The 72,089-nt window shown below is 43.7% G+C and overlaps 1 pseudogene; it reads right to left on the bottom strand.

Annotated features, from left to right (window-relative positions):
- Positions 1-21,932: 21,932 nt before the first annotated feature.
- On the bottom strand, positions 21,933-47,881 carry LOC110503090 (annotated as a pseudogene).
- Between the last annotated feature and the right edge of the window lie 24,208 nt (positions 47,882-72,089).

The raw sequence follows: 72,089 nt of genomic DNA, 5'->3' as shown, positions 1-72,089 counted from the left end.
TTATTTAAAGAATTTCGAAAAACATAATTATTCTTTGACAATATTCGGTATTATGTGTAGGCCAGTGACAAAACATCTCAATTTACTCCATTTTAAATTCAGGCTGTAACACAACAACATGTGGAGAAAGTAAGGGGGTGAGATGAATACTTTCTGAATGCACTGTACCTCCCGGTTGAATACCCTAAACACAGCTTTTATAAGTGTTGGGCATCATTAAATAGACATAACTTGATTCCATATTCACCAGTTCTCATGGCAAATACATGTTTCTTGTGTGTGTCATTGTTGAAATAAGAGATGTGTGTTTGTGTACACCTCTGTGCATTGTTCTTCAATCTGTCTTCAATCTGTCTTTATGTTTCCCTAAAACCGTACACATTGCCTTTACCCCAAATGGTCATACATCTATTTGGCTTTAATGGTAATCGGCATAGGTTGTCACACCTTCCTAAAGTATGAGGAGTTTTTTATGGCTTCACTTAATCTCAAGCCTCCCTCCAGGATAAGTACACCAGAGACATGTTCGATACATTTGATAGTTTATCCAAACATTAAGTACCTGCTGGTGAAATAGTATGTGAATGAACTCACATGTGAGTAGAATTGACTGTCTACGGCTTGCTACATAGATGTCAAATACTTTGGAATTGCAGCTGGAGCACCTCAGTTCTCATCATTACTGTAACAAATGGCAATTTCACCACTGTTTAAAGCTAGCTCCGTCCATATACTGCTCACTTAGACACACGTGTCATCTGTTCCTGTTTTTCGAAGCACCTCCGCTCCTGTTGTTACATTTAGATTTTTTGATGGATGTTATTTAAGTGTCATATTTTACAAATGCTCGGCTCTCATCAGTCTTCACAGTGGGGCATCGCACTGTCACGCATTGTCCATCACGCCAATTGCCAGCCAGCCCCTGCTAATGTGGGGCGGGGGGCCCCATGTGAATGCAGAGTAGAGATGGGACTGTGACGCAACAATGGAGCTGTGAAATTGATATGCAGATTTATTTTTATTTTTAGAGATTACCACTAAAAAAATAGAATGAGGGAAGGGGAGATGAATTGAGTGAGATGGACATGAAGAGTGAGTTAATAAATTATGTGCGTATTTTACTAGGTTAAAGGAGAGCGAAGTGCTGTGTTGGATCACGGTGTGTGTGTCTGTATGTTGCCATATTTGAGTTTAGTACGTGTCAGTGTACATGTCAGTTTTTCAAGCATCATACTCGTATCCGTCAGAAACAGTGCCATTACAAAGTAGTCCACAGAGTCTAGACACTGGTCTAAGGCCAGTTTGACGTTACCAGCGCTAATGGTTAAGGTTAGAATTAGAGAAAGGTAAGCTGGTCCTAGATCTGTACCTACGGGGGATTTCTACGTGGTGCACTAAATCAGGGGAGATCTGAGGCAGAACAGGGACAGCGCCAATGTAGATGTTCCACTCCCTCTCTCGGGGAGTGATTAATAGGCTATGACGGGAGCAACGTGCATTCCCTCTACTAAACTAAACCCCTCTGACTCGGCCTGTGTGTGAGAATGCGTCACCTCTGTATGCAGTATGTGTCTGACCAACTGAGTGACGGATATCTGTGGTGTTCATTGACACAGAGTTCTGCACACTGAGACATAGGGCTTAGAACTCCTCAAGACGACAGCATGTCGTCACCGTCAAATTGAAGCCCAAGGTAAGAGAACACACGTACACTGTGTACAAAACACTAGGAACATCTGCTCTTCCCATGGCATAGACTGACCAGGTGAATCCAGGTGAAAGCTATGATCCCTTATTGATGTCACCTGTTAAATCCACTTCAGTCAGTGTAGATGAAGGGGAGGAGACAGGTTAAAATATATATTTTTAAGCCTTGAGACAATTGAGACATGGATTGTGTCTTTGTGCCATTTATAAGGTGAATGGACAAGACAAAATACACTGCTCAAAAAAATAAAGGGAACACTTAAAGAACACAACTCCAAGTCAATCACACTTCTGTGAAATCAAACTGTCCACTTAGGAAGCAACACTGATTGACAATAAATTGCACATGCTGTTGTGCAAATGGAATAGACAACAGGTGGAAATTATAGGCAATTAGCAAAACACCCTCAAAAAAGGAGTGGTTCTGCAGGTGGTGACCACAGACCACTGCTCAGTTCCTATGCTTCCTGGCTGATGTTTTGGTCACTTTTGAATGCTGGTGGTGCTTTCACTCTAGTGGTAGCATGAGACGGAGTCTACAACCCACACAAGTGGCTCAGGTAGTGCAGCTCATCCAGGATGGCACTTCAATGCGAGCTGTGGCAAGGTTTGCTGTGTCTGTCAGCGTAGTGTACAGAGCACGGATGCGCTACCAGGAGACAGGCCAGTACATCAGGAGACGTGAAGGAGGCCTTAGGAGGGCAACAACCCTGCAGCAGGACCTCTACCTCCGCCTTTGTGCAAGGAGGAGCAGGAGGAGCACTGCCAGAGCCCTGCAAAATGACCTCCAGCAGGCCACAAATGTGCATGTGTCTGCTCAAACGGTCAGAAACAGACTCCATGAGGGTGGTATGAGGGCCCGACGTCCTTAGGTGGGGGTTGTGCTTACAGCCCAACACCGTGCAGGACGTTTGGCATTTGCCAGAGAACACCAAGATTGGCAAATTTGCCACTGGCGCCCTGTGTTCTTCACAGATGAAAGCAGGTTCACACTGAGCACATGTGACAGACGTGACAGAGTCTGGAGATGCCGTGGAGAACGTTCTGCTGCCTGCAACATCCTCCAGCATGACCGGTTTGGCGGTGGGGTCAGTCATGGTGTGGGGTGGCATTTCTTTGGGGGGGCCGCACAGCCCTCCATGTGCTCGCCAGAGGTAACCTGACTGCCATTAGGTACCGAGATGAGATCCTCAGACCCCTTGTGAGACCATAGGCTGGTGCAGTTGGCCCTGGGTTCCTCCTAATGCAAGACAATGCTAGACCTCATGTGGCTGGAGTGTGTCAGCAGTTCCTGCAAGAGGAAGGCATTGATGCTATGGACTGGCCCGCCCGTTCCCCAGACCTGAATCCAATTGAGCACATCTGGGACATCATGTCTCGCTCCATCCACCAACGCCACATTGCACCACAGACTGTCCAGGAGTTGGCGGATGCTTTAGTCCAGGTCTGGGAGGAGATCCCTCAGGAGACCATCCGCCACCTCATCAGGAGCATGCCCAGGCATTGTAGGGAGGTCATACAGGCACGTGGAGGCCACACACACTACTGAGTCTCATTTTGACTTGTTTTAAGGACATTACATCAAAGTTGGATCAGCCTGTAGTGTGGTTTTCCACTTCATTGTGAGTGTTACTCCAAATCCAGACCTCCATTGGTTGATAAATTTGATTTCCATTGATAGTTTTTGTGTGATTCTGTTGTCAGCACATTCAACTATGTAAAGAAAAAAGTATTTAATAAGAATATTTCATTCATTCAGATCTAGGATGTGTTATTTTAGTGTTCCCTTTATTTTTTGGGGCAGTGTATTTAAATCATCAGATTATTATGGTCACACACACATACAGTATTTAGAAGATGTTAATGCTGGTGTAGAGAAATGCCTGTGTTCCTAGCTCCAACAGTGAAGTAGTATCTAACAAATTCACAAAAATGCAAACTAATTTCTAAGTTGCACCCCCTTTGAACGGGGCCTTTGAACGTGGTATGTTAGTAGCTGCAAGGCGCACAGGTGCCAGGCACACCGATTTGAGTGTGTCAAGAACTGCAACGCTGCTAGGTTTTTCACGCTCACAAGTGTCCCGTGTGTATCAAGAATTTTACACCTCCCCAAGGGCATCCAGCCAACTTGACACAACTGTGGGAAGCATTGGATACAACATGTGCCAGCATCCCTGTGTAACGCTTTCAACACCGTGAAGAGTCCATGCCCCAACAAATTGAGGCTGTTCTGAAGGGGGGGGGGGGGGGGGGGGGTGCAACTCTATATTAGGAAGTTGTTCCTATTGTTTTGTACACTCATTGTATGCTATGATAGTCTATTCTCACACACATGTACACAGTTGAACTAACTGAAACCTGAATTGAGAAAAACACACATTGTAAGTTAACAGTCAACATAAAAAACAAGACATACTCTTACACATTACAGTCAAATATCCATGTATTTAAATAAAGTACTTGTGTTAAAAAACATATGTAGGGCAAACATACTTTGGGGAAGTCTGTGTGAGAGGTGCCAACACGCTGTGAGATGGGAGTGTAAATATATCCACTTTAGACACTCAGTGGTATGATACAACCCTCCAAAACCAGAGGAGAGGAGTGAGATAAGATCATGTGGGCATATCTGGTAGAAATACATCTCTGTGGTCCTCTTAAAATGATTAAGAAGGGCATGGGAGGTACAACATCTAGATCACTTTGAGCACATCTTGGTTGGCGATAGCGGCCATATTCTGGGTATAGCAGGGTGGCAGTGCTGGGTTAGAGAGTGCTGAGACGGGTGGCATCATCGCAGCTTGGTGGTAGCTGGCCCTGATGATATCCAGAGGAGGTGGTTGGTTTCACCCTGTGCCCAAATGCCCGCGTGCCCACCAGCCAGCCCCCATCTCTGAGTAAAGATTCCCCCTGTGGCCCAGCCTCCTCGCCAGCCCCTCTCCACTAGCCAAGTCAGAGGATAGAAGGTAGGGGTTGGCATGCAGAGATGTGGGTGGGGTGGGGTCTGGGGGTGGGGGGCAGGCAGGCTGGGAAAGGATGATATGGAGAGAAATGAAGAAAGAGATGTTAAGGACGGGGCGTGGTTTAACTTCTGAAAAATGGCCATGAGAAAGCAACAGGAAAAATAGCCCAAAAAAACTATGCCAGTTGGCCATATTTAGTGTATACTGTACAGTATTGCTAACAGGTACCCAGGGAGGGGTGTTAAGGCATGTTCCCCTCCAATTCACAGCACTATGTAGAGGCCCCAGAGTGCTTCGCAAAGCTACCTGTTCCACCGGCAATGACCTGGACACCACAGGTACAACACACACACACATTCTCAGTCAGACAGTGATATTGAGCATTAGACACTGACAGCTGTTCTTGTTCTGTGTGCTGTATGTGAGCCTCGACATGTGTGTGTGGGTGTGTGTATTTTATTGATGTGTGTGTGATACATGGCAAGCCATACAGAGAAGACCAGCTCAGTATAGCTCTGCCGTATGGAGCCTGTCTGCCTGCTGGGCAGCTGATGGATCACTCCTGTGCTGCGAAAATAGTATCTGGTGTGTGTGTGTTGTGGGGGAAGGGCTTGTCTTTCTGCTGTCCTGACATGTTCATTTAAATGAGTAATTATTGCCTGCTCTGTTGCAGGGCCAAGATGTGCCACACTGCGTGTTTGTGCGAAAGAATTGAGGGACAGAAAGACTCTGTAGTTTGTGTGCACATTACAGAGAGAACAAGAGACAGACAATGCATGCGTATACGTACATACTACATGCCTGTTTTGTGTCTTTTCAAAACAGTGTGTGGTGATTGTTGTCTGTATCAGACTGCAGGTGGGCAGGACCATCGGTGGGCACCAGACCCACCACCGCAGGTGTGGCACAGCATGAACAACCTCAGCCAGCAGTCTGTGTGTGTGAGTCCGTGCGTGTACACACGTACATGCCAGACCTACCAGTCATAAAAGATTAGAGTACAGGGTTAGAATCATACCTGTCGTCAGCCAGGAGAAGAAAACCCAGGCACATACGTCATTGTTCCCTCATTGTCTACACAAGCCATCATTATAGGCTTTAGGTATCCATTCGTACTGAATTACTCCATTTGAAACCTGCTAGATGATTGCTTTTATTAGCCGTGTTTTAGTAGGTACAGTTATATACTCCCGTTTCCTCAGTAGTTTAGCATGTAGTGAGGATAGATCTGTCTTTACTCAGTGCTAGATGAAGAGGCTTAATTAAGGCACTCAAGGAGCACTGAGCGGATCTAAGCTTTCCACAGACACTCTTACATCCTGCCACTCAAATCCAGCAGGAATTCAGTTACCAAGCCCTCTTTTACTGGGTCCACTGTATTTCTATGGAGCCATAACCATAATCACGCCACTGGCATTAATTGGCCAGTAATTGTGGAGTCTCTGCACCTGTGCGATGCTAAATTGTGTGCACTGTGCTGGCACAATGACCCATAATTTTGGTTCATTTCTCTCTCTTTCTTTTTTCTCTCTCCTTCTCACTTCTGTCGGGTTTCCCTCTTTAGTGTGTCGTGGTGATGGGGGAGAGAGCTAGTCTAATCAAATAATTTGTTCAAGGGAATTAGATTTGTTGAGCCGCCTGCCTCTATTAAAAACTTAATAAAGAGTAGAATCAATTTCTAAATCATGTTTGTCTATGTGATACTATCTTCTTGGTTCTCTATAGTCTGATATGTCATCTTCACCTTACAAATGTAGGCAAAAAGATTTTCCCAACCGTTAGATACAACTTACTTGGTTGAGATAGCTAGTTGCTTGAAGTTATAATTGTGGTAATTTTAATACAGAGAAAATGATTAGTCAACATGTACAGTAATTCTCTCCAAGACCAGACCTTTCTATAGATGCAAATCTTTCTGCAAATCATGACTATAATTTGTAGGGGCACAATTATATTAATTAATTGTTATTTTTCTCAATTAGGCCAATTCATTTCTTTATTGAGAAGTATCCACCCCCACATTTGAAATCTGGTTTAGGTTGTCATAGCCATTGTGTTCTGTTCCTCACACAGAGTTCTCTGAGCAACGTTCACACTCAGTTCCTGTTGCTTCTAGAGTCTCTGGATGAGTTTTGGGAGGTTATAGATTTCTGAAAATACCTGGGTTCTAGTGTTGGCTCGTCCAGGAATACAAGGAATGGACCATTCCCAAGAACTAGTCAGCCCTTCCCCCTCTGAGGGGCCTAAATGTATCTCACTGTTACAGTATCCAGAGGACTGACTATTGAATGAGTGATAGAATAATGATATAGTATCCATGTTTGGTATCTATCTTAAATGTGTTCACATAGGACAAATCTGATGCTACTTACATAGATGTATTATCTCTGTGGTAAATTGTATCTGTACAGAGTGAATTCTGATTTACTCCATTACGCAAAGGATTTTTATTGTCCTCTCAGGAATTTGATCACATTTACATTGGTCTCATCTCCCACACAAGCCTTTAAATGCTGTGACACCCTGTGGAGATTGGGCCTTGGTGGTCAGGTTGCACTGTAAACTTTCATTGGTCAAAGGTGGTTGGTTATATGGTTGAAAGGTTACACCTTCAGATGTTATAAATGGAATTAAATGCCTTTGTTTTCTCTCTTATCCTGTATCAGGTCCACGGAGGAAGGTTGCATGATCAATTATAATTGCCTAGGCTTCTAGGCTTCTGGCCTAGTAAGCATCTCTTTGTCCATGCTTTGCCTTGTAAGTTAACCTCTATATGACTAGAATAATGCTTAGTTAATGTCAGTATTGCCTTGTAATGGATGGATTAACAACATTGCATTCACTCCACATCACCAGCCAGTATAACAAAGTGAAAAGAAGGTAGCCTGATCTTTGTGGCCTAAATAAAACATTTAATATGTAAGATTTTGGTCAAATCCAATATAACACAGTATAGAGTGAAACCCTCTGTATTGTCAAGTATTGTGGTGTCAATATCATGTTCTGGGTATGCTTGTCACAGGCAGGGACTGGAGAGTTTGTCAGGATCAAAACAAATATGAAAGGAGTCTTCTGAATACCTCACATTGGGATAGAGTTGTCTTTTTTACCGGAACAAATACATAATACATTTTAAAGCCAAAGATAGACCAGAATGGCTTTTAAAGAGGTGTTGAGTGGCCCAGTCCTGACTTAAAACTGGCTGAAAATCAGAGACTAGGTTTACATATTTCTGTCCATCAATGATTGCCAACTAAATTTACTGAGCTTGAGCAATTTCGACAAAAACAATGAACACCTTTCGAAATATTGAGTTGAACCCCCTTTTTGCCCTCAAAACATCCTAAACTCCTCGGGGCATGACCTCTACAAGATGTCAAAAGCGTTTCACAGGGATTCTGTCCCATGTTGACTCCAATGCTCCTCAGAGATATGTCAAATTGGCTGGTAGTGTATCTCTACTCCAAATAGCTCGTTCCATCTTATCCCACAGATGCTCAATTGGATTGAGATCTGGTCACTCGGCAGGCCACTGCAGTAAGCTGAATTCACTTTCATGTTCATGGAACCATTCTTGGGCAATCCAAGCCTTGTGGCATTATCCTGCTAAAAACTAAATTCACAGACGGAAACACTGCTGCCATGAAGGGATTCACATGATTGGCAATGATGTTCAGATCACAGGAGGCTGCTAAGGGGAGAATGGCTCATAATAATGGCCAGAACAGAGCAAATGGAATGGCATCAAACACCTGGAAACCATGTGTTTGATGTATGTGTTACCATTCCAATAATTCTGCTCCAGTCATTACCACAAGCCCGTTCTCCCCAATTAAGGTGCCACAAACTCCTGTGGTTCAGATATCCTGTGGCATTCAAACGCTGCTCCACTTTTATCAAGAGGCCCAATGTGTGCCATGAAAACACACCCCACACCATCACACAACAACCACCAACCTGCAATGTTGACAGCGGGCATGATGGACCCAAGTACTCATGTGTTTTTCTCCATACCCTAGTCCTCCCATCAGTCTGAAACAGCCATCAGACCAGGCAGTTTTTCCAGTTTCGTTCCTTAGCCCACTGCAACCAAAGTTTCTTGTTTTCTACTGAAAGAAGTGGAACTCTAAGGTCGTTGGCTGCCATACCCAATTCGTGTTAAAGTATGACAAGTTGTGCATTCTTTTATTGGTCTTTGGGCACCAATGTTGTACTGGACTGTCAGTTGAATAACTGTAACCCGTCTGTTGCTCTGAACAATGTGGAATGTGTACTCTGTATTGAATGACGGCACACTGTGCTTCAGTATTTTTAAACCGCTTCCTCCTACCCACATTTAGTCTATCAACTGATCTGACTCAATTTGATAAGCAAACACAGAGTATTATTGAGGAAACTTGGCTTCCACCTATCATATTCTGTCATGTCTGTGATCACAGACAAATGAAATATGTACAGTGCCTTCAGAAAGTCTTCACACCCCTTAACTGTTACAGCCTGAATTTAAAATGTATGAAATGTAGATGATTTTGGTACTGGCCTACACACAATACCCATTTAACGTCAGACTGGAATTATGTTTTTTGATTTTTTTTACAAATTAATAAAAAATTAAAAGCTCAAATGTCTTGATCCAATAAGTATTCAACCCTTGTGGTACGTACGGCAAGCCTAAACAAGTTCAGGAGTAGAAATGTGCTTAAAAAGTCTGATAATAAATTGCATGGACTCAATCTGTGTTGCATGGGCTCAATAGTGTTTAACTTCTTGGTGACTGGGGGGCAGTATTGAGTAGCTTGGATGAATAAGGTGTCCAGAGTAAACTGCCTGCTACTCAGCCATAAAAGCTAGAATATGCATATAATAGTATAGTATATTAGTGTATTTGGATAGAAAACACTCTGAAGTTTGTAAAACTGTTCGAATGATGTCTGTGAGTATAACAGAACTCATATGGCAGGTGAAAACCTGAGAAAAATCCAACCAGGAAGTGGGAAATCTCAGGTTTATAGTTTTTCAACTCCTTGCCATTCCAATATACAGTGTCTGTGGGGTCATTTTTCACATCCTACGGCTTCCACTAGATGTCAACAGTATTTAGAACCTTGTTTGATGCTTCTACTGTGAAGGGAGGCCGAATGAGAGGGGATTGAGACAGGTGTCTGGCAGATTGCCACGAGTTCGTGACGCGCGGTCATGTGAAAGTTAGCTTGCTTTCCATTGCTTTTCTACAGACAAAGTAATTCTCCGGTTGGAACATTATTGAAGATTTATGATAAAAACGTCATAAAGATTGATTCTAAACTTCGTTTGACATGTTTCTATGGCCTGTAATATAACTTTTTGGGCTTTCCGTCCGACCTTTCGGCTGGACTTGCACGCGCGTTTGGATTTGTTTACCAAACACCCTAACAAAGGAGGTATTTGGACATAGATTATGAACTATCGAACAAATCAAAAAAAAAATGTGGAACTGGGATTCCTGGGAGTGCATTTTGATGAAGATCATCAAAGGTAAGTGAATATTTATAATGCTATTTTTGACTAATGTTGACTCCAATACATGACGGATATCTCTTTGGCTGTTTTGGTCTCTGAGCGCCATACTCAGATTATTGCATGGTATGCTTTTTCCGTAAAGCTTTTTTGAAATCTGACACCACGGTTGCATTATGGAGACGTTTATCTAAATGTCCATGTACAATAGTTGTATCTTTTATCAATGTTTATTATGAGCATTTCTGTAAATTGATGTGGCTCTCTGCAAAATCACCGCATGTTTTGGAACTACTGAGAGTAACACGGCAATGAAAAATTTGATTTTATATATAAATATGCACTTTATCGAACAAAACACACATGTATTGTGTAACATGATGTCCTATGAGTGTCATCTGATGAAGATCATCAAAGGTTAGTGATTCATTTTATCTATATTTCTGCTTTTTGTGACTCCTCTCTTTGGCTGGAAAAATCGTTGTGTTCTTCTGTGACTTGGTGGTGACCTAACATAATCGTTTGGTGTGCTTTCGCTGTAAAGCCTTTTTAAAATCAGACACTGTGGCTGGATGAACGAGAATTGTATCTTTAAAATGCTTGAGGAATTTGAATTATGAGATTTTTGTCGTTTTGAATTTGGCGCCTTGCCCTTTCACTGGCTGTTGGCGGGGTGGGACGCTACCGTCCCAAATATCCCAGAGAGGTTTATGATTTTTATGATTTTTGAATGGCTACCTCTTCTCTGTACCCCACACATACCCTTATCTGTAAGAAATGAATGCAGGGAAACTTAAATCAGTTCTACCAAATTTCTATCAACATGTTAAATGTGCAACCAGAGGGAAAATAATTCTAGATCACATGTACTCCACACACAGAGACGCGTACAAAGCTCTCCCTCACACTCCATTTGGTAAATACGACCACAACCCTATCCTCCTGATTCCTGCTTACAAGCAAAAATTAAAGCAGGAAGCACCAGTGACTCGGTCTATAAAAAAAGTGGTCAAATGAAGCAGATGCTAAACTACAGAAGTGTTTTGCTATCACAGACTGGAATATGTTCCGGGATTCTTCCGATGGCATTGAGGAGTACACCACATCAGTCACTGGCTTTATCAATAAGTGCATCGAGGACGTCGTCCCCACAGTGACTGTACGTACATACCCCAACCAGAAGCCATGGATAGAGCTGCTGCTTTCAAGGTGCGGGACTCTAACCCGGAAGCTTACAAGAAATCCTGTTATGCTCTGCGATGAACCATCAAACATGCAAAGCGTCAGTACAGGGCTAAGATTGAATCATACTACACCGGCTCTGACGCTCGTCTTATATGGCAGGGCTTGCAAATTATTACAGACTACAAAGGGAAGCACAGCTGTGAGCTGCCCAGTGACACAAGCCTACCAGACGAGCTAATCACTTCTATGCTCGCTTTGAGGCAAGCAACAAAGAGGCATGCATTAGAGCATCAGCTGTTCCGGCCCACTATGTGATCACGCTCTCCGTAGCCAACGTGAGTAAGACAGTTAAACAGGTCAACATACACAAGGCTGCAGGGACAGACGGATTACCAGGATGTGTGCTCCGGGCATGTGCTGACCAACTGGCAGGTGTCTTCACTGACATTTTCAACATGTGCCTGATTGAGTCTGTAATACCAACATTCTTCAAGCAGACCACCATAGTCCCTGTGCCCAAGAACAAAAAGGCAACCTGCCTAAATGACTACAGACCCATAGCACTCACGTCCATAGCCACGAAGGGCTTTGAAAGGTTGGTAATGGCTCACATCAACACCACTTTCCCAGAAACCCTAGACCCACTCCAATTTGCATACCGCCCAAACAGATCCACAGATGATGCAATCTCTATTGCACTCCACACTGCCCTTTCCCACCTGGACAAAAGGAACACTTATGTGATAATGCTATTCATTGACTTCAGCTCAGCGTTCAACACCATAGTACCCTTGAAGCTCATCACTCAGCTTCGGATCCTGGGACTAAACACCTCCCTCTGCAACTGGATCCTGGACTTCCTGACGGGCCAACCCCAGGTGGTGAGGGTAGGTAGGAACACATTTGCCACGCTGACCCTCAACACTGGGGCCCCCCAGGAGGGCATGCTCAGTCCCCTCCTGTACTCCCTGTTCACCCACAACTACATGGCCAGGCAGGACTCCAACACCATCATTAAGTTTGCAGACGACAGTGGTAGGCCTGATCACCGACAACAACGAGACAGCCTATAGGGAGGAGGTCAGAGACCTGGCTGGGTGGTGCCAGAATAACAACCCATCCCTCAACGTAACCAAGACTAAGGAGATGATTGTGGACTACAGGAAAAGAAGGACTGAGCATCCCCCCATTCATTGTAGTGGAGCAGGTTGAGAGCTTCAAGTTCCTTGGTGTCCACATCACCAACAAACTAGAATGGTCCAAACATACCAAGACGGTCATGAAGAGGGCACGACAAAGCCTATTCCCCCTCAGGAAACTAAAAAGATTTGGCATGGGTCCTGAGATCATCAAAAGGTTCTACAGCTGCAACATCGAGAGCATCACTGCCTGGTACTGCAATTCCTCTGCCTTCGACCGCAAGGCACTACAGAGGGTAGTGCGTACAGCCCAGTATATCACTGGGGCAAAGCTGCCTGCCATCCAGGACCTCTACACCAGGCGGGTCAGAGGAAGGCTCTAAAAATTGTCAAAAACCCCAGTCACCCCAGTCATAGACTGCAAGCGATACCGAAGTGCCAAGTCTAGGACAAAAAGTCTCGGACAAACTGCCTTTTCAACAGTTTTTACCGGCCACCAGAGATTCTGGGTTCGAGCCCATCTCTGTCGCAGCCGGCCGCGACTGGGAGGCCTATGGGGCGACGCACAATTGGCCCAGCGTCGTCCGGGTTAGGGAAGGTTTGGCCGGCAGGGATATCCTTGTCTCATTGAGCACGAGCGACTCCTGTGGCGGGCCAGGTGCAGTGCACGCTGTCCAGGTTGCCAGGTGTACAGTGTTTCCTCCGACACATTGGTGCGGCTGGCTTCCGGGTTGGAAGTGCATTGTGTCAAGAAGCAGTGCAGCTTGGTTGTGTTTTATTTCGGAGGACGCATGGCTCTCGACCTTCGCCTCTCCCTCTCCGTACGGGAGTTGCAGCGATCAGAAAAGACTGTAACTACTACCAATTGGATACCACGAAATTCGGGAGAAAAAGGTAAATAAATAAATAAACTGAATAGAGCTAAGCACATGCAAAACCTGGTTGTCTGCTTTCCAACATACACTGAGAGACATTCACCTTTCAACATTACAATAACCTAAAACACAAGACCAAATATACACTGGAGTTGTTTACCAAGACGACATTGATGTTCTTGAGTGTCCTAGTTACAGATTTGACTTAAATCGGCTTGAAAATCTATGGCAAGACATGGAAATGGGTGTCTAGCAATGATCAACAGCCAACTTGACCGAGCTTGAAGAATTTAAAAAATAATAATGTGCAAATATTGTACAATTCAAATTTCAAATGTATTTTATATATAGCCCTTCGTACATCAGCTGATATCTCAAAGTGCTGTACAGAAACCCAGCCTAAAACCCCAAACAGCAAGCAATGCAGGTGTACAATCCAGGTGTGCAATGCTCTTAGAGACTTACACAGAATATTAGTGTTTTATTTGTCGTTTTTTTATCTGATTTTCTATGTTTGAAATGTTTTTCCTCTTTGACATGAGTATTTTCTGTAGACTTGAAAATAAAAAAATTCAAAAATAATTTGGGGGAAACAAAAGGAAAGATGGATTATTTTGGGGGGCACATTATTTGTCCTGTTGAATGTAGACTACCTAAAGTAAACATTTTATAACATAATGATTTGGTAAGAGTTTGCGAGGACCAAACAAGGTCGAGTTTCTTTTATTCAAGTCCCAACAATTGTTTCCAATTGTTTCTTTAAATACAAGGTCATACTTGGCCAAATGGTACCACACAGAACTCATTGTTGGTTGCCTAGCAATGCTACTAAAATATATTAAAACACACACACTCCTGTCGCCAAGACTGAAGCAGGCAGCGACCCTCAAATTGAAGGGGTCACGCAGAAATATTGCTTTTTGCATTTAAGAATAACAAACAGAATGCAATGATGGCTGTACACAAAGACGAGGCTGATGGGGTGGAACAGACAAGAGCAGAGCGTTTGTCGAAGTTATTCGAATAATTCCTCTTTGCCTGACTCTCTGTTGTCAAATATGAATAGATGTTTGTAAGAGCCTATGTGCGGCATCCAGGAAAACCCTTGACAGCACTAGAAACAAATCATATTTAGGGCACAAAATAATGACTGTATTACATAACACTAGCAGGGGGATATATCTCTAAATCTGTATTTTTACAATGTCGATTTGTAATTCACCAATTCATTGTGTGAATTATTTTCCCTTGCAGTGGTAACACCTTTGAGGAACAAGCTCAATGCCAACATGCATTTATGGTAAGTTAGGTAATCAAATATGTATTTATTGGTATTTTCTTATGTTATATGTCGCATACCATGGTATTTCCTGATTTATAGTGTTGGAAACATTCCACATGAATGTTGTACCCTATTCCATATAATGGCCTTGATCTTCAACATTCAACAATTGCAAACTCCTCTTCCCCCTGTCTCTCCCTCATTTGCATGGCTGTAATTAGTGTGTGAAGGAGCCGTTTCTCGTGTCTTTCAGGAGCCCGGACTGCAGCGGCTTGCAGAACCTCAGTGATGTTTTGGAGATAGAATTCCTGTCACCTGCCACCCACGAAAAATCTGTACGTTGTATTTCCCTGTTTCAAACACCTAGCCCTCACAATTACCTCTTCCGAGCAATCGTGTGTGTGGTGGACAGATATATATTTTTCTGTCTGTTATTCTTTTTTATGTTTGCTGGAGGTGGGTGTGCATCCCCTTTAATTGGGTTGTTTGCAGAAAAAAATCATTTGAATAACAAAGATGGCAGAATCCTTGCCACTATCAAGATTGCTTTAATCACACATTTATCCATTTATCTTTTTCTTTTTTTACTTGCCGGCGGATGGGTTGAAAGGGTGCCGTGTTTATCCGCTGTCGCCGCAGTGATTAATGCCTCAGCATCATTAACATTCGGAAGAGTGAAAAGTTTACTTGACCAGATGTTGACATTTTACCTGCCATCCTCTTTTTAATGGATCGCTTGGAGTCAAAAAAGGGGTTTCTCATTACACGAAAAGCAATATGCAAAAAGAGAGCGAGTGTAGGGGAGGTGGATAGACTGGTAGAAAAGAGAAAGTGTTGTGTAGTGGGATAGAGGAAGTGAAGAGGGGTGGTTAGAGAGAGAGAAAGGAGAGACAGGAGGAGAGATTTCAGTGAATTCTGTGTCTTGATCAGTGATTCTGTGGTGTGTCTTGTAGAGTTTCAGTGTGGAGTGTGGGATCTGTTATCTGATCCTACATTCTGGAGTCAGCCATTCCTGATCAGGTGTGTGCAATGACCATCACTGCAGCCAATCGTTCCACCAGACGTCTGTACGAGGTGAGGGACACACGCCCACGACTATCCAACCTGATCAGTAGGCCTGTCTATATTATAAAAGATCACAACACACACAATATCCAAAATGAGACCTGCTACTTTTTAAATAAATTCATACAAAAGTCAAAGGATGCAAAAGTCATATAGTATAATACAAAAGTCATTTCAGGTGTTTGCTTCTTTGCATTGCTCAAATCATGCCACTACAGGCACAAGGTAATCATTTGAGTCAATTGGAGGTGTACCTGTGGATGTATTTCAAGGCCTAACTTCAAACTAGTATTAACACCTTGGTACCAAACAGCCGTCATAACGCTCAGGAAGGAGACGTGTTCTGTCTCCTAGAGATGAACGTACTTTGGTGCGAAGTGCAAATCAATCCCAGAACAACAGCAAAGGACCTTGTGAAGATGCTGGAGGAAACAGGTACAAAAGTATCTATGTCCACAGTAAAACGAGTCCTACATCGACATAACCTGAAAGGCCGCTCAGCAAGGAAGAAGCCACTGCTCCAAAACCGCCAGACTACGGTTTGCAATTGCACATAGGGACAAAGATTGTACTTTTTGGAGAAATGTCCTCTGGTCTGACGAAACAAAAATATAACTGTTTGGCCATAATGACCATCATTATGTTTGGAGGAAAAAGGGGAGGCTTGCAAGCCGAAGAACACCATCCCAACCATGAAGCACGCGGGTGGCAGCATCTTGTTGTGGGGGTGCTTTGCTGCCGGAGGGACTGGTGCACTTCACAATATAGTTGGCATCATGAGGCAGGAAAATTATGTGGCTATATTGAAGCAACATCTCAAGACATCAGTCAGGAAGTGAAAGCTTGGTCGCAAATGGGTCTTCCAAATTGACAATGACCCCAAGCATACTTCCAAAGTTGTGGCAAAACGGCTTAAGGACAACAAAGTCAAGGTATTGGAGTGGTCATCGCAAAGCCCTGACCTCAATCCCATAGAAAATGTGTGTGCAGAACTGAAAAAGCATGTGCGAGCAAGGAGGCCTACAAACCTGACTCAGTTACACCAGCTTTGTCAGGAGGAATGGGCCAAAATTCACCCAACTTATTGTGGGTAGCTTGTGGAAGGCTACCCGAAACATTTGACCCAAGTTAAACAATTTAAAGGCAATGCTAGCAAATACTAATTGAATGTGTGTAAACTTTTGACCCACTGGGAATGTGATGAAAGAAATAAAAGCTGAAATAAATAATAAATATTATTCTGACATTTCACATTCTTAAAATAAAATGGTGATCCTAACTGACGGATTAAATGTCAGGAATTGTGAAAAACTGATTTTAAATGTATTTGGCTAAGGTGTATGTAAACTTCCGACTTCAACTGTACATATTTTCACATACACCGGATAGGTGCAGTGAAATGTGTTGTTTTACAGGGTCAGCCACAGTAGTACGGCACCCCTCAGGTTTTCGAACCAGCGGCCTTTCGGTTATTATTCTAACCGCTAGGCTACCTGCTGCTTACCTACTTGCCATAGTAGTAGTTGGTGATTATGCATGCATAAAATAGGCATGATGGGTAAGAAATGTAAAGAAAAAGAGTCAGAGAGTATCAATTCATCAATCAGGACCACCAGTCAGTGTGAATAGAAAGGCCAGAGACCGGAATGGGAAGACAACTATTGCACTGAAGTAGTGTGACATCCCAGCCATCCTTCTGTTTAGATTAAGGCTTTGCTCTTTGGTTGTGGTTTTTGTGGCCACAATCCTCCCACTCACCACGGTCAAATATGTGTTTGGGATTTTCCCAGTGGTTCGAGTCAGGGGGACCGTGCTTCTGTCTCTTACTTACGGTCGTAGTTGAAGTTCTCCAAACCATCAACCTCATTGAACAGATGAGATGTCTCCCCGATACCTCAACCAGCTCAACCGTGGTGACCTCTACCCGTCCCATCCGGAGCCAGTCCCAGTGGGATGCGTCTCTCCCTTCCCAGGGAGTGTGATGAGACAGCAGCACAGTGCCAGGGCTTCCTGTTACAACTGGACCTCTACCTGGCCACTGTGTACCCAGCACCTTTGGGAAGGGAGAAAGTGTCTGCCCTCGTCTCATACCTCTCGGTGAGAGCCCTGGTGTGGGCAAACGCCGTATGAGGAGAAGGAGATGCGGCGTTGGACCACTTTGAGGAGTTCACCCGTCGCTTCCGGGCCGTCTTTGACCATCCGCCCGAAGATAGAGCGGCGGGGGAATGGCTCTTCCATATGAGGCAGGGGACGAGGAGCGCCCAGGAATTCGGCCTGGAATTCCTGACCTTGGCCGCCGGAGCCGGCTGGAACGACAGGGCCCTCATTGACCACAATCAGTGCAGCCTGCCCGAGGACGTCCGACGTGAGCTGGCCTGCAGGGATGCCACCATCTCCTTTGACGAACTGGTGGATTTGTCCATCTGGTTGGATAACCTGCTGGTCAACCGCGGACGTCCAGAGGAGGCTCTGTCGGTGCCATCTTCCAGCACCCCCGCTCCGGTGCCCATGGAGTTGGGAGGGTCTGCGCATAGGGAGACTGGAGGAGGAGGAGCCACCACGTGCACCATGTGTGGCAGCAGAGGGCACACTGCCGGTCGGTGCCGTGTTGGTTCCTCTGGGAGTCGAGGTGCCTGTTGGCACTCTGGCGTCACCCCAGGTGAGTCTGCACTATACTCATCCAGAGTCCTCTGTCCCTGGCCATGGAGACGCAGGGGGGTCACAAGGAGAAAATCAGTCTCTTCCTCGTTGAATGTCCTGCGTTTCCTGTGGTACTAGGCCTTCCCTGGCGGGCTCATCATAACCCCACTATTTCCTGGCAACAGAGGTCTCTCACGGGGTGGTCGTGAGAGTGCTCGGGGAGGTGTGTAGGGGTTTCTGTTGGTGCTACCACAGTGGAAATTCCAGACCAGGTCTCCACCGTGCGCATCCACCCAGAATATGCCGATTTGGCTCTCGCCTGCTGAAAAAAGAAAGCGACTCAATTACCACCTCATCGACGGGGGGGATTGTGCGATAAATCTCCTGGCAGACGCTGCGCTTCCCAGGAGTCACGTGTATCCCCTGTCGCAAACGGAGACAGCGGCTATGGAGACATATGTCTCTGAATCCCTGCGTAAGGGGTACATTCGGTCCTCCACTTCACCCGCCTCCTCAAGTTAATTTTTTGTGAAGAAGAAGGATGGAGGTCTACGCCCGTGCATTGACTATAGAGGTCTCAATCAAATCATGGTGAGGTACAGTTACCCGCTACCTCTTATCGCCATGTCGATTGAGTCAATGCATGGGGCGCGCTTCTTCACGAAACTGGATCTCCGGAGTGCTTATAACCTGGTGCGTATCCGGGAGGAAGACGAGTGGAAGACAGCGTTTAGTACCACCTCAGGGCATTATGAGTACTTAGTCATATCATACGAGTTGATGAATGCTCCATTAGTTTTCCAATCCTATGTAGACGAGATTTTCAGGGATCTGCATGGGCAGGGTGTGGAGGTGTATATCGATGACATTCTGATATACTCCACTACACGAGCCAAGTATGTGTCCTTGGTACGCAGGGTACTTGAACGACTGTTGGAGCATGGCCTGTACGTCAAAGCTGAGAAATGTATTTTCTTTCAGCAGGCCGTCTCCTTCCTAGAGTATTTCCACATCAGGGGTGGAGATGGAGAGTGACCGCATTGCAGCCGTGCGTAATTGGCCGACTCCCATCATGGTAAAGGAGGTGCAGCGATTTTTTGAGTTTGCCAATTACTACCGGAGATTTATCTGGGGTTTTGGCCAGGTGGCTGCTCCCATTACCTCCCTGCTTAAGGGGGGTCCCGTATGGTTGCAGTGGTCGGCTGAGGCGGACAGGGCTTTTGAGCAGCTAAGAGCTCTGTTTACTTCGGCTCCTGTGCGGGCCCATTCGGATCCCTCTTTGGCGTTCATAGTGGAGGTGGACGCGTCCGAGGCTGGGATAGGAGCCGTGCTCTCACAGCGCTCAGGTACGCCACCAAAACTCTGCCCCTGAGCTTTCTTCTCGAAGAAGCTTAGCCCAGCGGAGCGTAACTATGATGTTGGGGACCGGGAGCTGTTGGCTGTGGGTAAAGCGTTGAAGGCGTGGAGACATTGGCTTGAGGGGGCTAAACACCCTTTCCTCATCTGGATTGACCACCGCAACCTGGAGTACATCCGGGCAGCGAGGAGACTGAATCCTCCTCAGGCAAGGTGGACAATGTTCTTTACCCGTTTTGTGTTTACCCTGTCCTACAGACCAGGTTCCCATAATACACAGAGGAGCGGCCCATGGATCAGACCCCAATCCTCCCGGCCTCTTACCTGGTAGCGCCGGTAAAGTGGGTGCTGGACGCGGACATTGAGCAGGCATTGTGTACAGAGCCTGCTCCCCTCCAGTGTCTGGTCGGCATATCCTGTCCGTATGCTGTCCGTGACCAGTTGATCTATTGGGCCCACATGTCATCCTCCTCTGGCCATCCGGGGATCGGTCAGACGGTGCGCTGTCTGACTGGGAAGTACTGGTGGCCCACCTTGGCTAAGGACGTGAGGATCTCTGTTTCCTCCTGCTCGGTGTGTGCCCAGTGTAAGGCTCCGAGACACCTGCCCAAAGGTAAGCTACACCCCTTACCCATTCCACAACGACCTTGGTCACACCTGTCTGTGGATTTTTTTACTGATCTACCTCTTTCACAGGGAAACACTATGATCCTGGTAGTTGTGGATCCTACGGCCCTACAGACTGTGGAAGCCCTGTTTACTCACATCTTCTGGGATTGGGGTCCCCTGTTCACGTCGATAGTCTGGAAGGCCTTCATGGAACGTCTGAGGGTCTCGATCAGCCTTACCTCGGGTTTTCACCCCGGGCAGGTAGAGAGAGTCAACCAGGATGTGGGCAGGTTTTTGCGGTCCTATTGCCTGGACCGGCCGGGGGAGTGGGCGGTGTTCGTGCCCTGGGCAGAGATGGCACAGAACTCGCTTCGCCACTTTTCCACTAACCTCTCCCTTTTGGGGTACCAGCCGTGGCATCAGGGTCAGACCGAGGCTCCTGCGGTGGACGACTGGTTTAGTATACCGTATTCAGTATGCGCCCGTATACACCTCCAGCGAGCCGCACTTCGCCAGAAAACGAGCGCGGACCATCACCGCAGTGAGATCTCGGTGTTCGCACCGGGGGACCGGGTCTGGCTCTCGACCCGAAACATGCCACTCCGCCTGCCCTGCTGGAAGCTGGGTCCGCGGTTTGTGGGGCCCTTCAAAGTCCTGAGGAAGGTGAATGAGGTGTGTTATAGATTACAGCTTCCCTCTGATTATCGTATTAACCCCTCGTTCCATGTGTCTCTCCTCAGGCCGTGGTGGCTGTTCCGCTCCAGGAATCTGAGGTGCGGGAGATCCCTCCGCCTGTCTTGTTGGACCGGAATTAAAGTGTGCCTGTTTGCTACACTCTGCTCTCCTGCACCAAACTTCGCCTCCCATACACACGCCTAACAGCGATGACCTGCTCGTGCTTCAGCTGTGCACTGCGGTATTGGAAAGATGCCAATCTCGGATGGCAAAACGTCAGGGCTAGACTGGAGAAAACCTTCACAAGGCCTGCGCCCGATGGTTGATTTTGGAGAGTGTTGTTAGCAATGTCTGCTGTTTTTCGATACTGAGGTCAGATATCAATCCATTTATGGGTGGAGGTTCACTAATTAGCGGGCGAGTGGGGACTACCCCCTCTGATAGCTTGCACATTATTAGAACATTTGAAAGGAAAAAAAAAATCGCTATTTTTCTCAAATTTGGTTTTGGAAAATGTTGGACGCTGCAAAGATGATTTTAACCCTTTCATGCGTGAGTTCCAAATATCTCTAATGGTCGCCTAGTGTGAGTTTTTTTATGCACGTGATGTTAGAACGATCTTTCCATTCCAGAATGTGATTGTTACGCAAAAGCACATTTAATCCGCTTTGCCCTCAAACCAAGGCACGCAGCCTGTTTTTAGTTTTCAACTTGTCAATTTCAAAAATTTTTCTAACAAGTTATTTTTTTCTAAGAACAGTTCGAATTGAGGTGTGTTCCACCTCATTCATTCACATAAAAGTAGTCATTTTTACTTTTGCGGGACCAGTAAATTTTTTAGACATTTCTGACCCAGGCAAAATACGCCAAACACTTCCCAATTGCTTGTGCAGTTCAAGTCTGCAGACATTTGCTCATCTCTCATCCTGCACACACGTGTTCACATTTTCCATCTGTTGCCTGCATCGCAGTCACAGTTGTTTTCGTTACGGATAATAACTTTGGAATGTATAGCCTGAGATAACAGAACATGGGTGTAGGAGAGAGTGAGAGAGAGGGGGAAGCCACGATCTACACACAGAAAGGGTCAAGTCATGACACTGGCCCAACGCTCTAACCACTAGGCTACCTGACGCCCCACTAGGCTACCTGCCGTGGTCTTCCCAATGGTCATTATGTGTTTGACCCAGTTTGCTTTTTGTAGGGGTTCTACTTTCTCTCGGGGCAGGACGGACTATGGTTGATTTGTGGTCTTGTTGAGGTCACAGCTACGCCATTGTCAACAACCATTTTCCTCACGCGCTGTTTGGTTTGTGTTGATGTTTTCTGTTCGGGGATAATTCAAACATTTGCTCCAGTTTCTGCCATTGAACTGAACTCTTGTGGCAGCGATTGAATATTGTGATTATTATTAAAAAAATTATTTGGCAATAAAAATATATTCTTGTGATTTCTCTTTGGAGTTTGACTTTTCTTTAAACTTAAACTTTCTTTGATACAACTCCAATATTCATTACCACTCGGGAGTCAGAGTAGATTTCTGGTCATTTTGTCCATTGTTGTAAAACCAGTTTGTAACAACATTATAGTCAAATGTAGTGAATCCTGTCAATATTACAATACAAGCAGCCTTGGCCTCATCACCTGTCCTGGCTGGGGCTTGGATATGGGTGGACCTCTGATGTATTGAGATGGCACAGGTCTGGGTCTCTCCTCCTCATCCTTCACATATACAGGCTTTGGTTTGGACAAGCCTTTAGCTCGACACACTTTCTTTAGGAAAAAGTAAGAGAGAGTGAGGCACTATTTCTATTTCTGTGAATACTTGCTACATTGAAAATTGCTCTTATACTCCATTAAACATGCTTTTAGTCCGGGAGTAGGCTGAATCTGAATTGGAGAAAGCCACCTACTGTGTTAAAGACTAGCAATGTTCACTGAATTACTCATTTCAGTCTTTGAATGATGAAGAGAAATTATGAAACCGAGGAGTAGGATACACTGAAGGCAGCCCTTCCATGAACACTATTACTTGACTGACATTTACGCTCTCTTTTTCCAGGCCTCCAGAAATGTACGCTTCTGTATGACTACAGATCAAACTGCCCAGCAGTTCAGTATGGAGAGGAGAGGGAAAGAGAGAGGGGGAAAAGGAGTATAATTGCGGCTGCTGATCCTCTGCCCCTGTGAAGTGTGTGTCATCAATCGCCGCAAATTGGGCGTCTGTGGGTCAAGTTAGCCGCCATTGTGATTCCTCTCTACACCGCTATGCAAAGAGCTAGAGCAAGAGAGATTTGACAGATTTGGTATAGTTAGATGTCCGGTTGAAATGCACCTATTTCATTTTAAATACTTTCTGCAGTGTGTGTACGTGTGTATGCATGTTGTAAATATAGATCTGTAATTGGATGGGGTCTGAGGCTGAGGCTGTCATCAGTGTGTAAATCTCCCACACTGCACTGGGGCTCATGACAGACTTACACACAGACACCTCACTCCTCTCCCAGACAGATATAAATCACTGTATACACAATGAACACATCCCATGAAGTTAGTCAGGCCATCTGTACTCCATTACACTCTCCTGACCTACCCTCTCCAGATATATTAGATACACGTAATCAGATATACATTATACAGTGTATATATATATATACATACACCTTAGCCAAATACATTCAGTTTTTCACAATTCCTGACAATTAATCGAGGTAAAAAGTCCCTGTTTTAAGTGGATCACCACTTTCTTTTAAGAATGTGTTATGTCAGAATAATAGTCGAGAGAATGATTTATTTCAGCTTTTATTTATTTCATCACATTCCCAGGGGGTCAGAAGTTTACATGCACTCAATTAGTATTTCGTAGCATTGCCTTTAAATTGTTTAACTTGGGTCAAATGTTTCAGGTAGCCTTCCACAAGCTTCCCACAATAAGTTGGGTGAATTTTGGCCCATTCCTCCTGGCAGAGCTGGTGTAACTGAGTCAGGTTTGTAGGCCTACTTGCTCGCACACGCTTTTTCAGTTCCGCACACAAATTTTCTATGGGATTGAGGTCAGAGCTTTGTGATGACCACTCCAATACCTGGACTTTGTTGTCCTTAAGCCGTTTTGCTACAACTTTGGAAGAATTCTTGAGGTCATTTTCCATTTGGTAGACCCATTTGTGACCAAGCTTTAACTTCCTGACTGATGTCTTGAGATGTTGCTTCAATATATCCACATAATTTTCCGCCTCATGATGCCATCTATTTTGTGAAGTGCACCAGTCCCCCCTGCAGCAAAGCACCCCCACAACATGATGCTTCCACCCCTGCGCTTCACAGATGTGATGGTGTTCTTTGGCTTGCAAGCCTTCCCCTTTTTCCTCCAAACATAACAATTTTTTTTTTATTTTTTTTTATTTCACCTTTATTTAACCAGGTAGGCTAGTTGAGAACAAGTTCTCATTTGCAACTGCGACCTGGCCAAGATAAGGCATAGCAGTGTGAACAGACAACACAGAGTTACACATGGAGTAAACAATTAACAAGTCAATAACACAGTAGAAAAAAGGGGAGTCTATATATACATTGTGTGCAAAAGGCATGAGAAGGTAGGCAAATAATTACAATTATGCAGATTAACACTGGAGTGATAAATGATCAGATGGTTATGTACAGGTAGAGATTGGTGTGCAAAAGAGCAGAAAAATAAAAATAAATAAATAAAAACAGTATGGGGATGAGGTAGGTGAAAATGGGTGGGCTATTTACCAATAGACTATGTACAGCTGCAGCGATCGGTTAGCTGCTCGGATAGCAGATGTTTGAAGTTGGTGAGGGAGATAAAAGTCTCCAACTTCAGCGATTTTTGCAATTCGTTCCAGTCACAGGCAGCAGAGAACTGGAACGAAAGGCGGCCAAATGAGGTGTTGGCTTTAGGGATGATCAGTGAGATACACCTGCTGGAGCGCGTGCTACGGATGGGTGTTGCCATCGTAACCAGTGAACTGAGATAAGGCGGAGCTTTACCTAGCATGGACTTGTAGATGACCTGGAGCCAGTGGGTCTGGCGACGAATATGTAGCGAGGGCCAGCCGACTAGAGCATACAAGTCGCAGTGGTGGGTGGTATAAGGTGCTTTAGTGACAAAACGGATGGCACTGTGATAAACTGCATCCAGTTTGCTGAGTAGAGTGTTGGAAGCAATTTTGTAGATGACGTCGCCGAAGTCGAGGATCGGTAGGATAGTCAGTTTTACTAGGGTAAGTTTGGCGGCGTGAGTGAAGGAGGCTTTGTTGCGGAATAGAAAGCCGACTCTTGATTTGATTTTCGATTGGAGATGTTTGATATGGGTCTGGAAGGAGAGTTTAGAGTCTAGCCAGACACCTAGGTACTTATAGATGTCCACATATTCAAGGTCGGAACCATCCAGGGTGGTGATGCTGGTCAGGCGTGCGGGTGCAGGCAGCGAACGGTTGAAAAGCATGCATTTGGTTTTACTAGCGTTTAAGAGCAGTTGGAGGCCACGGAAGGAGTGCTGTATGGCATTGAAGCTCGTTTGAAGGTTAGATAGCACAGTGTCCAAGGACGGGCCGGAAGTATATAGAATGGTGTCGTCTGCGTAGAGGTGGATCAGGGAATCGCCCGCAGCATGAGAAACATCATTGATATATACAGAGAAAAGAGTCGGCCCGAGAATTGAACCCTGTGGCACCCCCATAGAGACTGCCAGAGGACCGGACAGCATGCCCTCCGATTTGACACACTGAACTCTGTCTGCAAAGTAATTGGTAAACCAGGCAAGGCAGTCATCCGAAAAACCGAGGCTACTGAGTCTGCCGATAAGAATACGGTGATTGACAGAGTCGAAAGCCTTGGCAAGGTCTATGAAGACGGCTGCACAGTACTGTCTTTTATCGATGGCGGTTATGATATCGTTTAGTACCTTGAGCGTGGCTGAGGTACACCCGTGACCGGCTCGGAAACCAGATTGCACAGCGGAGAAGGTACGGTGGGATTCAAGATGGTCAGTGACCTGTTTGTTGACTTGGCTTTCGAAGACCTTAGATAGGCAGGGCAGGATGGATATAGGTCTGTAACAGTTTGGGTCCAGGGTGTCGCCCCCTTTGAAGAGGGGGATGACTGCGGCAGCTTTCCAATCCTTGGGGATCTCAGACGATATGAAAGAGAGGTTGAACAGGCTGGTAATAGGGGTTGCGACAATGGCGGCGGATAGTTTCAGGAATAGAGGGTCCAGATTGTCCAGCCCAGCTGATTTGTACGGGTCCAGGTTTTGCAGCTCTTTCAGGACATCTGCTATCTGGATTTGGGTAAAGGAGAACCTGGAGAGGCTTGGGCGAGTAGCTGCGGGGGGGGGGGAGCTGTTGTCCGAGGTTGGAGTAGCCAGGCGGAAGGCATGGCCAGCCGTTGAGAAATGCTTGTTGAAGTTTTCGATAATCATGGATTTATCGGTGGTGACCATGTTACCTAGTCTCAGTGCAGTGGGCAGCTGGGAGGAGGTGCTCTTGTTCTCCATGGACTTCACAGTGTCCCAGAACTTTTTGGAGTTGGAGCTACAGGATGCAAACTTCTGCCTGAAGAAGTTGGCTTTAGCTTTCCTGACTGACTGTGTGTATTGGTTCCTGACTTCCCTGAACAGTTGCATATCGCGGGGACTATTCGATGTTAGCGCAGTCCGCCACAGGATGTTTTTGTGCTGGTCGAGGGCAGTCAGGTCTGGAGTGAACCAGGGGCTATATCTGTTCTTAGTTCTGCATTTTTTGAACGGAGCATGCTTATCTAAAATGGTGAGGAAGTTACTTTTAAAGAAAGACCAGGCATCCTCAACTGACGGGATGAGGTCAATGTCCTTCCAGGATACCCGGGCCAGGTCGATTAGAAAGGCCTGCTCACAGAAGTGTTTTAGGGAGCGTTTGACAGTGATGAGGGGTGGTCGTTTGACTGCGGCTCCGTAGCGGATACAGGCAATGAGGCAGTGATCGCTGAGATCCTGGTTGTAGACAGCGGAGGTGTATTTGGAGGGCCAGTTGGTCAGGATGACGTCAATGAGGGTGCCCTTGTTTACAGAGTTAGGGTTGTACCTGGTGGGTTCCTTGATGATTTGAGTGAGATTGAGGGCATCTAGCTTAGATTGTAGGACTGCCGGGGTGTTAAGCATATCCCAGTTTAGGTCACCTAACAGAACAAACTCTGAAGCTAGATGGGGGGCGATCAATTCACAAATGGTGTCCAGGGCACAGCTGGGAGCTGAGGGGGGTCGGTAGCAGGCGGCAACAGTGAGAGACTTATTTCTGGAGAGAGTAATTTTCAAAATTAGTAGTTCGAACTGTTTGGGTATGGACCTGGAGAGTATGACATTACTTTGCAGGCTATCTCTGCAGTAGACTGCAACTCCTCCCCCTTTGGCAGTTCTATCTTGACGGAAGATGTTATAGTTGGGTATGGAAATCTCAGAATTTTTGGTGGCCTTCCTGAGCCAGGATTCAGACACGGCAAGGACATCAGGGTTAGCAGAGTGTGCTAGAGCAGTGAGTAAGACACACTTAGGGAGGAGGCTTCTGATGTTGACATGCATGAAACCAAGGCTTTTTCGATCACAGAAGTCAACAAATGAGGGTGCCTGGGGACATGCAGGGCCTGGGTTTACCTCCACATCACCCGCGGAACAGAGAAGGAGTAGTATGAGGGTGCGGCTGAAGGCTATCAAAACTGGTCGCCTAGGGCGTTGGGGACAGAGAATAAGAGGAGCAGGTTTCTGGGCATGGTAGAATATATTCAGGGCATAATGCGCAAACAGGGGTATGGTGGGGTGCGGGTACAGCGGAGGTAAGCCCAGGCACTGGGTGATGATGAGAGAGGTTGTATCTCTGGACATGCTGGTTGTAATGGGTGAGGTCACCGCATGTGTGGGGGGTGGGACAAAGGAGGTATCAGGGGTATAAAGAGTGGAACTAGGGGCTCCATTGTAAACTAAAACAATGATAACTAACCTGCACAACAGTATACAAGGCATATTGACATTTGAGAGAGACATACAGCAAGGCATACAGTAATCACAGGTGTTGAATTTGGAGAGCTAGCTAAAACAGTAGGTGAGACAACAACAGCTAATCAGCTAGCACAACAACAGCAGGTAGAATGGCGATAGATTAGGCAGAGAGGGTCGGATTAACTACACACAGAGCCTAAGTGCGGCTGGGGCCGACAGATAAAACATAAACAAGCAGAATGGATTACCGTGAATTAATGGACAGTCCAGCCTGCATCAGCTATGTAGCCAAGTGATCAGTGTCCAAGGGGCAGCGGTGGATGGGGCAGGGAAGCTGGACTGGCGAGTGTTATCCAGGTTAGAAAACTAACAATGACTAAATAGCTTGTAGCCAGTTAGCTGGTTAGCTTCTGAAGGTTCTTGAGTGTGTTCTAAAAATGTAAAGATAATAGCGGTTCCGTATCACATTGGGTGAGGCAGGTTACCGGAAGGTATAAACAAATTAAAAATCGAAAAGGGATAGAAAGTAAATATGGGTTCAGTGAGTGTTTGGGACGCGGCGATTCAGATGGTTAGCAGGCCTGTGCTAACAAGCTAACAGTTAGTAGACGGTGCTAAACACGGTAGCAGTTAGCGGACCGGGCTAAACAAGCTAGCAGTTAGCAGGCCGAATTTGCAAGCAAGGAGATAGCAAGGGCTAGAGAGTTAGCCTTTGGGGACGTCGCGATGGGGGGAGTCTGTTTATTCCTCTTCATGCGGTGACATCAATGGACCGGTCGTGGGTCTGGATATTGTAGCCCAGGAGCTCAAAATGTTCCGTTTGCGATGGGAATCCGGGGGTGAAAAATAAAATAAAAGATAGGTCCGTTATGCTCTGGTTAGAGTCGCGTTGTTCGAACTGGCGAGAGCTTTCCGAGCTAAAGGTTAGCTGATGGTTAGCTGATGACCGGTTAGCTGACCGGTTAGCTGAAGACCGCTAGCAATGTTTTGCTGAAGCTGGTAGTTAGTTGGCTAGTTGGCTAGCTTCAGTTGAGGGGGTTCCAGATCCGAAGTAAATATAAATACTTTAGGAAAAAAGCTACGTTGGGTGAGGCGGGTTGCAGGAGAGTATTTAGAAGAAGTTGAGGTTCAGCAAAAAGTTTTAAAGATATGTGAAGAAAAAAACGAAAACGAAACGAAAACAAACGATATATACAACAAACGATATATACAAGGATATATACAAGGAACAAGGAACACGACAACACGTCCTACTGCTACGCCATCTTGGAACAATGGTCATTATGGCCAAACAGTTCTATTTTTGTTTCATCAGACCAGAGGACATTTCTCCAAAAAGTATGATCTTTGTCCCCATGTGCAGTTGCAAACCGTAGTCTGGCTGTTTTAATGGCGGTTTTGGAGCAGTGGCTTCTTCCTTGCTGAGCGGCCTTTCAGGTGATGTCAATATAGGACAAATTTAACTGTGGATATAGGAACTTTTGTACCTGTTTCCTCCAGCATCTTCACAAGGTCCTTTGCTGATGTTCTGGGATTGATTTGCACTTTTCGCACCAAAGTACGTGCATCTCTATGAGACAGAACACGTCTCCTTCCTGAGCCATATGACGGCTGCGTGGTCCCATGGTGTTTATATTTGCGTACTGTTGTTTGTACAGATGGACGTGGTACCTTCAGGCGTTTGGAAATTGCTCCCAAGGATGAACCAGACTTGTGGAGGTCTACAATTTTTATTCTGAGGTCTTGGCTGATGTCTTTTGATTTTCCAATGTTGTCAAGCAAAGAGGCACTGAGTTTGAAGGTAGGGCTTGAAATACATCCACAGGTACACCTCCAACTGACTCAAATTATATCAATTAGCCTTTCAGAATCTTCTAAAGCCATGATATCATTTTCTGGAATTTTCCAAGCTGTTAAAAGGCACAGTTATCTTATCATATGTAAACTTCTGACCCACTGGAATTGTAATACATTGAATTATAAGTGAAATAATCTGTCTGTAAACAATTGTTGGGAAAACTGCTTGTGTCATGCACAAAGTAGATGTCCTAACCGACTTGCCAAAACTATAGTTTGTTAACAAGACGTACGTACAGTGGGGCAAAAAAGTATTTAGTCAGCCACCAATTGTGCAAGTTCTCCCACTTAAAAAGATGAGAGAGGCCTGTAATTTTCATCATAGGTACACTGCAACTATGACAGACAAAATGAGAAAAAAAATCCAGAAAGTCACATTGTAGGATTTTTAATGAATTTATTTGCAAATTATAGTGGAAAATAAGTATTTGGTCACCTACAAACAAGCAAGATTTCTGGCTCTCACAGACTTGTAACTTCTTTAAGAGGCTCCTCTATCCTCCACTCGTTACCTGTATTAATGGCACCTGTTTGAACTTGTTATCAGTATTAAAGACACCTGTCCACAACCTCAAACAGTCACACTCCAAACTCCACTAACAAAATTGTAGACCTGCACCAGGCTGGGAAGACTGAATCTGCAATAGGTAAGCAGCTTGGTTTGAAGAAATCAACTGTGGGAGCAATTATTAGGAAATGGAAGACATACAAGACCACTGATAATCTCCCTCGATCTGGGGCTCCACGCAGGATCTCACCCCGTGGGGTCAAAATTATCACAAGAACGGTGAGCAAAAATCCCAGAACCACACGGGGGGACCTAGTGAATGACCTGCAGAGAGCTGGGACCAAAGTAACAAAGCCTACCATCAGTAACACACTACGCCGCCATGGACTCAAATCCTGCAGTGCCAGACGTGTTCCCCTGCTTAAGCCAGTACATGTCCAGGCCCGTCTGAAGTTTGCTAGAGAGCATTTAGATGATCCAGAAGAAGATTGGGAGAATGTCATATGGTCAGATGAAACCAAAATAAAACTTTTTGGTAAAAACTCAACTCGTCGTGTTTGGAGGACAAAGAATGCTGAGTTGCATCCAAAGAACACCATACCTACTGTGAAGCATGGGTGTGGAAACATCATGCTTTGGGGATGTTTTTCTGCAAAGGGACCAGGACGACTGATCCATTTAAAGGAAAGAATGAATGGGGCCATGTATCGTGAGATGTTGAGTGAAAACCTACTTCCATCAGCAAGGGCATTGACGATGAAACGTGGCTGGGTCTTTCAGCATGACAATGATCCCAAACACTCCGCCCGGACAACAAAGGAGTGGCTTCGTAAGAAGCATTTCAAGGTCCTGGAGTGGCCTAGCCAGTCTCCAGATCTCAACACCATAGAAAATCTTTGGAGGGAGAATACCAAAATACCAGCAACAGTGTGTGAAAACCTTGCGAAGACTTACAGAAAACGTTTGACCTCTGTCATTGCCAGTAAAGGGTATATAACAAAGTATTGAGATAAACTTTTGTTATTGACCAAATATTTATTTTCCACCATAATTTGCAAATAAATTCATTAAAAATCCTACAATGTGATTTTCTGGAATTTATTTCTCATTTTGTCTGCCATAGGTGAAGTGTACCTATGATGAAAAGTACAAGCCTCTCATCTTTTTAAGAGGCCGAACTTGCACACTTGGTGGCTGACTAAATATTTTTTTGTCCAACTGTACGTACCAGTCAGTGAGTATGTGTCCGTCCAGAGTCAGAGTCCAGTAGTCAGACTGGACTATATACAGTATATTCAGTTGAAGTCGGAAGTTTACATACACTGAGATTGGAGTCATTAAAACTTGTTTTTCAACAACTCCACAAATGTCTTGTATATAGTTTTATATATAGTTTTGGCAAGTCGGTTAGGACATCTACTTTGTGCATGACACAAGCAATTTTCACAACAAATGTTTACAGACAGATTATTTCACTTATTATTCAATGCATTACAATTCCAGTGGGTCAGAAGTTGACATATACTAAGATGACTGTGCCTTGAAGGTAGGGCTTGAAATACATACATACACACACACACATACTTATATATGTACGTATATATGTTAGGTCCTGATACTTTACTTCATGCGGGTATGTTTGCGACCTGATTTTCTAACTTTTAGTAAGCCATAGACCACTTACATTTGGGGGTAGATCTGGATATGCATGTGAATGATTGATACATGAACAACTTCAATGCAAGTGTTTAGGTAATCTCTCAGATTCTCTCACCTTGCCCGTGGCTGGGCCATCAGACCCTCTGGTGGAGAAACTCTGTGACACATATCCTCGTATCCCAGACCGGTCCATCCTTCTCTGGCCACTGCTCGCTCTCTGTCCCCCCTCGGACAGCAGCTTTCTCAGCTTCTGGTAATCCGGACGTTGCTTATACCCCATAACTTTGACATGGAGCATGAACCTGGTCAACTCATCTGAGAGGGAGCGGGGAAGAGGAGAGAGAAAGAGAAAAATTAACAATATGCTTCACAGTCCCACTCAGTGTCTCTTATCATGGATGTTTGATAAACAAGGGCTATAACTACCAATTAAACAGACACACCCCTGGTGACGTGTGTTTCAGTACACAGAAACAATCTGATGACTTTCACCTCTTACTGTAACACGTCCCGCTACCTAGAGTGTACACACAAGGTGGTGAGTGTGTATCACACTATATAATAGGGTTGATGCATGTCCTGAGCCTTATCTGTGGCGGCCAGCCGGGCCCTGCCTCTGGAGGAGTTGCAGAGAATCAGCTCAGTCAGACAGTTACCACCATATCACATCACACAGAGAAGTCACCTCATTGAGACGTGACCTCTCTTTACAGGACCAGAGATAACAGACAACAGAACACCCGAGTCTCTCTGGGATGGATCCTGGAGTTGTAGGAATGGATTTATAGGATGGGGTTTTGAAAGATTGATCAAGTGTTTCACTGACACCTGGGAAACTGGGGGGGGGGCATATGTATTCACCCCCTTTGCTTTGAAACCCTTAAATAAGATCTGGTGCAACCAATTACCTTCAGAAGTCACATAATTAGTTAAATAAAGTCTACCTGTGTGCAATCTAAGTGTCACATGATCTGTCACATGATCTCAGTATATATACGCCTGTTCTGAAAGGCCCCAGAGTCTGCAACACCACTAAGCAAGGGGCACCACCAAGCAAGCGGCACCATGAAGACCAAGAAGCTCTCCAAACAGGTCAGGGACAAAGTTGTGGAGCAGTACCGATCAGGGTTGGTTACAAAAAATTATCTAGAACTTTAACATCCCACGGAGCACCATTAAATCCATTATTTAAAAAAATGAAAGAATATGGCACCACAACAAACCTGCCAAGAGAGGGCCGCCCACCAAAACTCACAGACCAGGCAAGGAGGGCATTAATCAGAGAGGAAACAAAGTACCAAAGATAACCCTGAAGGAGCTTCAATGCTACACAGCAGAGATTGGAGTATCTGTCCATAGGACCACTTTAAGCTGTACACTCCACAGAGCTGGGCTTTATGGGAGAGTGAACAGAAAGAAATAAGCAAACACGTTTGGTGTTTGCCAAAAGGCATGTGGGAGACTCCCCAAACATATGGAAGAAGGTACTCTGGTCCAATGAGACTGAAATTGAGCTTTTTGGCCATCAAGGATAATGCTATGTCTGGCGCAAACCCAACACCTCTTATCACCCAGAGAAGACCATCCCCAGTGAAGCATGTTGGTGGCAGCATCATGCTGTGGGGATGTTTTCCAACGGCAGGGACTGGGAAACTGGTCAGAATTGAAGGAATGATGGATGGCGCTAAATACAGGGAAATTGTTGAGGTAAACCTGTTTCAGTCTTCCAGAGATTTGAGACTGGGACGGAAGTTCACCTTCCAGCAGGACACTGACCCTAAGCATACTGCTAAAGCAACACTCAAGTGGTTCATGCAGAAATATTTAAACGTGTTGGAATGGCCCAGACCTCAATCCAATTGAGATTCTGTGGTATGATTTAAAGATTGATGTACACCAGCGGAACCCATCCAACTTGAATGAGCTGGAGCAGTTTTGCCTTGAAGAATGGGCAGAAATCCCAGTGGCTAGAAGTGCCAAGCTTATAGAGACAGACCCCAAGAGACTTGCAGCTGTAATTGCTGGAAAAGGGGGGGGGGGGGGGGGGGGGGGTTGAATAGTTATGCACGCTCAAGTTTTCTGTTTTTTAGTCTTATTTCTTGTTTGTTTCACAATACAAAATATTTTGCATATTCAAAGTGGTAGGCATGTTGTGTAAATCAAATGGTACAGACCCACAAAAATGTATATGTTATTCCAGGTTGTAAGGCAACAAAGTAGGAAAAATGCCAAGGTGGGTGAATAGTTTTGCAAGCCACTGTAGGCCTTCTCACTCACATGTGGAAGCTCCACCCACAGACAGCTGCTGCACCGAGCCAGGTAGATTACACATGAGTCTAGAAAGAGAAAGAAAAACAGGCATGAAATGCAGAGGGAGAGAGGGGAAACAATGGTTTAATAGGGAGATGGAGGAGAAAGAACAAGAGAGAGGGGAGAGTGTTTGCTTAGTACCTGGTCTTGGCCTCCCAGGGCAGCGCCCAACACAGCCAGTGGAGCAAACAGAAGCCCAACACCTCCAGGTTCCCACATCTAGATGGAGTTTCTGAGAGGGGGAGAGAGAGATCCAAAAAGAGAGGGTCGAGAGGTAGTAGAAGATCAGAACCTTGTCTAGGAGGATGAAAACAGCTTTAATTGACAGAATGTGTTCAGAGGAAAAAACACAATATGAAAAAGAGAGGGTATGTTGATGACAGAGGCGTGTTTTGTTTTCGCAGCTGGTGTTAGTCTTTACATATTCTTTGATCTATGTCCTGCTCTGCAGACATAGGAAGATAAATTTGTGTGCTCAGCTAAAATGTCTGTAGCAACAAAAAGTATTTGGGTGCGGAGTTCAAAGCCCATATACTTAAAGAAAGACAAAACCTGCACTCACTGGAATATTCTTTATATTTTAATGTATTTTCTTAGATGCAGAGGTAAGAACATACCTCTGCATCAGCGTTTCAGCGGAAGCCTTCGGCAACATGCTCCGCAGACAAACAGGGCTTTCTGAGCGGAGGGATGACTTTTTTGGTCAGATTACTTCCGTTCTGGCCCGTTCCAGGAAACTGGATCCTTGTGGCCTCTGACATGATCCAGATGCCCGCTGCATTACCTAAAAATACACTCACACACTTGATCCCTCTCTCAGGCAGTAAAACACACACACACAGATGTCTGAGCCAAAATCATTACCACATGTTACAGAAGTCGACTGGGTGCTGTGCACTGGGGAGTCATCTAAATACTGATGGCTAGGCTAGACATTAATCTCTGGACGTCATTGTAAACAATGCCTTCCATCTAGTTTGAATGAAGAAGTGGACAAACCCTGCACTGAGCCAGTGTCTTTATGAAAAACTGTGTTGAGTTCATCAATATGTCTGAAATGAGTCCATGTGAGGGGTCGAGCCCGGGGAGTTTTAGCAACTCAATACTGTAACGGCCTTGCATCTCTGGAGAAATTACCTATCGACTGGCTTCATCAGAGGAAGAAATCTTGAGCCAGATCCATGGATAGCATTGATCCCAGCCAGTGCTACAAGAGTGTCCTCCAGGCAGCAGCACCCAGCAGGCCAGCACTACTGGCTAGTATTGAGACGGACATTGCAGGTGTTGGTTGTTAGATGGTTGGTGTTGTTGGTTGTAGTCAGTTGTTGGTTGGTTGTTGCCACTGCTGCCGCCTCTCTATTGCCTTCATTTCTGTGATTAAACCGATTGTTTAAATAATTTATTGGATGCATTATCTTAAGAGTGCAAGATGTTAAAGTACTTAAGTGCATAGGTCAGCATTCGAGTATATTTGTTGCTGCCACATCTAATCAAGCCATTGTTGTAAACAATTATATAAAGCCTCATTGATACTGAGAGCCAGTGACACCAGCACTCAAACTGCTCCATCTCCAAAAGCCACATAATAGATGAACAATTATAACTATGTTAAGCCTGCCTGTGTGAGTTCTTTGGACATATTGTCCCTGTTCACAATGGCATTCACTTTGCTGTTTGGTAGTGTATTTATGCATCTTTCCCTAACGAGGGGGGGGGGGCATGATACACACAGCTCTCTCACACGCACACACAAACACACACAATAGATGCACAGACCATGGTTTTTCAGTTAGGAAAATGTGACGCCCGGACAATGTGGCCAGGAAGATTTAATAACCAGCCATTTCAGAAATGTACCGGACAAATATGCATTGGGTGCATAAGAGTCCACCCACCGTGCTCAGAATGACAGAAATCACATTAAGATGATGCTAATGCATTTAAATAGAACACGCAACTCATGTAACGAAGCAGCCAATAAAACAAACATTTGCCAAAATGCAATTTGCAAGAAAACACCATTCTAAACACTACACATGGGAAAACGCCATTCTAAACACTACACATGGGAAAACGCCATTCTAAACTCTACACATGGGAAAACGCCATTCTAAACTCTACACATGGGAAAACGCCATTCTAAACTCTACACATGGGAAAACGCCATTCTAAACACTACACTTGGGAAAACACCATTCTAAACTCTACACATGGGAGTACGCCATTCTAAACTCTACATATGGGAAAACCCCATTCTAAACTCTACACATGGGAATACGCCATTCTAAACTCTACACATGGGAATACGCCATTCTAAACTCTACATATGGGAAAACCCCATTCTAAACTCTACACATGGGAATACGCCATTCTAAACTCTACATATGGGAAAACCCCATTCTAAACTCTACACATGGGAAAACGCCATTCTAAACTCTACATATGGGAAAACGCCATTCTAAACACTAAACTTGGGAAAACCCCATTCTAAACTCTACACATGGGAATACGCCATTCTAAACTCTACATATGGGAAAACCCCATTCTAAACACTACACTTGGGAAAACACCATTCTAAACTCTACACATGGGAGTACGCCATTCTAAACTCTACATATGGGAAAACCCCATTCTAAACACTACACTTGGGAAAACACCATTCTAAACTCTACACATGGGAATACGCCATTCTAAACTCTACATATGGGAAAACCCCATTCTAAACACTACACTTGGGAAAACCCCATTCTAAACTCTACACATGGGAATACGCCATTCTAAACTGCACACCTGATAACGGTTCCTTACGTGACAGACATGAAAATCTCTGTCAGAAATTTAGAAAGAGGGGGAATCTAAAGACGCAACACCTAGGATGGGCTGCTAATATGACTAGGATTGTGCCTTTGGCTTCTGGACAACAAAATAAAGTTGATATGAAAACCAACAGAACAGGGGAGAAATAGCATAGCAGTGGGTCAAATAGGGAAGTATATGAAAATACATTTGCCATAAATATATAATTACTCCTGCCTACACAGAATTAAATAAAATCATTTAAAATACTTCACCAGAAAGCATGACTTAGCCACAGAGGAATCGAGGATCATTAGCTTCTTTAAAAAAAAAATTGATGGTTTCAAATCACAAGCTCATGCCTATTTGGGAAGCATTCAATATGGCAGCGCGCATGTGTAACAGTATAGCTTCCATCCCTCTCCTCGCCCCTACCTGGTCTCGAACCAGGGACTCTCTGCACACATCGACAACAGCCACCCTCGAAGCATTGTTACCCATCGCTCCACAAAAGCCACAGCCCTTGCAGAGCAAGGGGAAACAACTTCTTCAAGGTCTCAGAGCGAGTGACGTCACCAATTAAAACGCTATTAGCGCACCCCTCTAACTAGCTAGCCATTTCACATCGGTTACATGGCAATAGACCTAGTTGATTATTGAGTTGCGGCTGTTGGTGAAAAGCATCTAAAATGTGTGTGAAGATAATGTGTCTTGAGTGTAATTTAAAATGTTGAGACAAGAAGGGGAGAAGTGTGGCGAAGATATAGGCAAGTCTCTACGGAATGGCTCAGCTCTCTCCTGCCAATTCTTGCACATTTAATTGTGTGAATTGTTTGCCCTTTAATTATTATTTTTATGATTCCCCATTACATACTTCACCAGAGTAAATATACCGTTAAATTAATGTAACCAAATGACAGGGATTATGTAAAACATGTATTAATTAGTAATTTACCGTTCTCATTATCAGAGTGGAAACTTTGTTTGCAAAGTTCACAATCTGCTACACTTGTGAGAAACAAGTTTTGGTTTATTTAATAACCATCATTTACGATATCCTCAATGTTTTCATTGTTTTTTGTTTGGAGTGCTCCACATGAGCAATGAGCATGTGTCTGGTTTCTCTGTCCTGATAATGTCGAGGGAGCATTTGAAAAATCTTTCCAACTGTCTCCCCCTCAATAATCACAAATCCTCAGTGTAAAAGAGCAATGGAACTTTTAGGCCTACCGCTGCATTGGCCTTTAGGCTATGAGTTCCATGCGTTCATTTCTTTAGCCGCCAATCTATCACGGTGTATCAATGTGTCCATATGGCAGAGGCTGGTGATCTTGCATTAGTTGACTTTTAACATTTAGATTGTTATCATTTTAATTCAATTTTTTATGATTAACCACATGACAATGATTTTGAGTAATGAAAACATTAATATTGAAATGAAGCTGTTCAGTGAACGGTAGAAATGGTAGGATCGGTAGAAATGGTAGGATAAATGATCAATTGTAAAGTTCCTCAAAATTGAAACTCAAGTGCCACCTATGAAGTCTTTATAAGAAAATTGCCTCCACGTTTCCATGGTCGGATTTTGCCAATAGGCTACTTTGAAGCAAGGTAAGACATGTCTCCTAATTTGAAATAAAACATTCAGGTTTCAAACAATTAAGTATGTTTTCAAAATGCATACTGCCTCCAGCTCTGATTATAAAGTGATGGGTGACGAGATGATAGCCTATTGCCTGCACTTGGATGGTGAATGGGAGCCTCGCTTCAATTACCAGTTGAGAAATACAAATAGTAGGTATTTTTAATCGTGCACCAAAACTGTTGTTAACATGTGATGGCATTTAGAAGTCCTGCAACGAATGGGCTTATAAAAGCATGTTACATTCCAGCAGCAACCAGCTGAGGAGCTGCAGGAGAAATCCTGCAAAAAAGGCTCTGCATGTGACAGTTGTGTTGGATAAATAAGATACATGGTGACTAATGAAAAATACACACAGGCCAATTTAATTCCACTAAATTATGCAAATTGACCGATAAGCATGACAGTCAAATGTATTTACGTCAACTGGTATTTCCATCAATGAATAAAAGGCATGATCTCGCAATGGATATTTTTTTCTCCCGGTCATTTTGGTTGGCAAGTTTGATTTAATCGGCTTTTAATACATTTTGGGGGGCCAAAGGCCGGCAAGAGCCTGCTAACGGAAAACCTGGCACAGACACAATAAAAGCGTGCATGCATGCAAACGAGCAAACACACACACACACAGTTTAGAAGGTGAACCTCAGAGCCCTAAACACTCCAGGCTTGTCATAGAGGAGTTAGGTGACAATGTATTCAGATCTCCTAAAGCATGGTGCCACACTCTCAGTTGGAATGTCTGTGCTCCGAAGCATCCCGCACCAATAGGTGATAATTAGCTCAGAGTTCAGCGGTGCATCATTCTGTGTTCAACCTCCACCCTCGTCATGGCAACCTATCAACATCTACCCGGTGAGGTTGATGAGAGGTGAGATGGGAGGACAGGGTCTTGAGCAAAAAAAGTAGTCTTGCTCCTCGTCAAAATCTGCATGCATTTCAATTGCCATTTGACCCAAAGAAACTCAGAAACTGCCTTTACAACATAGAGGTCAAGTACGAGCAGCTATCATATACAATTTATCTGCCTGGGATAAAAAAAATGTGGTTTGTTTATCAACTGTAGTTAAAAAGGGGAAACTTGACCAAATTGCCTCTTGATTGACCAATTCCAATAGTTGTGTACTGTAGACCTAATGACAGAGTTAGATATATAAAAGGACTTATGAATGTCAATAGTGGTTAGAAGAAGATCACTGCATAAGCACATATTTTCATCTTATACTCTCTACCTACTTTGGTTTGTAGAAGATTCATGACCCCTGGGCCATAAAAGCAAAGGAATAATTCACCTGTACAACAGCTTCTACTGTTTAGGCCAGACCGAAGGGTTGGAATGAGGACCATATGCAACTACTTGTATGTGACACAAGAACAAATTGTCCTAGGTGTGAGTGGGTGTACTTCAATATAAAACATCAGACCTGTGTTTGAACCAGTCCTTTGATTTAAGCGTCATTCCTTATCTAAACTCGTATTACATCAAATACACAATGAGAACAGCCATAGACGAACAACTGAGAACATGTTGAAGTAAGTTCTGCCTGCAACATATGGGCTTGTCTGGAACTGTGAAGTTCAATCAGGGTTTTTTTTCAGCAGCGGTGGCGGTGGCCATGGTTTTAGAGAGACAAGATGTTGCCACATTAAAACTCATTTCCTGCAATTCTACAGATTTTGCCATGGTGCCAAGAAAACATTTTCAGTTTAAAAGCAAATTTCCTTAAATTATGCACATTTTGTCATGGCTTATGCCATGTTCTTATGCTTTCCAGTATATATTCTACATAATTTATACAGTTTATGGTTTAAGCCATTTAAGTTTACACTGAAAATGTTTTACCATCCCCAAAATGTTTTCTTCCAAAAAAACAGAGAAATACATTAAAAAAATATATACAATTTCTGAGTATTATTTTATTTTGTGGCTGTGTGCCTGTGTCGAATGTATATAGGCAAAACAATGATTACAATACATGGGCTCAACATCCACCTTTTCACTCAGAGAACATCCAACAGAAAAACACAAAGGAACCGCAGCAAGCCGAGAGGTTATCAGTGGCCAGTCCCAACCTCTCTCTCTCTCTCTCTCTCTAAAGTATATTAAAAAGGACATATTTGCCTTCATCAATATCGCTGCATGAACATCTTGTCTGTTTTGGTCCATATCGACAACATCGATAGAAACAGTGGCACGGCGATTAGGGAGTCCTTCCACACTCGTTCAGTGTATCGAACCTTAACGCCTTCCTCTGCTCTGAGCAAGCTGAGAGGTTATCAGTGGCCAGTCGCTCTCTAACCAAACATCAAAGCCTTAATTAATGGGGGATGAATACACAATGCAGGTTATGACTTTAGCTAATTAGGGAATTGTTAAATGGAGTCCGTGTCGGGGGAATGTGGGCCAGGGAGAATCAATGTCCAATAAAAAAGACCATGTATGCAATTTTCCAGCTAATGTGTTTCCGATAACTACTGTGGGAGATTTTAAAGCAAGGGACGAAGGGGGCTTCACTTTACATTATGCATTGATAAAGACGTACTCCGCCAACTGAAAGATACAGTAATGCAGTTAGTACACAGCAAGATACATCCGTGCAAGATCATTGGCCATACAGTCAATTCAAGTGAACTCTACTGTTCACAAATCCATGTATGTTTACCCAGAAACCTTTCACACCACAATAGCTTTTTTTTTGTCACCTGAAACTATGAATGTTCATAACAATGAAATTACACTTTACCAACTCCATTTTGAGCATCTATGCTGGTGTACTCTACGGTTCCTTTGTGTCCCTTCTTTGGGTTTTCCTTGTTCTCCTTGTGCACTCCATCTGGGCTGTACCTGTAAGACAGGCCATTGTCAGCCAGGTACACATGTACAACAGATAATAAACAGACAGTATGTGTAGATAACTCACAAGTAGAAGCCTAACACAATGCTCAATATTAAGATAACTTGAAACGGTTGACTATGTATGTTTTGTACACAGTACAAGAAATGCCTTCAATACACATGCCTACTGTACTTAGACAGCGCTAGTGCTAACCTTGTTTGGGTCTGTGTGATCAAGCATTAGGTTGGCCTTCTTTACATCTGCATGGACATACTCATTGTCATGGATATACTCAAGGACATCCAGCTGTAGGAGGACAAGCAGTAGGTGAAATCCTTGTGATATGCAGCAATGGATGATGGAGAGGATAGTAGAGTACGAGTCTCACCAGGACACATCCTAGCTGTAGCACTGTGTGTTTCTTTAGCTTGTCACCATTTCTCTCACATACTTTCGAAAGGTCACTGCCCAGGCGGTCCATCGCCATGAACCTGTACCTGAACAGGGCAAAGGTCAAGGAGAAGGGGTAAAATAATCTCGAACACACTTCCCAACCCCAATGTGAGGGATTATTAACCAAGTACCATCATCATCATCATCATCAGGACCATGGTCAGTAGTACCTGGTTCTGTTGTGTTCTGCTAGTCCTGATCCCCAGTTTGCAGGGATCCCCAGGAAGTCCAGCTTCTTGCTCCCCTTCAACATCAGCACTGAAACAACAGCAGGAAAGAATTACGAGGGACAAAAATCAAACATGTATAATTGGGTCTTACATATACATTAAATATTTACAACATTTTCACAAGTGCAAAGTGTGCACCAATTTTCTTCTACAGGAATAGTGGACACAAAAAAAAGTTCAAAAACAGAACACTGTACATAGTTTCTCTTTGCCTTATTGTTTTATTCACTACTTGTTGCATTCATTATTTACCTTTGTTATTTTATTTTATGATGCTAGTGCTGAGCAGATATGGCCAAGTGCCAAATATACAATCCTAGGGGGACTGAGCCTTCGGTCTTAAAAGTTACACAACAAATTGGGAAGTGATGTGAATTGAATTCCTGCGGATTCAGGTTGACTCTGTCCGAACTGTTCGCAAAACCCCTGTGAAACAGACAGACAGGCAGACAGGCAGGCACACACACAGTGAACATGAGGCCTGTCTTGGAGTGGTGGCAGGCCTGACTGGCTCTCCACCAGACTGGCAGGTGGTCAGGGGCCCAGTGGAGGAGCAGGCATCATTATGTGTGATTGGGTCCCTCTCTATGAATTAGAACTCAAACAAGCAGGGACGGGGCTAACTGCCACTGAGGTGCATGTTTGCTTTGGCTTATTAATTACACCAGGCAGCAGTCTTCATGTCTATGGCCTCTTCATCAGCCAAGTACACTCTTGCTGCACTGGGCCTGGCTGCTCATATAAGAGGTAGCCTAAAACAGGTTGTTGTAACCAAACGGTGTGTAGTCTATGTGGGATAAAGGCTATGAATTCTTGACCATATGTCTGCTGCATCATTACGTTGAATGATTGAAGTGGTTGATACTCACTGTTCTCAGGTTTAGTTTCCCTCAGATGGAACTTGAGCTCAGAAAACAGAGGCCTATCCACATGGTAATCCTGCAGACACAATGAAATAAGAGGGTCAAATAAGAGGAGATATGGAAATAGCCTAGGCAGTCAATAGAAAAAAAAGACATGCTGAAAGCTGTTGCATGTGCTCCCTAAAACTTATAGGCTGTTTTATAAGCATAGACAGCCAGCAGTTGTCACTTTCCATATCCAACAAAACCCAGCGAGGAGAGCAAGCAAGAGAGAAATACAAAGTGAGAGAGCAACAGAGCCTAACATTAAATGATTGTGGTTAAGTCAAACTGTCATCATCTCTCAAGTATCGCTGACCAAATGACAATGCCTACACATAGGTGTTAATGCCTTGACTCACACAACACCATCAGCCATTCCTGTATTCACCACTTTAATTCGAAAATTAGAGTCCTCCCCAACAGGTGTGTCCACTTCCTGCGGAGCTGAAGGGAGAGAGGGAAGAAAGGAGAGAGAGAAAATGTAAGAGATGGAGAAAAGGAGGGAGAGAGATAGGGTGTAATAGAAAAAGGGGAGAGCAAAAGGGAGAGGGGAGAGAGAGACGAAGAAAAACAGGTAAACACAGAGATAAACACAGAGATGAATAAAACGCGATAAACATGACAGTAATTTCGAAGCAATCAGATGTACCCCAGTTTTTGTGGTCTGTTGGTGATGTGTTTACACCCAAAACACAAATCTGTGATTGCTGGTCATGCGTTTTGCTCCATAAATTGGGGTCACCACTCTTGTCACTCAAAGATGGGTGTGTGTGTGTGTGTGTGTGTCTGTGTGTGTGTCTGTGTTGGGGGAGGGAGGGGGGAGGGGGAGGGGGGGGGGGGGGGTTGAGAATCAGTGATAACTTGATGGATTGACATACTAGTCTGGTTACCTACCTAGGTAGATCAATCCAAATCCTCCTTGACCAATTATTCTGCTAGGTCTCTATTGCTTCTTCTCTGTGTAAAACTGTCTGGTAGGGGTGCAGGCAATACTCACTTCCTGGGAGGGTCCATGGAGATAGCTAGCAAAAGCAACCTATTTTGCAGTTAACATTACAGAGAGTCAAGTAAATTGGCCACTAATAGTGGCAATAGTATGGATACAGAGTATTGACATGTGGTCAACAGATGCAGCTATAGCTACCTAACTAGCCTGCAAAGTATGAAGTGAGAAGAGAGGCCATAGACCTGAAAGAAAACTGGAAGTCAGTAAAATATGGAAATTTGCCAGCAGATTAGCCTAGCTACTTCAAGCTAACAGACCATCTCGACCAGTTGAGGCAGAAAGCAAGCATTTATTCTCGACCATATATTTAGCTAGGTTTAGAGCTACCGGTACTAGATAGGATCAATAAACGCATGTTGTGTCCAAAGTTAGCAAGCTAGATGGGTTGCTTTCCCCCAAGAAAAATCTACTCCATCTGGTTCTTCGACAGCTGCTGTCAAAACTGTTCGATTTCCTTAAACTTTGTCCCTCCCGCTGTGTGATAGGCCAAAAATCAACCAATGAAACCTAGGAAGTAATGGCTCTGGATATTCACCCACCAATGACTGCAACAGCAAGTTCCATATGACAGGTTTATATTACTTTCAGTCATCCTCAAACATCTGGCCCAGGGTGCTTTCAGTGGGTGCAACCATATGGGTGCAACATTATAGAAAGTTCTGGCAAAACTGTGTAGAACAGAAACACTGTCATTTAGATTAGGCCAGGGAACTGTATCAATTTGAGTGATTTGTAAGAAAGAGCAACACGGTGGGTTCGGCCTATTACGTTTGATACTTTGGGGACTAGGCATTGACTTGGACTCGGGGGGACTTCATGAGGGCCGAGCTCTTCCCAAGTCCGGAGAATCATATTACTTTGGGTTCCAGCTAATCGGCCCAGTCCACTTCAGCATATCTGGCCTGAAACCTTTCAGAAGTTATATGAGGTTTTTATTCGGCATGTGTATTGTATTTCATAAAAACAAAATAGTGAAACATTTATAATTTGGCACATCTATATGTTATAATTTTTAGATAAACCTATTTTTATTTTATTTTTTATTTCACCTTTATTTAACCAGGTAGGCTAGTTGAGAACAAGTTCTCATTTGCAACTGCGACCTGGCCAAGATAAGGCATAGCAGTGTGAACAGACAACACAGAGTTACACATGGAGTAAACAATTAACAAGTCAATAACACAGTAGAAAAAAGGGGAGTCTATATATACATTGTGTGCAAAAGGCATGAGAAGGTAGGCAAATAATTACAATTATGCAGATTAACACTGGAGTGATAAATGATCAGATGGTTATGTACAGGTAGAGATATTGGTGTGCAAAAGAGCAGAAAAATAAAAATAAATAAATAAAAACAGTATGGGGATGAGGTAGGTGAAAATGGGTGGGCTATTTACCAATAGACTATGTACAGCTGCAGCGATCGGTTAGCTGCTCGGATAGCAGATGTTTGAAGTTGGTGAGGGAGATAAAAGTCTCCAACTTCAGCGATTTTTGCAATTCGTTCCAGTCACAGGCAGCAGAGAACTGGAACGAAAGGCGGCCAAATGAGGTGTTGGCTTTAGGGATGATCAGTGAGATACACCTGCTGGAGCGCGTGCTACGGATGGGTGTTGCCATCGTAACCAGTGAACTGAGATAAGGCGGAGCTTTACCTAGCATGGACTTGTAGATGACCTGGAGCCAGTGGGTCTGGCGACGAATATGTAGCGAGGGCCAGCCGACTAGAGCATACAAGTCGCAGTGGTGGGTGGTATAAGGTGCTTTGGTGACAAAACGGATGGCACTGTGATAAACTGCATCCAGTTTGCTGAGTAGAGTGTTGGAAGCAATTTTGTAGATGACGTCGCCGAAGTCGAGGATCGGTAGGATAGTCAGTTTTACTAGGGTAAGTTTGGCGGCGTGAGTGAAGGAGGCTTTGTTGCGGAATAGAAAGCCGACTCTTGATTTGATTTTCGATTGGAGATGTTTGATATGGGTCTGGAAGGAGAGTTTAGAGTCTAGCCAGACACCTAGGTACTTATAGATGTCCACATATTCAAGGTCGGAACCATCCAGGGTGGTGATGCTGGTCAGGCGTGCGGGTGCAGGCAGCGAACGGTTGAAAAGCATGCATTTGGTTTTACTAGCGTTTAAGAGCAGTTGGAGGCCACGGAAGGAGTGCTGTATGGCATTGAAGCTCGTTTGGAGGTTAGATAGCACAGTGTCCAAGGACGGGCCGGAAGTATATAGAATGGTGTCGTCTGCGTAGAGGTGGATCAGGGAATCGCCCGCAGCATGAGAAACATCATTGATATATACAGAGAAAAGAGTCGGCCCGAGAATTGAACCCTGTGGCACCCCCATAGAGACTGCCAGAGGACCGGACAGCATGCCCTCCGATTTGACACACTGAACTCTGTCTGCAAAGTAATTGGTGAACCAGGCAAGGCAGTCATCCGAAAAACCGAGGCTACTGAGTCTGCCGATAAGAATACGGTGATTGACAGAGTCGAAAGCCTTGGCAAGGTCTATGAAGACGGCTGCACAGTACTGTCTTTTATCGATGGCGGTTATGATATCGGGCAGTATTGAGATAAACCTAACCTAAATACATTCAAATAATTTATTAAAATACAATGTTTTGCAATGAAGGTCTACAGTAGTGTCACGCCTTTACCTTAGAGAGCCTTCTCATGTCTCTATTTGTTTGGTCAGGGTGTGATTTGGGTGGGCTTTCTATGTTCTTTATTTCTTTGTTTCTGGCCGAGTGTGGTTCCCAATCAGAGGCAGCTGTCTATCGTTGTCTCTGATTGGGGAGCATACTTAGGCAGGCCTTTTTCCCACCTGTGATTGTGGGTAGTTAATAATCTGAGACAGCGCTCAGAAAAATAATCAAATTAGCCGCCATGTTGGAATCAACAGAAACCAGAAATGACATGATAAACATTCCCTTACCTTTGATGATCTTCATCAGAATGCACTCCCAGGAATCCCAGTTCCACAATGAATGCTTGATTTGTTCGATAATGTCCGTTATTTATGTCCAAGTAGCTACTTTTGTTAGCGTTAGGTACACATATCCAAACGCTAGTGCATTACTTCGGACAAAAACTTTGAAAAGTTATATTACAGGTCGAAGAAACATTTCAACCTAAGTATAGAATCAATCATTAGGATGTTTTTATCAAAAAATCTTCAATAAAGTTCCAACCGTAGAATTCCTTTGTGTCTAGAGGAGCAAGTCGATATCATGTGGAATGCGCATGACCAGGAAATGGCTCTCTGCCAGTAACCTGACTCATTCAGCTCTTATTCAGTCCTACAACACAGTGGAAGCCTCATTCAAGTTTCTAAAGACAGTTGACATCCAGTGCAAGCCCTAGGAAGTGCAACTTCATCCATATCCAACTGTGAATTCAATAAGGCCTGAGTTGAAAATCGACCAACCTCAGATTTCTCACTTCCTATCTGGATGTCTTCTCAGGTTTTTGCCTGCCATATGAGTTCTGTTATACTCACAGACGTCATTCAAACAGTTTTAGAAACTTCAGAGTGTTTCCTATCCAATACTAATAATAACATGCATATATTAGCAACTGAGACTGAGGAGCAGGCCGTTTATTCTGGGCACCTCTGGGCACCTTTCATCCAAGCTACTCAATACTGCCCCTGCAGCCATAAAAAGTTTTAACACTGTCTCCTACTTCCACCATCGTGCACCAAATGCTCAAAATGTAAATCTGAAGGCTGGCAACCTGATCCAGAGATGGTGTGGGTGGACATTAAATGTTAACTGTTGAATGTGTGTAGACTTTCACTAGGCACTGTAAACCCATTGATTCTTGAAGATAATAAGATATACATGTTTGTTGAGCTTGTTGAACTGTTCTTCCGCATCAGAACCTAACATAGGCCTGTTTAACTAATAATAACATGCATATATTAGCAACTGAGACTGAGGAGCAGGCCGTTTATTCTGGGCACCTCTGGGCACCTTTCATCCAAGCTACTCAATACTGCCCCTGCAGCCATAAAACGTTTTAACACTGTCTCCTACTTCCACCATCGTGCACCAAATGCTCAAAATGTAAATCTGAAGGCTGGCAACCTGATCCAGAGATGGTGTGGGTGGACATTAAATGTTAACTGTTGAATGTGTGTAGACTTTCACTAGGCACTGTAAACCCATTGATTCTTGAAGATAATAAGATATACATGTTTGTTGAGCTTGTTGAACTGTTCTTCCCCATCAGAACCTAACATAGGCCTGTTTAACTGAAAACAAAAAATGTATAGCCTCAACACATGATTACCCTAAACCATACCCTAAACCATAACCGTTACCTTAACCTTACACATATCCAAATCCCTTACCTAACCTTAACCATTTTAAATGTCAACTTCAATGGAGTAGGGACATCCATACATAGCATGACAATAAATCAAAGACAATTGATATTTTCAGAGGGACATTGATCCGAGGCCTTTGCAGCCCGCGGGCTGCCAGTTGCCCATCCCTGACCTAGAGTCCTGATTTTCTTTGCATAGGCCCCTCTTCTCACAAGGAACAAATTTGCCTCAAGGACCCACAAGGTCTACCATGATGGATTTTCCGCCGATCTGGATGGAACTTGAAATGGCATCCATTTTTTATTTAACCTTTATTTAACCAGGCAAGTTATTTAAGAACAAATTCTTATTTACAATGACGGCCTACCGGGGAACAGTGCCTTGTTACAGTGACTTGCGAAAGTATTCGGCCCCCTTGAACTTTGCGACCTTTTGCCACATTTCAGGCTTCAAACATAAAGATATAAAACTGTATTTTTTTGTGAAGAATCAACAACAAGTGGGACACAATCATGAAGTGGACCGACATTTATTGGATATTTCAAACTTTTTTAACAAATCAAAAACTGAAAAATTGGGCGTGCAAAATTAAAATATTACTTAAAAAGGATTCTTAAAGAATTTAATTTGAATTCTAATGACATTTTTTGATCACAGAAACATTTAGAAAATATGGAAAAATGTATGAATAATGAAATGTTAATTATATAAAGCCGCCCGTGTAATCATCTGCCAGATAGTAGCCACAATCGGTCCGAGCCACAAGTAATACATTTGGGTCAGTTAACTCACACCAGAATTGTAGCCGTGTGCACTTGATCGATGTCTACTGTAGTGGCCACTATAATAGAGCAAAAATAGAATGCCTGTTTGTTTCATTTCCCAAGTGCAATATGTAGATGTGTGTGGTCACAAGCGTTCTATTATAAAGGCTGTCATAGCTAACTGCAATATTAGTGTATTGTTTTTTCTGAAGACTTGAGTGTCATTTGCAGTAAAGTCCAGGCAACAAATAACATTGGATTGCTTTCTTTACATTTTTTAGCTGTGAGTTGGGTTCACATTAACCACATTTTTATTTTACACACAGAGACTGATCATGTAGATCATATCAGTTGCTGTTTAATTAGTTAAAACCTGCATTTCCCCCTAGAGGGCATTTTTTGTATATTTCAGTGCAAAAAAAGTGTAACCTTTAGGGACCTTGAACAGTATGCATCCCTGAGGCTACATCAAGTAGGCCTAACCACAAACTCTTCCTGAATTTTGGGTGAGTACAACATAGTGACACATCTGGTGGCACAGACTGAGCAGGAGCAATAAGAATATAACAATATCTCACTGTAATCTCAAGTTTTAGAAGTAGGCCTTTAGAATTGGATTTAAAAGTACAGTGTGACTAAAACAATTGCCAAGACCTTTTCGACTCATGGGACTCATGTAGGACTACAGGCAGAGACTGTGAATACAAGCTAAACTTTTGGCACTGAATAGATGCACAAAGATGTATAAAACGTAGTGCCGCCAGGTGTCTCTGGCCTAATCAAAATGACCCAATGGAAGAACAATAAGCTCAATCCGTTTTTGTCAGTTACAACCTTTTTGCTTGTCAGGCTCTAACCTTGCTCCAAGCCTGTCGGCTCCCATAATGCCCCAGGCTTTATCTTAGAGACCCTGATGTTGTTCCAGCATGGTTTGTATAACAGCCAGTAATCAATAATCATTATCGTACGGCTTTATTCAGTAAATATTTGCTTTCAATCTATTTATAAAGAAATTGAAGAAACCCCCAGTTTCGTTTAGTTTACACACAGATCAATAGGCAGTTGTTTTTTGGACTGCAGTCTGGCGGTCTCTGAGATGTAGCACAGCTTGAACACAGTTTTGCTTTACAACATGTCTTGGTCAATATTATGCTTCCAAAATGTACTAGGAGTGGTTTAACGTGCAGAGCACTTGACGGCGAAGACGTCTCCAGCACTTTCCGCTCTCAGCCTGGGTTGTTTTATTTAGAGCAGAGCAAAACTGCAGTTTCTTCCCATTGGCACGCACCTGCAGCGAGGCTATCGATCGGTGGGCACCCGTAGGGCCTAATTTAAGACTCAAGGACTCTGCTAAAGAACATCAAGAGCTGAGCACTGAGAGGGCGGGAGGAAAAAGGAAGAAAAATATACTTTAGAGGAAAATGGGAACTCAATGCATTTGCTGCTGCATATGGAAGATCAATGGATAAAAGAGTTTGTATCCAACTAGAACTCAGACTATTTGCTTGAGTGTAGGCCTACTGTATATTAATGACCATCTAATGATTAGGTTCTATATAATTGGCAGAGAGCCCTTGGTGTTGCATAATCTGTCGGGTTCTCTGTTATTCTATTGCAAATCAAGTTTAGTTTTTACTACAATTTCTACAGAAAACATCTACAGCCTACTCATCTGCACTCTCATCTCTGATGGCCTGCTGTTTCTCTGAAGTTAGTCTATCTAGGTCGCCTTACTCATGCAGACCAGTGCGGTTCACAGCAACATCACTTTAGTTCTGACTTTCTAGAGGAGGACAAGGGGATTAATCTCTGAAAGTCACGGACATTAACGCAGAGATCCCCTAATCTCTGGCTAGCCTGGTTTAGCTGTCTCCCTCCTCTGCCCTCAGCTCTGTTTCCTCTCCCCTCACCCAGGGTAATTGCTCTGTGAGCTCCGAGGGGCCAACCAAGTGCCACCGGGCACCTCTCCCCAGCTCTCATAGTGTGGGCACGGTGACACCAATCTGCGGAAGGCCGTGACTCCATTTTGTGCAACTGGCCCTAGTGATGGAAATGGCATAGTTGTTATAATTAGGCAGAGCAGACTCTGGGTATTGCAGTGGTGATCCACCCCAGCCCAAGTCCATATGGTGGGAAATAGATAATGAGGTAGTTAATGTGCTGTGTCCATCAGGAAGAAATATTCAATATGTACGGCCGGCCATCAGGCTGGCTAGAGAGTTTTCTGTTCCTTTTCTCTGTCCATCGTGATATGAGTTTGTGCTGTAGAGCGAGCATCACCTCCATCATGTGACAGGGGAGGTTTTCATTCTAGCCATCTAGCTATAACTCTCTAACTCTATGTTCATCTCACTATTTTTATTCAACATGCATGTGTGTGTGTGAGTGTGAGACTGTGTGTCTGTGTGTGTGTGAGTGTGAGACTGTGTGTCTGTGTGTGTGTGAGTGTGAGACTGTGTGTCTGTGTGTGTGTGTGTGTGTGAGTGTGAGACTGTGTGTCTGTGTGTGTGTGAGTGTGAGACTGTGTGTCTGTGTGTGTGTGAGTGTGAGACTGTGGGTCTATGACCCAAAATATGATGTACTATCTGACTCCCTTATTAGATGATCTAAGATGAGGCCGTACTGGATGGCTGCCGTTTTGCAATCTCCGGCCCAACTTTGCTATTTTGTCATAATTTTTTTGTTTATTGTTGTCTATTTTCACGTAATGTATCTGCTATTATGTCTTACAACTGACAAGAACTCTTGAACATCAGATTCCGGCTTCTACTTCGACTCATCTGCCCTGGGCCCTCTCTGTAATTCCAACCCAATCTTCGTGCTACCCAAGAGGAAACACCGGCGTTACAGAGGCAAAAGAGGGGGGATCCTGGTGAGATTAAGGCGAAGGGAAAACCGTCCAGCTCTTCCCTCCATTCTACTGGTGAATGTACAAACAGGAAACCCTACACCCAGAGTCTGCCTTTCTGATTGCTGGCTATTTTAATTTGCCGTCACTAAGATATGTGATGCCCAAATTCAATCAACACGTCACCAACTCCACTAGGGGCGATAAAGACCACTGCTATTCTACCCACAGGCAAGCATACAAAGCCCTCCCTCATCCACCATTCAAGTTAGGTCATGACTCCGTACTCTTGCTTCCTGTTTACAAGCAGAAACTGAAACAGGAAGTAACCACAATTCGCTCCATTGAGAAATGGTCACCAGAATCAGAGGGTATGCTTCAGAACTGCTTGCGCTGAGTGGAATATGTTTTGAGACTCTGCCAATAACGTTGACGAGCTTACCACCGTCACTGGCTTCATTAGAAAATGCATCGGCGACGTTGTACCCATGGTGAGGGTTCCCTAGACCCACTCCAATTTGCATACCACCCGAACAGATCCATAGATGGGCGCAATCTCAATTGCTCTCCACACTGACCTCATCCACTTAGATAATAGGAATACCTATGTGAGAATGCTGTTCATTGACTACAGCTCAGCATTCAACACCATTATCCCCTCCAAGCTTGTCACCAAGCTTAGGACTCTGAACAACTCCCTCTGCAACAGGACTTCCTGGCGGCTGAACCCAGGTGGTGAGGGTAGGCAACATCACCTCCCCTATACTTTTAACACAGGGGCCCAACAGGGGTGTGTACTTAGTTCTTTCCTGTACTCCCTGTTCACCCATGACTTTGTGGCCACGCACGTCTCCTGCACCATTATCAAGCTCCCTGATAACATGACGGTGGTAGGCCTGAACACCGGCGACGATGACTCAGCCTACAGGGAGGAGGTCAGTGAGATGGCAGTGTGGTGCCGGAGCAACAACCTCTCCCTCAACATCCGCAAGACCAAGGAGCTGATCGTGGACTACAAGAAATAGGGGGTGCGTGCACACCTCCGTCCACATCGACGGTGCGGCAGTGGAGCAGTCACATACACTGTCACTTCAACACACAAACAAACCCTCCCTCCATTTGCTCACTCATTCACTCACTCACTCATTCACACATAATATGCACATACCTGTATGTTTATACTGACTCTACACACCCACACACCCACTCACATGTAAGCTGCTGCTACTCTGTTTATCTTATATCCTGTTGCCTAGTCATCTTACTCCTATACCTATCTACCTCCATTACTGCAGTATGCCTGCACAAACTTTTTTTGAATGAATTTCCTGTGAATAGTATGCTTACTTACTTGCTTTATTGTGTATTTCATACTTCTTATTCTTATTTCTCATGTGTTTTTTTCTAGTAATACATTATTATTGATTATTGCATTGTTGGGTTTTGAGTTTGCCAGAAAAGCATATCACTATACTTGTGCATGTGACATGAAAACGTGAAACTTATTTGAAGGCTATAGGCCCATAATCAATATCCAGTGGGTATAGCCAAGGTTGTGATCCTTGAAATACTATGCACATGTCTAGGTTTACTGTTAAGCAATTATTGAGAGGCTATGGAAAAAATAGCTATTGTCTTGAAATCATTGTCCTAGCTTTAAATTATTGAGTTAACCTTAGCTCAGAGATGCACAGTTAGAGAACGAACAAACTCTATTTGCTATGTAGAGTGCATTCGGAAATTATTCAAACCCCTTGACTTTTTCCACATTTTGTTATGTTACAGGCGTATTTTAAAATTGATTAAATCTTTTTTCCCTCATCAATTTACACCAAATTGCCCAATAATGACAAAGCAAAATCAGGTTTTTAGATTTTCTTTCAAATGTATTAAAAATAAAGAACTTAAATATCACATTTACATAAGTATTCAGACCCTTTACTCAGTACTTTGTTGAAGCGCCTTTGGCAGTGATTACAGCCTCAAGCCTTCTTGGGTATGATGCTACAAGCTTGGCACACCTGTATTTGGGAGAGTTCCTCCCATTATTTTCTGCAGATTCTCTCAAGCTATGTCAGCTTTGATGGGGAGAGTCATTGCACAGCTATTTTCAGGCCTCTACAGAGATGTTCGATCAGGTTCTAGGCTGGGCTATGGCTGGGCCACTCAAGGACATTCAGAGACTAGTCCCGAAGCCACTCCTGCATTGTCTTGGCTGAAGTCCTGACCACTCTGGAGCAGGTTTTCATCAAGGATCTCTCTGTACATTGCGCCGTTCATCTTTCCATCAATCCTGACTAGTCTCTCAGTCCATTCCTCTGAAAAACATCCCCACAGCATGATGCTGCCACCAACATGCTTAGGGATGGTGCCAGGTTTCTTCCAGGCGTGAAGCTTGGCATTCAAGCCAAAGTGTTCAATCTCTGTTTAATTAGACCAGAGAATCTAGTTTTTCATGGTCTGAGTCCTTTAGGTGCCTTTTGGCAAACTCCAAGAGGAGTGACATATGCCTTTTACTGAGGAGTGGCTTCCGTCTGGCCACTCTAACATACTGCAAAGGCCTGATTTGTGGAGTGCTGCAGAGATGGTTGTCCTTCTGAAAGGTTCTCCTATCTTCACAGGGGAACTCTGGAGCTCTGTCAGAGTGACCATTAGGTTCTTGGTCACGTCCCTGACCAAGCTTGGCCAGCTGGTCAGCTCTAGGAAGAGTCTTGGTGGTTCCATACTTCTTCCATTTAAGAATGATGGAAGCCACTTTGTTCTTGGTGACCTTCAATGCTGCAGAAATGTTTTTGTACTCTTCCCCTGATCTGTGAATCTACACAATCCTGTCTTGTCACCTCCATGGACAATTCCTTCGACCTCATGGCTTGGCTTTAGCTCTGACATGCACTGTCAACTGTGGGACTTCATGTAGCCTGGTGTGTGCCTTTCCAGATCATGTCCAATCGAATTTACCACAGGTGGACTCCAATCAAGTTGTAGAAACATCTCCAGGATGATCAACGGAAACAGGATGCACCTGAGCTCAATTTTGAGTCTCACAGCAAAATGTCTGAATACGAACGTTTTTTTCATTTTGAATGCATTTGCAAAAATGTTAAAAAAACATTTTTGCTTTGTCATTACGGTGTATGGTGTGTAGATTGATGAGAGAAAAAAAACATTCAATCCATTTTAGAGTCAGTCAGTAAGGTAACAAAATATGGAAAAAGTCTGGGGTCTGAATACTTCCCGACTGCTCTGTATATTGTGAATAACATTTACCATTAGACATTTCACCAAATAATAATTCAAGGAATATTACTCAGAAATGTGAGGGCTACGGTTCGTTTCCATTTAAAAGTAAGGGGTTCAGGTTAGGGGTAGAGGTTAAGGTAACGTTCAAAGTAGTTAAAAAGTAGTAGTTGCAAAGTTGCTTATTATGTAAAGTTATCCATCGTGTGATTCGAACCTGCAACATTTGGGTTGTTAGACCTTCACGTTATACGCCAACCCATCTACCTCGTATTGTTTCTGTCTTAGTAACCTACTGCCTTTATCTGTGATTGAAATGCACGGTATACAAAATTGTGTGGTGGACATAAAAATGATTTGTGATAGTGGGTTGTGTCATTTCAAATTAACATAATACAAATCTAATGGCCAGTAATGAGAAGCAGTTTCTCCATTATGGAGAGTGGCCCTGTGTGCGTGCGGTTGTATGTGTGTGATGTGATGCTAATAAAGCCTGCTTTCTGCTCCAGGGAGCAAGCACTGACCAAGATTCAGATTAGGCCTTAATGGCTCTTAGGCCTGGAGCCAAATTGAAACGTAAAACCTCAACCCAAACATAATTTAGCCCTATATGTCTGCCCTCTTGATGTGGCCCTGAATGTGGATATTGGAGATGTTAAGTTGTTGGACTGTAATTTACTTCTAAAGATAAATTCTAAAGATCCACTCAATTTATTGGTCATCTCACCATGTGACATACTGCACTGGCTTTGAATAGTCCCTGCAATATGCAACTTTTCAGGGAAGTGAGGAACCAATACACACAGTCAGTTAGGAAAGCAAAGGCTAGCTTTTTGAAAAAGAAATTTGCATCCTGCAGCACTAATTCCCAAAACTTTTGGGACACTGCAAAGTCCATGAAGAAAAAAAGTACCTCGTCCCAGCTGCCCACTGCACTGAGACTAGGAAACGCTGTCACCACTGATAAATCCACTAGTCTGTTCAACCTCTCTTTCGTATCGTCTGAGATTTCTAAAGATTGGAAAGTGGCTGCGGTCATCCCCTCTTCAAAGGGGCAGACACTCTAGACCCAAACTGTTACAGACCTATATCCATCCTGCCCTGTCTTTCTAAAGTCTTGAAAGCCAAGTGAACAAACAGATCACCGGTCATTTCGAATCCCACCGTACCCACTCCGCTATGCACTCTAGTTTCCGAGCTGGTCACGGGTGCACTTCAGCCCCGATCAAGGTCTAATTGATATCATAACCACCATCGATAAAAGACAGTACTGTGCAGCCATCTTCATCAACCTGGCCAAGGCTTTCGACTCTGTCAATCACCATATTCTTATAGACAGACTCAACAGCCTTGGTTTCTCTAATGACTGCCTCGCCTGCTTCACTAACTACTTTTCAGATAGAGTTCAGAGTGTCAAATCGGAGGGCCTGTTGTCCGGACCTCTGGCAGTTTCTTAGGGGGTGCCAAAGGGTTCAATTCTTAGGCCGACTCTGTAAACTCTCCTTCCAGACTGACATTAAGCATCTCCAATCCAAAGTTAAATTTAGAATTAGCTTCATATTATGCAACAAATCCTCCTTCACACGTGCTGCCAAACTTACCCTCGTAAAACTGACTATCCTACCGATCCTTGACTTCAGCGATGTCATTTACAAAATAGCCTCCAACACTCTACTTAGTAAATTGGATGCAGTCTATCACAGCGCCATCCGTTTTGTCACCAAAGCCCCAGATACTACCCAGCACTGCGACCTGTATGCTCTCGTTGGCTGGTCCTCACTACATATTCGTCGCCAAACCCACTGGCTCCAGGTCATCTATAAGTCTTTGCTAGGTAAAGCTCTGCCTTATCTCAACTCACTGGTCACCATAGCAACACCCACACATAGCAAGTGCTCCAGCAGGTATATTTCACTGGTCATCCCCAAAGCCAACACCCCCTTTGGCAGCCTTTCCTTTCAGTCCTCTGCTGCCAATGACTGGAACAAATTGCGAAATTCACTGAAGTTGTCAGAGCAATTTACTCACTAACTTTAAGCATCAGCTGTCAGAGCAGCTCACTGATCGCTGCAGCTGTACACAGCCCATCTGTAAATAGCCCATCCAACCAACTACCTACCTCATCCCATATTTGTTTTTGTTTTTGTTTTTCTGTTATTTTGCACACCAGTATTTCTACCTGCACATCTCCATCTGCACATATATCAGTCCAGTGTAAATTGCCAAATTGTAATTACTTCACCACTATTGGCCGATTTGTTGCATTACCTCCTTACTTCATTTGCACACACTGTATACAGATTTTTCTATTGTGTTATCGACTGTATGTTTGTTTACTCCATGTGTAACTCTGTGTTGTTTTTGTTGCACTGCTTTGCTTTCTCTTGGCCAGGTCGCAGTTGTAAATGAGAACTTGTTCTCAACTGGCCTACCTGGTTAAATAAAGGTGAAATAAAATGTTTTAAAAACAATGTAATCTCCAGGATAACAATGAGACTGAAGTTAGCTAGCTAGGTCTATATGGGAAAGTATGTTCAGGTGATGCCATATCATTTGATAGGCATGATTCTGCAACTGTTCTTAACATAGTTAATGATTGAAAGAGAGGACAAAAGGAGTGGTGCTAACTGTCAGAACGTGGTGTATAAAATCAAATAAAGTACTTATGTATTTTGTAATTATCATTAAATGTCAGTTTCCTTTGTCAAACACTGATCAATATAATAACATTGAAATGTTTTCAATTAAACATAGCCCGAGCAAGTAAGAAATTCATGATTGAGAAGTTGCGCGGAGAATAAGAAATGCATGTCTTTGAGAAGTTTGACAAAGGGAAAATCAACTGCCTAGTCGGCGATGCAGAGAAGGTCATGGGTTAGCATTGGTTTGTCTCTTTCCTTGAGTATTTCTGACTCTCCATCCACACACACACACACACACACACACACACACACACACACACACACACACACACACACACACACACAGACCTTGGCCAATTCAGGCTCTGGCCCTGCGGAAGACAAGAGTAACAGAAGAGAGGAAGAGAACTTAGATGAAGTCCTAAAAGACCAAATGTCCTTGGTAGTTTGCAGTGGTCAGCCTCCTATCGATTTTCCCACTCTATTTTGTTTTTTCAATTCAATCCTCTTGCTGTTCACCATTGCATATTATATATGTTCATGTCTGTGGTTGTATATGTTTATGTCTGTCTTGATGTTGACATTGTTGATTCCAGGGTCAGAGCAGCTGGGGGGGCACTTGAACAGACCCATGCACTGAGGAGTCTGTGGATATGTGCTCTATATCCTGAGAAGCACAGACACAGCCACACAGCCTCAGTGTGATTGGTTCACTCTCCACACACACACACACACACACACACACACACACACACACACACACACACACACACACACACACACACACACACACACACACACACACACACACACACACACACACACCACAGACAGGGACACACACACCATGGCACTTTACCTGATTCCATAAGACAAACAGTTAGAGACCAGCACAGAATGGGAGATGAGATACACCAGGACAAGTATTCCAGAGTACTCCCAGTGCCATCCAGTATTCTCATAAAGACTTACCTGGACAGCCTGATCAGAGAACACTACACACAGACAAGCCAGGCCAACCTCGGAGAACTGACCCTGACTTTGACCTTTTTATTTTTTATATTTCACCTTTATTTAACCAGGTAGGCCAGTTGAGAACAAGTTCTCATTTACCACTGCAACCTGGCCAAGATAATGCAAAGCAGTGCAACAACAACAACACAGAGTTACACATGGAATAAACAAACACACAGTCAATAATATGTTGTAGCATAACATGAGGAAAGTGAGTGATCTGCCCCGTAACTGTGGAGGAGGGACTGCTTTCCCTATGATCTGCAAGGTGTTCAAGCGATACTTTGGGATTTTGGCAGTGAAGCCCTTTATAGACATCCCCAGAGTCAGATGAACTCATGGATACCATGTGTATGTCTCTGCATCCAGTATGAAGAACGATAGAGGTAGTTTTTGCGAACCAATGCTAACAAGCGTTAGTGCAATGATTGGAAGTACAGTCATTGTGCTAATGCTATTTAGCAAATGCGCTAACGCTAGTTAGCAACTCACTTCAAACTGGACACAGAGACATAAAAATGGTATCCAAGAGTTCATCTGGCTTTGGGGAAGTAGATAAAGGGCTTCATTGCCAAAATCCTGAAGTATCCCTTTAAGGGCTACAATGGCTGTGGGATGTACTTTTTGAAGGCATTCTGACAACTATGGAACTTGTAGTCTAACCCTGCAGAGGTCATGTACAGACTAGAACAGAGGAGAGACGGGAGAGAGGAGAGAAATGGAGACCGAGAGAGGAGGAAGAGAGTGAAAGGCATAGAATAATTTATGGTCTGGCTGTCAGATTTGAGCAATGAAACAGTCCTAACACCTGGTGGATCTCACCGCTCTGCATGAGGCTCTGTTTGTTCCAACAGGCCACTACCTGAAGGGAGAGGACAGGAGAGAGGGCGGAGAGGGCCAGGAAATACGATAGGTAGTGTCAGTAATTATGAAATCAATGGAGGAAGAGTGCTCAGAGGATGAGAGTTAAAGTTAAAACGAGAGAGGTAGAGGACAAGGGGAGAGAGAGAGTGGAGACATTAGATTCAACATAGAAGAGGAGGAGGAGAGGAGGATGCTACTGCTGATGATAAAGAGTAGTAGTTTATTGGGTTAAAGTTGATTGACAAGGCTGTGTAAGTTACCAGTTGTGTTTGAAGTCTAACAGAAACAAGCTGCAAACACAACTAAGCGCGATGCTTTTCGTTTCATCCCATATCCTTTCCCAAATCACTCTGACCTCGATAAACAATGGAGACTTTTGAAATACAAAAGCAATTCAGATGTTGATTTTGGAAGTTTCAGTCTAATTTGTGTGTTTGCCTGTACTTGTGCTTGTTTAAAATGTGGCGTGAGGGGAGACTGGGGGGATGCAGGGGATCCAATCCCACTGTTCTCTTCTCTGGTCTCACCTGGGGCTTCTAACTAGCTCAGAGAATGTCTCCACAATACTCCCAGGTATGGCAATTACAGGCCTATCATTTGCTCAACATTTCCTTTTCCTTTCATGTTGTTCCTAAACAACAATAGATTCATATTCTTGTCCCCGAGGTGCCCACTCTGGTATTGTTCATTACAGAGGGTATTATCATCTTCACCAACTGTAAATAATAACACACATGGACATACAGGCACAGAGACCAGAGCACACACGCACAAATCAAAACGTCTAACACATCAGGGTGATCTCTACAGCGCTGTTAGCTGGTCGTCATTGACCTTGCGTAGGCAAAGACATTGGTAGACACTGATTTATAAGGCCACATTGGGTAAAATGCCATTTTATCTCTGTTCTTTTTTAGTCAGGTCGGTAAATAAATATAAATTACGGCCCCATTCTCATTTGCTTCTAACAGTACCAAGAATTAGAACAGGTCATGGTAGAAATAGTTTTAGTTACTTAGCGCCGTGGTCCTGGAATTCTCTCCTGAACACTAAAAAATGTGATGATCCAGTTTCGTTGGTGGAGCTTAAACACTTGAACGATGTATATACCATAGAAAAGTGATCTTGTTTTTAGGCCAGCTGTTTTTAGTCAAGACCTTCGTGTTGTTAACGTAAAATGTTTTTGTTGTACTGTATGTGTGTTTATAGTTTTGTTTAATGTTGTGTTAATGTATGTAAGTTGTTTTGTTTGAAGTGTTGTTCCCCCTGCTGCTATTGGACCAGGTCTCTCTTGGAAAAGAGATGTTATCTCAATGAGAAAAACCTGTATGAATAAAGGTCAAATTTAAAATGAAAAAATAATAATAATGTCAGTACTTGACGTAGTACTATCTCTGCCAATATGCTTTATTTGGCCAGCACATGCAAACATTAAAGTGTGCAGACAGAGTGTGCAAATGTATATGCACAAGTTGAAGTGCATTGCACACTGTAATCGAGAACTCTTTCACATGCACACACACTTTTGCCTAGGAAATATAAATGTTGAGTTAACTGCAGTTGGGTGATATGTTTTGAGATCTCTTCCTTATAGTAAAGGTTCCTTTTACTGTTTGTACATCAGCATGCTATAGTGCAAGTTAACATGTGTGCCTGTTTCCACAGATACTAGATGAAAAGCCTTTCGGCTAGAAAAGCACACTCTCTTTCAGATGAGAATACAGTGCCTTGCAAAAGTATTCATCCCCCTTGGCGTTTTTCCTATTTTGTTGCATTTCAACTTGTAATTTAAATAGATTTTATATGGACTTCTTGTATTGGACATACACAAAATAGTCCAATTGGTGAAGTGAAATGAAAAACAAGTATTTCAAAATAAAAAAAGGAAAAGTGGGACGTGCACATGTATTCACCCCCTTTTCTATGAACCCCTTAACTAAGATCTGGTGCCACCAATTACCTTCAGAAGTCACATAATTAGTTAAATAAAGTCCACCTGTGTGCAATCTAAGTGTCACATGATCTTTCACATGATCTCAGTATATATACACCTGTTCTGAAAGGCCCCAGAGTCTGCAACACCACTAAGCAAGGACCACCACCAAGCAAGTGGCATCATGAAGACCAAGGAGCTCTCCAAACAGGTCAGGGACAAAGTTGTGGAGAAGTACAGATCAGGGTTGGGTTATAAAAAAAGATCAGAAACTTTGAACAACCCACAGAGCACCATTAAATCAATTGTAAAAAAGAAATGGAAAGATTATGGAACTGCAACAAACCTGCCAAGAGAGGGCCACCCACCAAAACTCACGGACCAGGCAAAGGAGGCATTAATCAGAGAGGCAAAAAAGAGACCAAAGATAACCCTGAAGGAGCTGCAAAGTTCCACAGTGGAGATTGGAGTATCTGTCCATGGGACCACTTCAAGCCGTACACTCCACCGAGCTGGGCTGTACGGAAGAGTGGCCAGAAAAAAAATAAGCAAACACGTTTGGCGTTTGCCAAAACGCATGTGAGAGACTCCCCAAACATATGGAAGAAGGTACTCTGGGCAACTAAAATTGAACTTTTAGGCCATCAAGCAAAAGGCTATGTCTGGCGCAAACCCAATACCTCTCATCACCGCGAGAACACCATCCCCACGGTGAAGCATGGTGGTGTCAGCATCATGCTGTTGTGAAGTTTTTCATCGCAGGGACTGGGAAACTGGTCATAATTGAAGGAATGATGGATAGCACTAAATACAGGGATATTCTTGATGGGTGAATAGTTTTGCACCCTCAAGTTTTCATTTTTTGGGGTCTTTTTTCTTGTTTGTTTCACATTATAAAATATTTTGCATCTTCAAAATGGTAGGCATGTTGTGTAAAATCTAATTTATTCCAGGTTGTAAGGGAACAAAATAGGAAAAATGACAAGGGGGGTGAATACTTCACAAGCCACTGTGTATTATGCATAACAATCTACAGTATTGTATTAGTGTATTATTCTTCTCAGATGATTGTGGCACAATCATCCATGAAATAAGTTAGATGTTAAAAATGTTTTATTTCTTCCAGGTCTTTCAGGTGCATCTTTGTATTCATGACGGTTTCCCTGCACCAAAAATCAATCTCAATCAAAGGTGCTGTGAGTTTATCATAAATTATCATGAAAAGGGTTCCCACTCAGTAGATGCTTAATTACAATCTCATTTAAATAAGTTTGCATATTAATGAGTTTGGAATGAAAATGGTTTGTGCAGATTCTGATGGGGGACGGGGTAACCAACAGCGATAATGGCAGCTCTTTAAAATGTATGTGATCTTACTACCCATCACACACACACACACACATACACACACACACACACACACACACACACAGGGGTGTTATAACGTGATTAATCGCAGCGTGTCTCTGACATTAATAAACTATAACCAAATTAAAGACTTCATTAGTTTCAACTTGGCGGCATGTTTGGTCAAATTGTGATTCAGCGCTGTGTGATATTAGCCTCGTGATATTTTTTTGTTTTACATTGCGATGAAAGTTTGCTTCAAAGTTTCACTTCAAGAATCTGGAACGAGTAGTTTCTTGCACTAGGGTGTGACTTTAATACATATCTCTGAATAAAGAGAAAGGTATAACGCAAAGAAAATCCACATTGTTTTCCCAAGTACGTCTAAGTTTGAGTTGATTGACCATGAGACCTAGTAGTAACCTAGTAAGAGTCTCACACCTATAGGCTAGAACTAGCCTATGCCATGCTGCTTGTGACACGTTGTGCCTTATAACGTTGTGAAACGCTTGGTCATTGATGAGCAAAGCCTTCTAATACAGCAAAGGTAGAGTGACTGTAGTCGGTTTTCAGTGACTACACAGAAGGGGAGACAAAAGTGATGCGACAGCAGAGACTTGTGGTCAGTGGGAGATGTGCGATGAGCTTTGTGTTACCACTCTCACTTTTTCTCTCTGTCTCTCTATATCTGTCTTACCTCCCTCCATCTTTCCCCCAAAGCCCTGACCTTTTTCTCTGTTTGCAGGATTATTATGGCTACAATTATCACAGATTACACTGAGGAGGAGTTTCTCAGCATTGAGAAACCTCTTTATTAAAGCGTTCTAATAGATCTTATGGACTTGATATCATATAAAGGGCAATCACACACACTGTAATAAAGGGGCATTACATATCACCGTTATTTTGTTCATGGATATGTAGTTGCATTTTTCTATTTTATACTAATATCAATATTATATATGTGTCTGGGGTAATACTGTAAGTTTAAGTGGGTTAACACCTCCCAGAGGTTTGTGGGGGTCTTAAACGTATCTCATAGCTACTTCTCCTTCCTGGCTTTCTTGTGTTTCCTAGAACTATGGTTGTACTGGTTTTCCTGGTTGTGTTGTTGTTCCTGATGGGTATGACTAGGCTGGGAAGGCCTGGAGAAGACTGGTGGAGAGATCTGAGTTTAATCAGGGCTGAGGGGCAGCTTATTAATTATAGCGGGAGTCATACTCACTGTATCTAAGGAATACACACACACACACACGCACACACACACACACACACACACACACACACACACACACACACACACACACACACACACACACACACACACACACACACACACAGGAAAACACAAAAATATACTATGCACACACTAAAACACTGGCTATCGTCTAACAATCACATACCTGCACACATATTCTCCAGTACATTAAAACACACACGCACCCACGCACACACAGGATGGTCCAACGACACCGGCGGCTCCAGCTAATAAAGGCAGCATGCTAATGAGCTAGCAGAGGCTATAAAAATAGACGGAGGCCAGATAATTCATAAAGTATATTGATCTCCCAGTAAAGACGTTAAGCCCCGATTAAGGGCAACAAAAGGAAAGGCATCGCACTTCATCAAGTGGTGGAGCTGAAGGGAGAAATGTGAGAGCGCAGACAGATTGCCATTAACAAAGTCACGTGCCACACACATTCACACAGACACCACAAAACTGCCACGTGTTCGTCACACCGCAAAAGAAGAGGGAGGGAGAGAAGGAATAATAAAGAGAGAGGGGGAGAGAGGAGGAGGAGGGGGAGAGGAGGAGGAGGAGGGGGAGAGAGGAGGGGGAGGGGTAGAGGAGGAGGAGGAGGAGGGGGAGAGAGGAGGAGGGGGAGAGAGGAGGAGGGGGGAGAGAGAAGGAATAATAAAGAGAGAGGGGGAGAGAGGAGGAGGGGGAAAGAGGAGGAGGAGGGGGAGAGGAGGAGGAGGGGGAGAGAGAAGGAATAATAAAGAGAGAGGGGGAGAGAGGAGGAGGAGGAGAGAGGAGGAGGACGGGGAGAGAGGAAGAGGAGGAGGTGGAGAGAGGAGGAGGAGGGGAGAGAGGGGGAGGGGTAGGGGAGAGAGGAGGGGGAGAGGAGGAGGAGGAGATGGAGAGAGGAGGAGTGGGGAGGGGAGAGAGGAGGAGGAGGAGGGGGAGAGAGGAGGAGGAGGGGTTTCTGTACAGCACTTTGAGATGTCAGCTGATGTACGAAGGGCTATATAAATACATTTGATTTGATTTGAGGAGGAAGGGGTGAGAGGAGGAGGAGGAGAGGAGAGGGAGACAGGAGGAGGAGGGGGAGAGAGGAGGAGGAGGAGGGGGTGAGAGGAGGAGGAGGAGAGGGAGACAGGAGGAGGAGGGGGAGAGAGGACGAAGAGGGGGAGAGTTAAAAAAAAAGGTAGGGTTGTTTTGTTTGTTCGGTGCCAAATAATGTGGCATGTAGATCAGTTAATTACTTCAGGGTACGAAATAATATAATCCTAGCTAGAGAACCTTTGTATTTACCAGGGTTGGCTTCAATTCCAGTCATGGCAATGAACTAAAATTAAACTCAGTAGAAGTGCCCTATGACGACTTTGGACTTTACATTACAGTTTTTTACAATCCCTTTAGCACTCATTTCAGAACCTTGATGTCCTTTTTCAAAACTCTAGACACAAAACTCACAACCAATGATCAAAATGCACATTTTTCTAAACTCTAACACTTTTTCCAATTGCTTGGATACAATACACATAAAGCTAAGATCATTTGTTCATTGAACTAAAATCACCTGTTCAAAATGACAAAACTTAACATCAGAGTATTACCATTTGAAATGACTGTCTAATTTCATTACACTGATCTAACCATCAATTGATACAACTGCTCAAAATGATAAGTAACTGTTGTGTTACTCTTAATGCATAGATTTACGGAAACTGACGAACAATATTCCATGTTTAGATCATGAAAGTTTCAGGATAACGAGATCCATTGACACCAATTACCGTGGAACATGAACCAACTGGACGACATTATCTATGGATGTAATGTTTCATCATCATTCTTTATCAGACACTGTTTCTATGGTCCCATGTACCACTTTTCCAGACCATGTTTTCAGGTTTGACATGACTGTACCCTCACCTGCCACTTTATAGTACTATCTAGTACTGGGTAGGACCCCCTTTTGCCTCCACAACAGCCTGAATTATTCACGGTGCTGTACGTTAAGAGATGCCCTTCTGCACACCACTGTTTTACAGTTTTTAACAATCACTTTGGCACTAATTTCTGAACCTTGTGGTCCTTTTTCAAAACTCTAGACACAAAACTCAAACCGGTCATCACTTGTAACACAGGCTGTCCAATATTCAAAACATTGCATTGTGCATTCATATCTTTAAAGAAACCTTGCACTTGCAGAATCATTGGGTCAAACAACTCATTTATCATGAAATACCATAGGAACATTCATTTAGATCACCCACACACAAGATACCGATAGTCTCACTGTGTAGTTGTTCCTACAATCATTAAATATTGTAGTACAAAATACGTGATACATGTTTCATTATGCTACTACACATAAATGCATCACTGTAAAAGGACTAGTAGAGAGAATACTACAGACACAGTGGAATCCTTGAACAAAATATGACATTTATTGATGAAATACAATAAAATCACAACATTGGTTTCTTTGAATCAAAGCAAAAATAATTAGCAACAAAAAGAGAAAAAACTGTTAAAAGTCAAATGCAGTGTTCCTCACCTGGCTTACTGTAAAACATCACTGCAGTGTTCCTCACCTGGCTTACTGTAAAACATCACTGCAGTGTTCCTCACCTGGCTTACTGTAAAACATCACTGCAGTGTTCCTCACCTGGCTTACTGTAAAACATCACTGCAGTGTTCCTCACCTGGCTTACTGTAAAACATCACTGCAGTGTTCCTCACCTGGCTTACTGTAAAAAACAAAACAAAAGATTGATTACTGTACTTCTATATTTCCATCAACCCTGTCTTGTGGATTTGGCCATAGGTTCTCATCCACATCACAATGTATGTTTTCATTAGCCAAACATCTTGGGAAGAATCTTCGGGCATGGTGAATCCAGGCCTGACACTGGTCTGCCGTGATGCCATTGCATGAGTCATCCATGGCCTGGAGAAGGGTGGCTTGTTCGTGAGGGCGCCTATCATATACCTTCCACCTCCATGTGGAGAAAAATTCCTCAATCGGGTTAAGGAAAGGAGAGTAAGGGGGGAAGCCACAGGGTGGTAAATTGTGGATGGGCCTGAAACCATGCTTTCACCATTTGAGCATGGTGGAACCTGACATTATCCCACACAATGACATAGGTCATGCTATCAGCTCTACAGACCTGATTTAGCTCATCAAAGACGGTTACATTCAAACAGCGAATCATGTGGCTGCCTGCAACTCAATATATAGAGTATATAGAGTTGAGAGCTTTAGATGTTGTTCGACCAAACATTAGAACGGGCAAGATGCGTAATCTAAGCAACTTTGACCGTGGAATGATTGTTGATGCCACACATGGTGATTCCAGCATCTCAGAAACAGCTGCCTTCCTGGGATTTTTATGCACTACAGTCTCTAGAGTTTACAGAGAACGGTGCGATAAACAAAACACATTCATTGAGCGGCAGTTCTGTGGGAAAACCACTTTGGTAATGAGAGAAGTCAGAGGAGAATGTCCAGACTCATTCAAGCTAACAGAAAGGCCACAAACGTTCAAATAACAGCTGTTTACAGAATGATTGTACGAACAACTACACAGCGAAACTATCGATATCTTGTGTGTGGGTGATCTAAATGAATGTTCCTATGGTATTTCATGATAAATAAGTTATTTGAACCAATGAGTCTGCAAGTGCAAGATTTCTTTAAAGATATGAATGCACAATGCAATGTTTTGAATATTGGACAGCCTGTGTTACAAGTGATGACCGGTTTGAGTTTTGTGTCTAGAGTTTTGAAAAAGGACCACAAGGTTCTGAAATTAGTGCCACAGTGATTGTTAAAAACTGTAACTACTGCCTTGATTAAGTTCAATGGAGTTGACTGCAATATTTACAATGTGTGTGCTCGCATTTTCATGTCTTTCATCGAAAGCTAGTATCTTTGCAGCACGTTTGCTGTAGATGAGTGCTGTTGAATGGCTTCAGTGACGGATTTCAAGCACTGCTGTTGTGTGCTGTCTCTACCAGGTCAGAGACCAGATACACTCAAGTGCCTTGCATAGAAAACTTGAGGGTCATTGCTGTAGGTTCACAAAAGACAGAAGAAAAGCTATGTACTGTATGTGTTTGACTGTGCATGTTTATGTGTGTGTGTGTATGTCTATATATTCATGTCTTTATGTGTGTGTGTGTGTGTAACCACATTTGTTCATGTGGATGTGTGTGTGTGTGTGTGTGTGTGTGTGTGTGTGTGTGTGTGTGTGTGTGTGTGTGTGTGTGTGTGTGTGTGTGTGTGTGTGTGTGTGTGTGTGTGTGTGTGTGTGTGTGTGTGTGTGCTCATCAGTGTTTAGACTGTAAGAGTGATTGAGCTGGCAGTAGTCCAAATGAAGGCTGTGTTTTGTGTTTTGCCCACGCTGGGTAGAGTGCTGGCGAGATGCTTCATCTCGGCTCTAGTCTGGTAGCATGGCAGCACACTTAAAACTGCAATTTGTTTCCCTTGCATCCAATAAGCTGCTCATTCCCTACCCAATCAGTCACCCCGAACACAGAGATTAAAAGCAGGCGGGAGAATGGAGAGCGGAGCCGTTTGCTAGGAAAAACTATAGTTGATTTGATAGAGAGAGAGGGGAGAGAGGGACGGACGGGGAGATTTGTATTTTATTGTATTTCAGAAAGAGAGAGAGAGAAAAGGCGAGAGAGAAGTTCCAGTCTCATACTTTAGTTCAGTATCAAACACTATACAATGTGTGTCAGTACTCTCTGGGACTTTCAAGGAATAGTCATGTGTACTCAAAAACACAAGATATGATGTTTTTTTTCACCAAATCAATAAACATTTGATCACGAAAAACAAGACACACAATTCAATGTCCACTGGAACACTGGGTGAAATCAAATAGAGCAAGTTATATTGTGCAGTTTGGTACCTTTGCTTAAGGGTACTGTATCTTGTTAATAGTGTTAATGTGTGATATCTGAGTCTGTAATCTGGTGTGAGGTCACATTCGATGTTAACTTGTGTGACTTTGTTAACTTGTGGATATTTGTCTGACCCTGTGTGTGATAGAACCAGGTGATGATACTATCCCTGCGGAGGGGAGGGGAGACATTATCAGGCATGTAGGTTGGGGATATGTAATATGTTTACAATAAAACTGTAACTGTAATTAGTTACATCACCAGCATAAATATTGTAATCAGATTACAGATACTTCAGAAAAACGATATGATAGGATTAGTCAGGATTGGTCAACCTGAGCGAGTCTTTTCACAAGTTGGAGACCACTATGATGACACACCAAATGCATTTGATGGAACCTTTTTGTCTTTTTCTAATCACTCTTAAGGGTAAAGTAATCAGATTACATTACTAAGTATGGGCATAACAGATTGGACAGGTAACTAGTAACTGTAATAGATTACATTTGGAAAGTAACCTACCCAACCCGGCAGACATGTTGTGTGTGTGTGTTGTCTGTGTGGGGTGTGTGTCTGGCATGCTTGTGTGAAGGCTGTTGTCCTTGTCAGAACACCTGCTATCTTCTCCCCTAACCCCTTCTCCTCTCATCCTACTCCTCTCCTCCCTCCCTTCAACACTTCATCAATCCCTTCCTATCAGAGCTGGCATGAAGGGGACCACCAGAGCAGAGCACAGGACAGAGGAAAGGTTATTAAACACGCACACACACACACGTACACACACACACTCACACACACAATTATATTTCCTCACAACTTCACCCCGATGTTTTAGTATCTTATCTCTCATCACCACAATATTTCAATATTTCAACACTCTTCCTCTCAACCAAGTCATCCTCCTCCTCTCTCTACCCCCTTCTTCCTCTTGTCTCTTTATCCCTCGCTCCCTCCCTCCCTCTCTCATTATCTTAATTAGATCCAGCAGATGAACATCCTTTTGTCTGTAGGGGAGGAGAGAGGGCTTCATGATGCAATACGCCTAATTTGCATATCCAAAGTTAATTGCAGGAGCGGAGCAGGTGTACAGTAATAATAATCATCACACATGACACTCACCTGTGACCACAGCTTCGCGTGCGCACACACACCCACACACACATGCTCACACACATGACCTGCCACCAGGTTCTAACCACCAATCTCTTTCAAGTGTCGCCGCTGTTAAAAATACATATTTCGGGTTGACGACATGTCCCTTCTGACACTAAACCCAGCGAGACCTGAGACCTTCATCAGTTCCTGTTAAACACAGTATCTGTTGGAACCTGCTGGCTAAAACACCTCTGCCTTCACCCAGCAGCATCCCGTGTGTTGCCGTGGCACTAATTGCTGTAGCTAATTCTGTGCTGTCCTCTCACCTCTCTACTGTTTGTCTTGCTGAGGTGAGGATCACACCTCCACATGGCACGGCCTGGTGGCGGTGATGAGTCACCTGCTTGGGAGGTGAATTTCCAAACTTTTATCACTGCTGGAATCAGCAAGCCTTTAAAGCCGCACACACACACACACACACACACACACACACACACACACACACACACACACAGACATGCTGCGTACACACACAGATACAAGCACATGAACATGTGCGCATGGGTTCACACCGCACATGTGGTCATACAGACCCATGGGTCACCATCAGGGTTTCTGTATTTGATTCATTCTTTATTTGTGCAACGCAGGCCCTGTAGGTTTTTGATTGGCGAATAACAGGTCTTCCATTGATCACAGTACAGAGAGCTTTCTTACTGCTTACAGACTGACGTGTGACGTGACATTCAGGCAAGTCAGCTGGTCTGGGTTCAAACCGTTTAATGACTCTCCTTCAATCAAGTGAGGTTTCACATCAGGAGAAGTCACACATCCAAACAGTATTGTAGGATGTTGATATATTGTAGGATGTTGATATGGTCATAATCTAGCAAACATGCAGCATCTATAAATCTGCATGGGTCCTGGTATCTACCAAGAGATAGGGTAGTTGGTTTCATCTAATCAGACTCAAAATACTTTCGATACTACAGCCAGTACTGTAATTAAGCTTCAAGCACGGTGAGAAAAAATGAACTATACCTCCAGTGGTTTCAGTCGCTTATGTTGAACTATCAGTCAATCCCGAGGAATAATTTGCCCGTGAAGAATCTCACAAGCCACAGATAAATAATCTCTTCCTTATTTGCAATGCATTATTTATCTCCCGAAGGAGGAGGGATGCCGCTCTCTCTCCTGCTTTGCTTGTGATGTCCTTTGTGTATTATGTATGATTTATGCCGCGTGACTCATTGGCGTAGTTTACATATTTCTATGTATTTACAGGACCGAGGATCTCTTTCATGTTCACTGGCAGGTTGAGAGGTCGTGGGAGGCAGGGTCATTGGAGTAGATGCAGGTGGAGAGGACTCTGGCGCAGGAGGAGAGGGGTGGTTTGGACTAGACGTCTTAAGGTAGTAACTCCTAGAGAGGGATGTAGTGGTGGGCCTTATAAGCTCATAGTCATGATGGTCTCGACATGTTGTGAAAGCGCATCACAACTGTTGTGTGTTTGTAACTTTCCTAACTCTTCTCCCCTGTGCATGGATCTTCATCAGCTGATTATGCTAATTCAAGACTCATTTGAAGCCATCATTTGTGGCGTGCTGTATCTCTGTTTAACTCGGGGCCTTGGGAGAAGCAGAGGGAGGTTTGGTATTATTAGCTGTGTATGGACTCGCATGGCC

The sequence above is a fragment of the Oncorhynchus mykiss genome, chromosome 23 (assembly GCF_013265735.2).
Source record: "Oncorhynchus mykiss isolate Arlee chromosome 23, USDA_OmykA_1.1, whole genome shotgun sequence".
Classification (NCBI taxonomy): Eukaryota; Metazoa; Chordata; class Actinopteri; order Salmoniformes; family Salmonidae; genus Oncorhynchus; species Oncorhynchus mykiss.
Note: the sequence above shows the minus strand (reverse complement) of the source record. Positions and strands in the feature narration are given on the sequence as shown.